This window comes from Tachypleus tridentatus, chromosome 10 (genome assembly GCF_004210375.1).
Source record: "Tachypleus tridentatus isolate NWPU-2018 chromosome 10, ASM421037v1, whole genome shotgun sequence".
Classification (NCBI taxonomy): domain Eukaryota; kingdom Metazoa; phylum Arthropoda; class Merostomata; order Xiphosura; family Limulidae; genus Tachypleus; species Tachypleus tridentatus.
The window spans coordinates 106,142,711-106,214,799 of NC_134834.1; the positions used below are offsets into that span (position 1 = coordinate 106,142,711).

Genomic DNA, 72,089 nt, shown 5'->3' on the forward strand with positions numbered 1-72,089 from the left:
TGGCCCATTTTTCTCTATTTTCTATTCATATCCAGTTTTTCTGGATGCCTGGTCACCTCCATATTCGTGGAAAAAAGCTCACTAACACCACGGCTTATTCCATCTGAGGATTGAAAGGAGGAAGTTATCCTGACTAGGCAGCTACACGCTGATCACATTTATTAATACTTCGTTTTCGTTTCTGTGGTACTGATCCACCAATGTGTGGAAAATGTGACACTCAAGTCACAATAGTCCAACTTGTATTGTAGTGCCGTCATTACGACCGTGAGCGAAGACACCATTTTAATCATGTTTCAACCATGGGTTCACCCCAAACGTTGGATAGTGTCTCTGTCCAACTTTCTTTGGCCTTTGGCCGGTTTAGTTCTATTTAAATCTTTTATTTTAATGTTGGACATTGTTTCATTTTTACTTGCTTTATTTCTACACTTCATATTTTCTTACGGAATGTTTGGCGTTTACTGGCGCCAAACAACAACAACAACAGCAGTAATCTAAAAAGTTTAATAGTATCTCCTGTCCATTGGACTGATTCCATTGTTGAAAAAGGAATATTCAATATGATTCTGAATTTATTGTGTGTATCTGAATGAAAGGTGATAAACTTTTTCTATCATTTACATATTTATTGTACACACATTCAGGTGTATTACAAGGTTATTTGTAGTCAAGACAATCCAGGCCAGGCATGCCCAGATGGTTAAGGCACTCAACTTGTAATCCGAGGGTCGCGGATTCGAATCCTTATCACACCAAACATGCTCGCCCTTTCACTCGAAGACGTTATAATGTGACAGTCAATCCCACTATTCGTTGGGAAAAGAGTAGCCCAAAGTCGGTGGTGGGCGATGATGACTAGCTGCCTTCTGGTCTTACAGTGCAAAATTAGAGACAGCTAGAGCAGAAAGTCCTCGTGTAGCTTGCGCGAAATTCAAAAACAAACAAGACATTGCTCTGAAGTATGTTTTACATATGAACATATATAAGTTTGTACATTATAGCCTGAATATTGTATTTACGTTAGATGTGGAAGCTTTTAAATTCACGTTTGCAGTTTTTTTTAATAATCTTGTAAAATGTACTTTATTTCTACTTCTATAAAATGTCGCTAAAGCAGCAGTTGATAACTGTAACATCAAATGCGTAATAATATAACACTCTAATTTGGCCAGGTGGGTTAAGGCGTTCGACTCGTAATCTGAGGGTCGCGGTTTCGAATCCCTGTCACACCAAACATGTTCGCCCTTTCAGCCGTGAGGGCATTATAATGTTACGGTCAATCTCACTATTCGTTGGTAAAAAATTAACCCAAGAGTTGACGATTGGTGGTGATGACTAGCTGCCTTCCCTCTAGTCTTACACTGCTAAGTTAGGGACGGCTAGTGCAGATAGCCCTCGAGTAGCTTTGCGCGAAATTCAAAACAACCAAACACTCTGTAAAAGGTCGTAGCTTATGTAATTCGACTTCTACCCTTGTGCATAAGATTAAATTTCAACATTTACACTATCATGATATTAAGGGACTGCAGTAAGAGATGAGAAATTATTAGTATTGAATAACATCCAACAAACATGGTGTTGGCATTGTAAACAAACCAAGTACGTCTTCACATGAAAATGACTTTGAAAATTAATTCAATTTCTATGCTATGGGAATTTGAGAGGTGAATGTTGTGTTTGATGTATTTTGCAAAAATACCAGCTGTTAAACAACTTTACATCTGAGTGGTTGCTGTGCAGAATAGATTAAACTGTAAATGAGTTCAGTATTAAGGGACATAACACCCACAATCAATAACAAAGTTGGAAACACCGGGAATTTAATGGTTCTTTTATTAATTTCAAGTTTTGTGAAATATACACTTAAAATTCAATGCTTATAATATCAGGAATGTATCACAATTTCTCATAAAATTGTGTCCTGTTTTTTAACCAAATTTTGGTTTACGAGTATGTGGCTGGACGATGTAAAGATTGTAAAATATTGGCTTTCACCTGATTCTTTTGGCATATGTGCTTACTGAAAACAAATGAAAAAAAGATGGTTTAGTGTTTGTAGTTAGGTAATTGGATCAATGTGACTTTAAAAGCAGACTTCTGATTGCGCTGTGGAAGCCTGAAAATGTTATTCTTAGGTTGTTTGTTAATAATTTGTGGTGAACTTGTTAATAAAACAGCTATCAGTTACGTATTTTAAACGAGTGTCTTTTCGCTTCTGGATTTAAGTGCCTGTGCTTTTCGTACTAAAATAGTGTGTTGAGCGGGGCCTATTTAGTGATATTTCTCATTCCAAATCCTAAAAGTATAATGTTTTCCTTCATGTCTTCCAGTAATGTTTCGTCTATTATGAAACTTTTGTGGTTGCATGTCAACCTGTTACTGCCACTACATCTGTCAGTATTGTAATATTAATTCAGGCATGGGTTGATCCTGTGTTAGAGCTCCCAGTTTAGCAGTTGGCAAGCTGAATTTGATATCGTGCGATGCCACAAAATATTTCCTGCACTTTCAGCTGCAGGTGTATTATAAGAATGACAGTCAATTGCTTAGGTAGGTGGTAAGAAACTACAGTCGAGCTGCCTTGTCAAAAAATATTCCCTGCACTTTCAGCTGTTGATGCATTATAAAAGAGTGGCAGTCAATCCCTTAGGTGAGTGAACAAGGCATCTTTAATACAATGTATAGTTAATGTTCGAAAACTATTTAACAAAGGTAATGACGTATTTTGGCTTTGGTTAGCAATGTGTGTTTATTGAGCTTAAAATGATATTGCTATCTCAATGAGTACACGTTTAATAGACTCAATAAAAATAGATTACAGTATCACTTATCAGAAAACTAGTAAGTTTTGGAAATTTGAATGGGAATACGTACTCAATATATATATATATAAATATATTACAAAATGATACAGCATAAGTCTATGGACTTGTAACACTAAAATCCAGTGGTGACCCAACACAATACCACTGTCACTATCCATAATGTTTCATCGCGTCAACAGAACTCTCTATCTAGTGGTGACCCAACACAATACTACTGTCGCTATCCATAATGTTTCATCACATCAACAGAACTCTCTATCTAGTGGTGACCCAACACAATACTACTGTCGCTATCCATAATGTTTCATCACATCAACAGAACTCTCTATCTAGTGGTGACCCAACACAATACTACTGTCGCTATCCATAATGTTTCATCACATCAACAGAACTCTCTATCTAGTGGTGACCCAACACAATACTACTGTCACTATCCATAATGTTTCATCGCGTCAACAGAACTCTCTATCTAGTGATGATCAAACACGGTAATACTGTCACTGTCCGTATTTTTCCGCACATCAACAGAACTCTCTATCTAGTGGTGACCCAACACAATACTACTGTCGCTATCCATAATGTTTCATCACATCAACAGAACTCTCTATCTAGTGGTGACCCAACACAATACTACTGTCGCTATCCATAATGTTTCATCACATCAACAGAACTCTCTATCTAGTGGTGACCCAACACAATACTACTGTCGCTATCCATAATGTTTCATCACATCAACAGAACTCTCTATCTAGTGGTGACCCAACACAATACTACTGTCACTATCCATAATGTTTCATCGCGTCAACAGAACTCTCTATCTAGTGATGATCAAACACGGTAATACTGTCACTGTCCGTATTTTTCCGCACATCAACAGAACTCTCTATCTAGTGGTGACCCAACACAACACTACTGTCGCTATCCATTCTACTTCATTAGTGAACTTTCCATTCGCATCAGAGCTCATATATGTTACACTATTTTTCATAGATGCCCAGCTTTTCAACCTAGTAGAAGAATTATCTATCTTAACGCTTGTGCCTAACTGTTAGGAGGCTGTGGAAACGAAGCATGACAGAACATAGACGCCATTGAAGTATCAACTTTACTCATTGTTTATGCCCATTGGTATCTTTGTTTTAAACACAACAAGCCCTCTTTCACGCATAAGGTACCCTATGTCTAGTACATCTTTGTTTGTGGCTGTATGGGGTGACTATTTGCCATGAAGGTATTTCTTCACTATTCTTGATTCGCTGAATAATTGGTTTAAAACTTGTATTTTAGCATAAACAGTTTCCATTTGGGTTGGGACCCATGATTTAAACATAACCAGTAAATGCCACAACTTGGACTGCTTGGTGATATACTTTAGGTTGGTTGTCATTTCTATCCTGTAACCTCTTTTTTCTTACAGTATTTACTCTCATCATTTACATATGGTCTTCACTAAATTGTGTCGACTATCTATAGTTCCCACCAAGGTAACAAAATGTTAAAGTTGCACTCCTGGAGGTTTTAGAAATATTCTTCTACTTGGCCTTCTGGATTACGAAACTTCACAACCAAGTTCAGTGCTGCATAAACGTTTCCTCATTTAGATAATAATAAAAGTGACACAAGACTTGAACAGCACTTAATAGATATTTTTGAGATGTACAATACTTCCTTCTTGTGACGTTTGTTGCCATGTTATAGTAGACCATCATATATTCTTTTCTCTGTTGTACTTGTGACAAAACTGCTTTTAAACTGCAAAAAATGGCATCCATATTTAAAATAAATGGATCTTCCAGAGTCGGTATGCCAATGCTGTTTTAGTAGTCAATTTCTTTTTCAGTTTACTGAATTTCTATTCATAATTATCAATTCAAGAAAAGTTATTTAGCTCCTCAAGTAGTTTGAGTAGAGGACCAATAAGTCCTCTTACGGCGCAGATAGCCTAATTGCTTTGCGCCATAAAACGCCAAACCAACCAACTAACCAACTTGTGTCACATTGGTACTTTTATATTGGTTAATTCGTGAACCTGAATCGTTGATAAAATATTCAGTTTTATACCAGACAGAAGACTCCGTACAGTTTAAGTTTGTAAACCTCTTATCCACAAACCGATATTTTTAATAACTATTTGAAATAACCCTTATTAGAAATTGTATTGTTGATTGTATATTAGAATATATTTGTTAAAAAAAATTGTTTGTGTCAGTATTGTTGGCAGGTATGTTAAATTTAATACATATCAACATTTAATTAACTTGGAAATTCAAATTTCCGTTTATTTGAAATCGTAATACGTAATATTGGTATGACTCTTAGGATAACTTCCTATGACAGTCTACTGGTTTATTGATTGGCCAGTATTTAACTGGTCAGCTAACTTCTGAAATCGAATTCAGTAATTTCACGTCTGAAATAGTTCGGGAAGGCCTTTCAGCAATAGATGTTTTATTAGTTAAGAGAAAACATCTGCCACCATGTATGGAATAGAAGTTAACTTTTGAAAAAAACAAACCACATTTATTTCTGCATTAATATTTGCATTTGGAAATTAATTTCTTAGATGCTGTATTCTATCACTAATGACCTTATTTCAGTAATGTTCTTTTCTATCTCACGTTTTTCCCAACATATTCAATTTTATTATCATCATCTCAGTTTTCGATATTTTTTAGTATAATTCTGAATTTATTCAAACTTGATGCATTGTCCTTGTACGTCCCCTACAACATCATAAATCTTGTCTTCTATCATATTTATTTTTTATTTTAATTCTTTTTTTTTAAATAACGAGTCTTTATTTAAACTCCTTTCTTAAATTCCATGGTCCTTCGACGGGACAACACTAAGTTTACGAAATAACAATGCTAAATCCAGGGTTTTATTTTCTGAAATTAATACAAGATATTCTCCAATGTGGTTTAGTCTAAAAGATATCTAACTATTATAAATAATAATTTTAATTTTACCCCATTTATTCTAAACATTTATCTCTTTTGTCCGTTTTTCTGTCTCGTTTTTTTCCTTTTTAATTTCACTGTTATTTTTGTAATTTTGAGTCACTTTCATATTTTTCCTCTTTTCTCGACCTTTCCTTAATAATGTGGAGTCTGCAGGAACACTCCTGTCGTATTCTGTGACCTTGTGTTCTTTTCCTCAACAGAGTTTAATATAGTTTCACCAAAATTAATGTCGCATTCTTGCATTCAGTGTTGTAACACTGTTCTTTCTTTTACAGATTTTTTTAAATTATTTGTTGAAGATAATTAAACGTCTAGATCAGGTAACGATGATAATTAATTTTGTTTCCTTCATCTTCAATGCTTCTACAAGTTTAAACACAACATTGTCAAAATTTTCCTGCAGGCCTACGCTACAAATGACGTTAAGTAACGTAAAACAAACATTAGAACAAAGTAATTGTGATACCTAACACACTGATTTAACTCTGGCTTGAAAATAACATTTATTTATTTCCAACTATCTTTTATTAATAATGCAATATCAAATATTAGAAGAAAGCTGAGGTCACGTCCTTAGACCTTTCTAGGCGTTTTACTCTCTTGTTAGCAAATTACAACATTAAACATACAGCTTAAAACACTATTTACACTGTGAACCATATGTGATGACAAAACTAGAAATTTCCAATTCAAGAGTAGATCGGTGTAGAGTTTGTAACAGAAATAAACGCACAGCTTAAGGACATGTTATTAGAATAAGACACTTTTCAACAACCTTTGTCATAATTACAGCCATTTTTTCTCTTTTTTTTTTATAAAGTTATACTCCATATGAATTATTATGTTCGGGGATTAGGTGTTTTTTTTTGTTTGTTTATTTTCGGAACAGCATGAGATAGACTTGATTTAACAATCTTTTACACTCAATGTACTCTATTTGTTTTCGCCAATTAGGTAGATGTGTCAGGCATTTAACTCATTGAATGAGTAAAGAAATGAAGAATTATATAGAATACAAAAAGGGTTTGAAATTTATTACACATTAAATGAAAAGTTTTGCTGATAATTAAAAAATTAGTTGGTATAGTTTTGGTATGGTAAAGTAATTGTTATCATTCACTAGTGACTGTAAACAACGTGTTTCTGTATCAAAACATGTATACAAAATCAATAATTATTATCTAAGACAAAGATGAGCATTTTAGATTGTTTTAAAAATAATACATTGAATGATTTTTTTAATTTAATAGTTGTAACTTTAAATAAATTTTACATATAAAAATATATTTTAGACGTACAGCTACATGACTTGTACGACGTTCTTCTGAAGTTTCGAATTATTTCATCCAGTATTTTTTAACAATTTGATAAAACAAACCGTACAGGAAGTTAACATAATAAATAAAAAGCAATATTTAAATAGGTACACAACGAATAACATTTTAATTAAGGTCAGCATATGACCACTAAAAAGTTGAGTGTACATGTCTCGACGTTGCAACGTCATCTTCGGGGGTAAACTTCAAGGTGTAATCGTGTCCTGTTTATATTTTGTGTTCTTGTCAAATAGACAGTGTAACTGATATATGTACAGGTTTACAATTACAAACATTTTAGAGAAATTTTTTGCATAAATATTCCTCGTACTTTTATCTATGTTTAATAATACATGATATTTTCCATATTTAATTATTTCCAAGGATTCTAGAATATTATTAACTATAATACCTTTTAGTTGATCTAATATTTTGTTCCTCTACACTCCACCCACAGTACCGTGTGTCGTGATTCGTGTACATGTCCTGTTATGGTTGAATTTTCAGTTTTATTTCTTAAGTATTCTTTATGTTCTATAAAACAATATTTTAAATGTTTTGTCTTCCCAATATAAATATTTCCACACATTCATTCATATTTAAAGATTTCTGTTTTTTCCATTAATTGTATGCTTTCTTTCATATTATCTAAATTTTATTTTTACCATATTAATCGATTTAAATATAGGATAAAATATTTGAAGTAAATTATTAGTTAAATAGAATACATGTCAAATAAAAGCTTCCTTCTTATTTTTCATGACTGGATTTTAAAGTACTGTTTTGATCAGTGATTACTACATTAGCGAATTTCTTGACAGTTTTATTTAGAAATGTTCAGGTTAAATCCTCTTTCATTTGTTACAGCTTTCAGTTCAAAATTCTATGAACATAAGTGTAAAACATTTTTGTTTTGATTCAATACAACATGATTCTCAATGTGGAGATACAAGGACGGAAAAGGGTTTCCAAAAAAGATGTTTTATATTGCATTTTAAATTCTGTGACGGATTTATTGTCTTATATATCGATGTTTCTTTCAGTTAAATATGTATTTGGAAATAAATGGCCATTGTACAGGGTGGCCCGTAAGTCCCTACCCATCCATATATCTTATGTATCCAGGGTGTCACCACTATTCTTGCGCTCATGTACCCACGTACTTGTCACAATACGCTCTTCAAGTGTAAATGGGCTTACATCGGCCATATTTCTCTGAAAAAAAAGAAACAAATTTATAATGCATGCGTAATTGAATATAACGTTATAACATATGGATGGGTACGGACTTACGGGCCACCCTGTAGTTTCAGAGTAGTATTTCGAAATTCCCGACTATTCACTAACGTTGTACAAGATTCTTGGGAGTTAGAATTAACAATGAACGATATATGTATGTAAAATACTAGTGATAACCAATATTTTTGCCAACTCAAATTCTGAGAACTTCGCCTAACATTATAAACTGATCCACCAAGAGACAGTATCTATTGTGGTTCGCTACAGTTGGTATACTATAAACCTCGGAAGCCATAACTGTGATTTAACGCTTAGTAATCGTGAAACTACACGTATTTAACCAGGAACGTTTATAGATTTTGAACATTACAAAGCTTTTAACTTCAGCAGATTAACATTGGACGTTAGTATTTTACGAAAACATTATATTGCTTCAGCGGTGAAAAACTCGCGAGTGATTAGTAAAGAGTTAGCAATCCGTTAGTAATTTGTGGCTATATCAATTCAGAATTAATTCATTCATCTTGAGTGGTCGATGAAATATTCGGTTTCGGATCAGATAGAATACTCCATATTGTTTGTAAGTTTATAAAATTTTTGTATATAAATCATTATTTGTAATAATTGCTTTTGTAAATTCCATTATTTTGTGTATTACAATATAATTGTGTTAAAAAAGAAAACTGTATAACAATGGTGTTGACAAACATCTTAAATTTGATATATCTCTACATTCAATCAACTTCCAATCCCAAATTAATATTTCCAGTTATTTGAAACTGTAATACGCAACATAATAAACTGAAGGCTCATCCGAGATAAATTATAATACGTAACAATTTTTATTTTTAATAATGCATCTATGGAATGCAGACTATTATTTTTCTGAATTTCATAAGTAAATTTTATAAATGATTATATATTATTCAAATAGCATGTAAACTTAATGTCTTATTACAGTCTCTCTACACCAACAATATGCCATTTCCATATCTTATCCAAATATTAGGTTTACACATTCCATAATGTATGACACAAGTTTCAAATACATCCATATACAATTCACATAAAAACAGTAAAAGTAGCGATCACACAGCTAATCCTTCATTTTGTTTTTATTGGTAACTTGAAAAATGGATCTTTGTTATATTAGATATTTCCATAACTTCAACTGTTGTGATTTTATCTTCTAACAATTAATTATTAAAATACTTGTTAACACCTTCTACTGGAATTTTTGTAAACATCTTATTACGTCAAAAGATAATTTTTATTTAATTTTACATTTTTCATTTTCTCTACAAATTTTAAAGCATTTTATCTATATATTTAGTGGCCAGGCATGGCCAAGCGTGTTAAGGCGTGCGACTCGTAATCTGAGGGTCGCGGGATCGCATCCCTGTCGCACCAAACATGCTCGCCCTTTCAGTCGTGGGGGCGTTATAATGTGACGGTCAATTCCATTATTCGTTGGTAAAAGAGTAGCCCTAGAGTTGGCGGTGGGTGGTGATGACTAGCTGCCTTCCCTCTAGTCTTACACTGCTAAATTAGGGACGGCTAGCACAGATAGCCCTCGAGTAGCTTTGTGCGAAATTCAAAAACAAACTGTATATTTAGTTTCATTTTTCAAAAACGAACACTTCTGAGATATATGCTGAGCTATTTTAACTACAGCATTTCTTAATATTGCACTATAATTAAAATTAATTAAATATGTTCTTATCATTGAAAACGTTTACCATCTCAGTGCCGAACCCAGGTTAGAGGTGGATATCGTGCCTTTGTCATTCAAGTTTATTGACGCTGATAATACTCCAACTCCTGCATCAATAGAGATTGATAGATCATTGCCAATATCTGTCTTCTGTCTCATAATGCTGTCCATTAAAGGAGCAAAAGAGAAAATTTAAAGAACGTTAAGCCAAAACATGGCGTTTGACTCTTACCCTGGCACCTAAAATATTGTGCACTTGGTGAATGCATAATCTTCTTTGTTCTTCACATATTCAGGTGACTCCTCTTTCTAGTTAAGTTAACTGATAACATTATCAACAACAGTTGATAAAGGCAAAGAGGGGATATCTGGGCTCTGGCATACAAAACAATGTCAACTAGGTTCCGAGAAAGGCATTATTATAAAAATAATAATAAATTTTGACCTATCTTCAATAGAAAAATGACCTTATAGCTCTGACAAACAATCACATTCAGCAACAAAATAGTAATTCAAATTGCCTGAAAAATGAAAAATGCAACAGAAAAACTACTGTCATTCTGAGCTGTAACTGTAGCCTCAAGTTTCATCAGCAACGTCATCATTTTATTTTGGCAGTGTCATGACCAGAAGTTCAAAATGGACTTCCTCTCACCTCATTCGTACACTTACATATACACACAAATTCATCTTTGATGTCATCACGATCAAGTTCAGACCACAAGGTAGACGACTGCTTGGGCATTTCAGCACTGGAAGAAAGATCAACATGGGTCCATGAAAGCATATAAACTTCATCAGAGCATCAAATAGATTTTTTACAAATCATTATAAGCTCTTCTAGGCCTCTTACATTATTTGGTAGATCATAATGGAAGAAAGACGATAAAACGTGGACTTGGGTGATTTGTTAAGTAGTCTCAAATAGGCCTGCTGAAGCTGCTTCAACTAAATATGTATGTTTGTATAATTACCTTCGCTTTTGTTGTACATATTCTGTATATTTCGATTCCTTTGCAATTACCAGTATATGCATTTTGTAATTGGCTTTGGTTTTTATGTTTTAGTTTATGTAATTTTGTTACAGTTTTTCTTGCATACTTTGTACTTTATGCACTCAAGGTACATGCTTGAGTTTTGTGTTTTCGTTTTTATTTTAAAATTTTGTATTAGATGCAGCAAGTTTACTACCCTTTACAATAAACCTAGGTGTTGTGAATATATGTATATATACTGATTTGCTTACCTCATATGTATTTTTGTCATTATTTTAATACTGAAAACATTATACTTCTCTGTTACAAATGCTTCATTTTTGCATGTTAGTGTTTTTATCTTTTACTGTACTGTTAATGGTCCAGGTGGTTAAGGCGTTCGACTCGTAATCTGAGGGTCGCGGGTTCGAATCCCTTTCGCACTAAACATGCTCCCCTTTCAGCCGTGAGAGAGTTATAATGTGACGGTCATTCCCACTATTCGTTGGTAAAAGACGTAGCTCAAGAGTTGGCGGTGGGTGGTGATGACGAGCTGCCTTCCCTCTCGTCTTGCTCTCCCAAATTAGGAACGGCTAGCGCAAATAACTCTTGTGTAGTTTTGCGCATAATTAAAAAGCAAACAAATAATTTATATTTTATTCTACACTTTTAATTTTTCTTAATTCATACACAAATTGTAAAACTTAGGTTTCTGCATTATGTTTGAGTTTATTTTGTCACTTTCTTTATAAATAAAGAGCATATTTATATTGTCATTTTAACTGTTCAAAAAAATTAAAGGAACAAGTACGTTTTCTAATATAATTTATCTCAGTGTTCCAAAAGTGATAATATTTTTATGTTTTTAGGTAATTTGCCTTATTTTAGTTCTATCTGTATCCATTTTTTAATATGTGATGAACGGTAAAATATGGAGAAATAAAATTTTTAGAAATGACCAATATCACCAAAACTGACATCCCATATGAAACAGCACTTTAAACAGTTTACGTGCATTTATTCAAGAAATGTTTAAAACATTCAATATCTAGTGTGACCTTCACAGGCTGTGACACAATCCTGAAACCGATTTGACACATATCGAATCTGTCTATCGATGTTATCTTGGTGTATGGCGGCCCACTGTCTACTAGGGGTTGTCGGAGTTCCTGTACATTCTGAGTAGGGTGCTGGGGTTCACTAACACGCCTCGACAACATATTTCAACAATTTTTAATCAAATTTAAATCTGGAGATCTGGTAGACCACTTAAAAGTTTTTATTCCTTCTTCGTCAAGGAAGTCCATACACAGTCTGGCGACCTGCCTGAGAATGAACTTATCGCCGACAGCACTGGCAAAAAGCCTTACAATGGGTTCCAAAATTTCGTCTCTATATCGTCCTGCGTTCAGAGCACCCCTGAGAATGAGTATATCAGTGCGGCCACCCAAGCATATGCCTGTTCAGACCATTACAGAACCTCCTCCATGAACGTCGACTTGCACAATGTTACAGGTGGAAAATCGCTATCCTCGACGTAGAGAGTTTCTCTCCTCGACGTGTCCACACTCTCGCTCGTCCATCATCATGAGACACAGTGAACCTACTCTCGTCTGTCTACAGCACGGTGGTCCATTGACGAAGTTTTCATTCCAGGCTACATGGTGTCGCGCTGTCAGAATAAGCCTCTTGCAGGCCGTCTGACTCTAAAGCATTTCAGTGGAATGTTGAAGGTCATTTCGCAGTGACCAAGCATTAGCTAACCTGTCCCGCAGAGCGGTAGTCACGATGTAGCAGTTTTCTCTAGCTGTTGTGCAGTGATAACAGCCTTGACCTTGTCTCCTGCCATAAGAATTCGTCTCCTGGTAGCGTCACCAAAGTCGACTGATGACGCTTGGTGACACACCGACGCATTGTGCCACCCTCCTTTGGGTCTGGCCATCCTCCAGCATCTGGATCGTTCTGTCCATCTCGTTCTCTGTCAGATGGCGCCTGACTGCTTTGGTACACAAGGTGAAGGTACACACTAACAAAATGAGTTACAAAAGATCCATGTTGGTGTTTGTTTTGAAAATTAATGAGAAATGCATAGTTTCATGTAACAACCTTATATAAGGTACCTTGAGTTGTATTCTCACGTAACAACCTTATATAGGGTACCTTGAGTTGTATTATCCTTGAGTGAGGCCAGTTTGGTTTGAGTTGCTTCAAACTTCACTCGCAATATCAAAATTACAGTTGTCGACGAACGGATATGTTTTTCATACATAAACTTCGTTATGACAAAAATATACTGAAATATGTACTTGTTCCTTTAATTTTTTGAGCAGTATATTTTACAGGGTTTGGTTTGTTTTGAATTTCGCGCAAAGCTACATGATGGCTATCTGCACTAACCGTGCAGACACATGTACATAAACGTACATTCACAATACTTTAAAATTATTATAAGGCTAAAATATGAAATATTCTAAAACTTGTCAATATCATACGATAGTTAAACTCTAAGGGCTATCTGCATTAACCGTTCCTAATTTAGCAGTGTAAGACTAGAGGGAAGACAGCTAGTTACCACCACCCTCTGTCAACTCTTGGCTACTCTTTTACCAACGAATAGTGGGATTGACCATCACATATAACGCCTTCACGGCTGAAAGGGCGAGCATGTTTGGTGTGATGGGGGTTAAAACCCGTAACCTAACAAGGTTTACGTTTATGCTTATCTTGTTTTGAAACGGCTTGGAATGTCCTTGTGGATAAACTGATCGACTCTCTTCCATAAAACATGCTCACCTTTTCGGCCATAGATGCATTAAAATGAGATAGTCAATCCCGCTGTCTGTTAGTAAAAGAGTGACCCCCAGAGTAGCCAATGTCCTTCTAGTTTTTCACTGCTAAATTAATGAGGGTGGCATTGAAAGGAGGTAGACACGGATATGCGAATCTACCCGAGAATTTCCGACGATGTATAAGTATATGCATTGCTCCAACAGCCTGAGTTGGCTTAGGACTAAAGTTTTAAAGAATTTTACTTTAAGGCGTGTTTCGTATTTTTGCATCTTGTACATTTTATTTTATCATTTTGTTCTTTGCAGGATTTTCTCCGTTTTTACTTTTTGATATGTTGCATGTTTAGTCAGTTGTTTTATAGTAAAGTCGTTTATTTACTATGTTTGTAATTGTCGAGCATGTTTGGTTCATTTGTGTAATACCATGTTGTGCATCCTATGCAGTTTTGTTATAATTTGTGTGCATTCTGACTGATAGTTGCGATTTCACCAGAAGATTTGGTAAATTTTAAATCAATATTAAAACTGAATTAAAGAAGCTCGAAGGAGGACAAGCCTAAGATGGCGACATAGTGGTTGTGGCAAGCAAATACCACTTATCTCATTCTCCCCTAATACATTTTACATTCACAATATTTTAAAATTATTATAAGGCTAAAATATGAAATATTCTAAAACTTGTCAATATCATACGATAGTTAAACTCTAAACATTGCTTTATGTGCACAGCATGGTTCAATCTTGAAAATTATCTAATATTTAATGGAATAACTGTGTCATTTGTGTCGTTTTTACCTTGTGTACATAAACCTAATCTGCGACTATCTCATGAAGCATAGATATTTATGGATACGTGTGACTCAACGTTCTAAATTGTAAACTACAGAGAAAAAGTGAACAGTGCATGCAATTTCAGCATTTTGAAACATACTTGTTTCTATTCTAATGGAATTAAAGCATGGATGTGAAGTCATCACGTTTCAAGAATTATATTTAGTATACTAATTGCACCAGTGGCCCGGCATGGCCAAGCGTGTTAAGGCGTGCGACTCGTAATCTGAGAGTCGTGGGTTCGCATCCCCATCGCGCCAAACATGTTCGCCCTTTCAGCCGGGGGGCGTTATAATGTGACGGTCAATCCCACTATTCGTTGGTAAAAGAGTAGCCCAAGAGTTGACGGTGGGTGGTGATGACTAGCTGCCTTCCCTCTAGTCTTACACTGCTAAATTAGGGACGGCTAGCACAGATAGCCCTCGAGTAGCTTTGTGCGAATTTCAAAAACAAACAAAGAATTGCACGTGTACCTGCTGCAATGCACTTTGCCCGGAATAATTCCACCATTCACAGCCTACAAGAACCTCCGTTAAATTTCAGATGTAAAAAGAATTTCAAGTAATATTTAAAAACTAGTTAGGGATTTCCGTGAATCTAGAGGCTAGATTTGGGATATTGAAGTAAGAGAGCTTCACTAGACGAACACGCAACTATGGTTTCAGGAAAAGTAGAGAAACGCGTGGTTGTAGTTCGTTTGATGAAAATACAAAATAAAAAAAAAATTGGTTACAATCTTTTGAGCCCTTTAGTTTCTACTTTCTGGTATTCTAGTCGGCTCGTATGCTCCTTTGTTGGTCAAGGTTAGCTGAACAACCAAGAGATAGTGGTAGGTGTTATTGGATTGATTAGTTGCCTTCTCCCAATTCTATCAGTTTAACATTAGGAAGGATACGTATGTGGCAGCCAGGTTCGGAGACTAGCAGTTGAAACTCGATTTTACCACCAGTCACAATAGGTTCATGATGTTGAAAAACACGTAGGTTCAAGAAGTCTTGATAAAAATGAATAAAAGGCATATAACCTGAGCACTCCCGAAAGGTTGACTTTTCAGTTTGCCTCTGGGTTTATAGGGTTTTTATTTATTTCTATTTAGCCACAATAGATTTACAGTGAATTCACAAATACAGTCGCGGGTGAGCTATAAAAGTCGCTGCTAACTTGCGGAAGTTTGCAAACAGAATAAAAAAAATGAACTCTTAGCCCGATGTTTCGAAAACCATCTTTACTTTAAAACATGTAACCTTTCACATTAAACACTTAGCAATCTTAATAGTTAACTTTTCTACAATTTCCATTAGGTTACTCATTACATTTAGCAATTTCTTCATTGAAACACTATGAGAATCATATGCATATATACTTGTAGGTTACAAGATCATTTCAGCATTATATATATTTCGCTTTCAGTTCCCTAACTACATTATTTGATCGAGAGAAATGACAATTTTTTACTTAAATTAATGTTGAGATATTCCAGCCTCTGTGAATGGAAGGTAGCTTTATCCTCTTAGTACTTGATAATCTGGAGCCTTTCTAAAACTGAAGGATCACCAGGAGAACATCAGTTGTCAGGAGCAACTCTTTTAGCTTCAGGAAGAACTTACCTTTTTGGCTTGAAACATGGGTTTTCATACGATATTTTTTCAATGTCCTTACAAGTTCCCAAGTAATGTGCATATCCACCTCAAGTAGTTCTGACACTTCATTAGTTAATTTATAAAACTAATAGGTTTTTTCAAAACTAAAACTCCTTTAATGATTGGTTACAACTAGAGTCGATAAATTCGGCAGCTAATTCGTTTCTACCACTACAAACCATTTTTTGTTATAAATTTTAGACGAACGTTCTGACTCCTCCATTTAACAAAAACTTTTTTATAGCTTTTTCTCTACTGAAGAAGCGTCAGTATGTCGATAAGAACTGACTTTAACTGGACTCCACCTCAGTGTTCTCATGGATATGTTAGTGTCGGTTAATCTGATTTTTTATAACTCTTGCTTTTTAATGCCAGTTAAAATGCTCTTCGCTCGTTCTTAACCTAGCTTTTTGGTTTAGGCCGATCTTCCGCACGCTATGTTTTATCTAACATGTGTGCAACAAATAGAGACTTCCTATTATGTAGATTCCTATTAACCTTCATGTAAATTTCGAAGTATTCGCATATGTAAAAATGCTTAATATCAACAACTGCTTCATACATAAATAGCTCATTTTGTAGCTTTGACCAAAGAAATGTCTGACAACAAACGATTGGAATAATAGCAGATGCACCCAGTGAAATTTTGATATTGAGGTATTGAGGCAGAATGTACGAAAAAGTCTTAATAATTAAATTAAGCTAGAACCTTGACCAATACCCTTCAAATTTTGATATTGAGATATTGAGGCAGAATGTACGAAAAAGTCTTAATAATTAAATTAAGCTATAACCTTGACCAATACTCTTCAAATTTTAATATTGAGGTATTGAGGCAGAATGTACGAAAAAGTATTAATAATTAAATTAAGCTAGAACCTTGACCAATACCCTTCAAATTTTGATATTGAGATATTGAGGCAGAATGTACGAAAAAGTCTTAATAATTAAATTAAGCTAGAACCTTGACCAATACCCTTCAAATTTTGATATTGAGATATTGAGGCAGAATGTACGAAAAAGTCTTAATAATTAAATTAAGCTAGAACCTTGACCAATACCCTTCAAATTTTAATATTGAGGTATTAAGGCAGAATGTACAAAAAAGTCTTAATAATTAAATTAAGCTAGAACCTTGACCAATACCCTTCAAATTTTAATATTGAGGTATTAAGGCAGAATGTACGAAAAAATCTTAATAATTAAATTAAGCTAGAACCTTAACCAATACCCTTCAAGTATTTTAGCTTGCCTTTGCCATGTTTTCGTTGATAAAAACTTTACACGCTCAGTTAATTTCAATTCTAATTTTGTTTACACGTGTTGAAACCTTTCTACTTATGATCCTGCATGCATCTTGGACTGTTTGAGTGTTTATCCCTTTGTATCTATATTTATATCCTGTCTCTGTTTATATGATCAGAAAAGTGATATAGCATTGCCTGTCTGTTTATGTTTTTTTCCGTTTCTTTGCCATTACTTCTTTACTTTATTGTTTGCTTGCTTTCTTTTCCTTGTGTGTCCACTTGTCTCACCTTTTCTTTCCCTATTTCTTCCATATCTGATAAGGGCGTTTAGGGAAAAAGGGTGAAAAAGCCTCTTGTCCTGAAGACATTTTAGGGGTCAAGTACCCCAATTCTCGCAAACTGGACAGCAAATCCCTGGTTCAGAGTAGCAATTGGTGAGAAAGTTTGTGAGGATAGAAGCGAATTCTCTAGATTAGACAAATACTTTATCCTCAAGTTCCAGTATAAACTAAGTAGTTGATACTCATTTTAACTTTGTTTATTTATTATGATGACAAATTGGTGGATATTCGTGATAAAAATTTCCTTTACGTAGAGAGTCGGTCAGATGTCAGTCAGATATTGGCTTAAACAGTGTCTCCTGGTGGGATAACGGTAAGATGAGACTTACAAAGCTAATGTTCAGGGTTAGATTTCTGATAGTGGACACAACATAAAGCTTTACCTGTATTTACTCTGAAAGAAACAAATGACACTCGAATAATTCACTGTTTTTTTCTCACTTCGATCAACTTGCAATGTCGTAATTACGCTTAAGACCAAGCGTCAACTTGCCCTCTGTAAAAGGTGACTGATGAGTTTTGCTTACAATGTGTTGAGATCAGTTGGTCAGGTTTAATGAGTTTTCATATCGGATGTATTGAAGCTTTACTGTTTCAGTTGCAGGTAGGCGGAATATAATAAATGAATTAATCGGGTTAGTTGATTACACGCATATTTTAGCGTGTCGGTAGAGATATCCTGGCAATGACTTAATTGTGCAACAAAGTGATGGTCTTTTTAATTATTACGCATATCTAACGGATATGGAAACGTTATCGTTTTGGATGAAACTTTGTAAAATGGACGGCAACTGCCTTATGTGGAGACACAAGTGTAGAGGACGATGTTTTGAAAGTCTTCCGCCTTTCGTCTTCAAGTCTTGTGTCTCCACAACAGGCAGTTGATGTCCATTCTACAAAGTTTCATCATGAATACTCTGCCTAAACAATCTACCAAAGAATACTTATCGTTTTATTTGTGTTTTGTTAGTTTCTTGAAGATAGTTAATTATATGCACAGAAAGATGAAATCCTGAGTCGTTTATTTTCATCATAAATAAGATATTTCTTTTCTTTATATAGGCTTGAAATTCTGAAGTGCGAGCCTTCACCATAATATTACTATCTGACACAACTGTTGTTTGATAAATGAATTTTTAGATTTATTGTTTTCAGCCTCATTAATGTCTTTTGATTAAACTTTATTTTGGCTAATGGCTTAAATTTAATGTTATCAGTTCGAAAGCTGGCACTTCTGTCTCATCGCGCGCGTGTGTATATATATATATTTAATAAACATCAAAAATAAATTATAGTTATCGTAGCTGCTAGGGGGTGTGTGCCAAGTAACAACTTGTACACATCACCTTTGATCATAATATCATACACTGTGTGTGCTATATGTTTGATAGATTTGTTGTTAAGATTAGTTAGTAAAGACAGAGTTAGAGAATATTGTATTGATTTAATAGAATAGTTTTTAACTTCAGTTGTATCATTTCTGTTTATTCTTCTTGTTAAGATAATGGGTGTAGACTATGTATCGCTTGGTTATGCTGCCGCTGTTGCAGTTGGTGGAATAATTGGTTACGTCAAAGCAGGTGGGTGACTAAATTAAACTTAAATACTGTCTTAATATCTAAAATAAGTTACATTGTTGTTAATTTCAAGCATTTTTCGCCAATTACGGTTTACAAAAACACGACGGACCGTTGTGGTATACATGACCTTTGTTTTATTTTATTAAGTACAAGGTGAACTCTAAGAAGGATATTTCCCATAATTTACTACTACATTTTCAATGATTAATCAGATACATTTTGCACTTTAAAACTAAGATTATTAGTTGTTCTTTCCTTGTTAATTTTTTTTTTCTCTCACTGCTATGAGCATATTTATGCGTCCTTCACTGAAGCATTAGCATGGGTACATAAAGAACACACGTAACCTTTAAAGAATCCGATAGAAATTACATCTGAATTTAGAATTTTGTTCCAGCACAGAGAAAGGGTATTTCCGTTTAAACTGCCCAAAATTTACCTGTTTGTGGTTTCAGGTAAATTTTGAAATATTATAATATACCTTTTGTTGTGTATCTACAAATAAACATGACAGTGTGAAAGTTTTTCTTTCTAAATGTAAGAGAAAAAGTTAGTTGATCAGGTTTCTTTGAGGATTATTTTGTGTTAAAAAGCCTAAAAATATTTTTAGCACTTATTGCCTAAAACATTATTGTTTTTTTATGTTAGAACTTGAGTATGGTTTCTACCAGTTTTTTTTTTCTTTGCATTCATAACTATGTTGACCTTGTTATGTTTGATTAACTTACTGCATTTGATTTTGTCTTTTTGTATTAACATCTTATTATTATAGGAAGTGTGCCATCTTTAGCTGCAGGCTTAGCTTTTGGTGGATTGATGGGATATGGAGTTTATCAAACTTCACAAGACCCCAATAATTATCTTCTTTCTCTTGGTAAGCTAGTGATTTCAAATTCTAATATGAAGATGTTTCTTTTATTTATTTATGCGTGACAGATATGTGGTGAATGAGAGATTTAACTGCATATTCAACTGGGCTGTATAAAACTACCCTTGTTTATATGTACCCTGAGTTTATACTAAAAACAAATTTACATTTTTATTGTAAAAACACACATTTGAAGATAAAAATACATGGTATGTAATGTTCGACTTTTTTATTGCTAGTTTGTAATAAACTAAATTGTGTAGTTATCTTTTTTGAGCAAAAAAATTTTCAATCTTTTTGATGTTTTAATTGGAAAGTAAAAACTAAGTTTTAATAATGATTAAAAAATTCTCATGTTTTGTTAAACTTTTCTCTGACTGGCCTTTTAGCTGTTTACATACTAGATAAGTTTTAATTTTCTCTTTTTTAGTAACATCAGGTGTATTGGGAGGTGTGATGGGTGCAAGATATTATAGATCTGGAAAGTTCATGCCAGCAGGATTAATTACTGTGCTGAGGTAATTAAAAGTTAATTATGTCTATTATGTATATATTATGAATCAAGTTTCACAGGTGAGCTTGATCTATTTCACATCATTTTATTTTTTCTTAATTAATTTTTAAGTATCTGTAAAGTTTATTTGATAAATGCATCCTATAACTTTTTAAATTTCTTTTCCAAGGATATCTAGAATATAAAATTTGTTTCATTTGTTTTTCTACTGTGATTAAAAGAGAAAAAAAAATACCTAGGCTCCACAAAATATAAAGGGGTTTTTGAAACAGATTTACATATAGTAATGTCATATACTATATTTTTTAAAAGGTTTTGTAGTATTTTTGGTTAGAGGGAGTTTTAACATAATGTGCTGTTCTTGTAACTTAATCATTACAACCTTATCAAAAGTTGAGGCAACAACTTGATCAGAATAAACATGAGTTAAGTTAAAGTAGATGATGGTTAATTATCAACTTAACCAGTCATTGTCTCTTAGTCCTGTTTTACGAGTAATGAGTTTGTTTTCAGTAAAGAATGCATATTCAAAGGAAAGTAGCAGGCACATCAGCACATGTTAGTTAAACTACCTTGTAGGTCTTTTTAATAATTTTATTCGTATTTTGAAAAAAACATTTCAATTTAGCAGTAGGTTTTTTATTGTTGTAATTGATATTATTCCAATTACATTGTTTTTCATGATAAAATGTCTTTAAAATTTGATGTCCTGTTTCTTTCAGCTTTGCCATGGTATTACGGTTTACGGCCAGAGCACTAAATAGTGGGTATCGACGTTAGATTAATTTTGAACTGGTGTCAAGGACATACCCTTTACTGATTCATAGGGTTTCATTTACTTGTACATGTTTGGTGTTTGACAAATATTAAAACAGGTTGTTTTAAGTGCATATGATCTGTGCAAGTTTAATTCTTTTAAACTAATGATGTTTATTGAGCTTTTAAGAGTTGCATAGATACATTAAAGTTTTTTTACTTCAATACTTTAGCATATATCCAAAGATTGGTTATTAGAAAGAAAGTTTATTAGAAAAATTAATAACAATAATGGTATACACATTTATTTTCTTGTATATTTTTTTATTTTTGATATAGATTTATGGTAGCAAAATGTCTATTTTTATTCATTTCATACTACAACCTTCTGTAGAACTTTTTTTTACATCTATGTCACCAGCCCGAGGTATGTTTTTTCTAGTGGCAAAATATTTCTAACACATTGCAGGTTTTGTCTGATTTTTTAAAAAAGTTTTACAAGGTGGGTCCTTATAATAAAAGGCAATTTATGGAACCTCTTTTACCATACACATCTTATCAAGATATTTTTTGATATGTACATTGTTTAGTGAATTGTATAATTTACATATTGAGTTGAGTGACATCATTTATATTAATCTTTCTGAGTGATTGTCATTTAAGGTTTAAGCCACTTGCTGTACCTGTGATTGATTGCAGGATGAATGGTTCAAAGATATCATGAAAATTGTACATGGCTCAGATCTAAAAGTTTTTTAGCTTTTAGCTATTTGGTTGTTCTATTAACAGACTGTCTTCAGAAACCAGGTGAGAAGCAACTTTATGACTGGAGAAAAGTAGAGAAAATGTCATTAGCTATGTGGAGCCAAGTGATGACTTGTTTGATGTGGTTCTGGAAGTGGAGAATCTGATTAAGTTTTTCAACTTGGAAAAGAAACCAAAACAATACTCATTGGATGTCAAAAAATGGTAACATGACCATTCAAAACTTCTTTGGTTTAGTTTATGACAAACAATCTTGAAATTGAACAGCAATGAAAAAATGTTCTGTCTTTTGAGTTGTTAGACTCAAACAGGGCCACTCATGTCTATGAAGATGTACTCTTCGAAGTTTGTCATGCAGCTTTGCCTCAAGAACAACAGGTTGGTGAGAGCTATAGTACAAAGAATTCTTAACTGTGAAGAAACTTGATTGCACAAAAGGAGATAATAAAGATGCAAGCAGTGGTGTTTACTGAGAAAAGTATTTCTTGAAATAATCTCTAACTTAAAGTTCAATCAGGTGGAGGAATTGATTCCTTTCTTTGGCAAGAAAAACTTTGAATCAGCTAGAAGGAACAGTTGTGCATTAATGCCATATAGGTACTTTAACCTCTCTTCCATTCAAGTTCAGTTATATAACATCAATTTTTTCAAAAGGCTGTTGAATTTATCCTGTTGCTTCAAAATGTTAAATTTATCATGGGGAACACGGGAAATTACAATTAATGAAAAAGATCTCGGCTTACCACAATTTTGCCGTAACACACATACGTAATACACACATAGAATATTTAGAGACTGTGCCTGATGTGTCATATGGGTCATTTGCAAAATTAATCAGTTGTCTTGCATTGTTTGATCAAAAGGCCATGGTTTTATGGGATTCTTCTTTGTGATTATTTGCATCTTTCCTGGTGAATAGCCCATACCATTCACAATAAAAATGTGAAAGAAATTGCAATATAATCTCTGAAAGTGAGTGACCATTTTCTTAAATGTGTTTGACAAGCACATTGGCATTAGCCAATTGCATAAGTCTGAGTAGGAATTCAAGTGGAAGTTCTCATAGATTTTGCAGTTGTTATCATATCCAATTTAAAATTTTCCATTTTTTGAAAAAGAAATTGAGTTTTGATCACCATTCCCTTATAGATGACTACAGACTGAAGTTCAAGTTGTAGATGAGCCATTGAGCAAGAGTATAAAAACCAGTGGGATCATACTGTTCAGATACATGAAATTCTTAAAGAAGATGAGACCTTGGTAGTAATGGACTACAAGATGAAATATGAGCCATTGTACTTTTGAAGGAAGACACTTGAACACTTCATGGGAAAAGGTATGTCGTGGATGGAACCATGGTATATTGCTAGAAATGCAAATTAAAAGTACAAATGATGTGGATGACAGAAATGTTCTTTGATATTCAGTCAGCTATTATAATCACATATCAGGGGATTCAAAGCAGGACTGGTTTGCAGTTATTTTGATATTATGATGCAGATGAAACATGACTTGCCTCATATTACAAAACTTTGCATTCTGTCAGACATTACAAAAATGCTACCAAAATGGAATGCTGTTATTAAGTGTGTTTGTAATTCATGTAAATCGTAATGTTCAAATGAATTATTTATGCATATTGAGACCCAAATTGGCAAAGGATGCACTGAGGGGCATTTTGCAGTTGCAATGAAAACAGTAATAGCACTTGTGAATATGGGGTACAATGTAATCTCCCCAAAGGAACTATTTCATGCATTGTAGAATGATGATGGTTTAAAGAGCATCAGTTTTCCTTTTCATGTTGGAACATGATGTTGATATCCTCAAAAGTTCACATAAAGATGCATTTTCTCTTTTTAAACATTTTAAAAAACAAAAGTTGTTGACAATGAGCTTCATGTTTTTGAATATTTAGGTTGTGACTATGTCAGGATTGATATAAGAGACTTGCAACATTTATTTACAGTTGTGAAACAGATCAGTATTAATTGAAACATTCCTGGTCTTCTTAAAACTGTTAAATATGGATAGAGCCAAAAATTTTTCAGACAATAAAGAAAATGCAAATATCATCATACAAGATGAAAATAAGACAGTAGTTGACAAGGTGTATGAGGAAGGAATTACTTCAAATCATAAAGATTATGTTTGCTCTTGTGGATCACTGACTTTCAGAAGCTTTGCTCATATGCCAATTCAACAAGATTTTAATACTGCAGGTGTGGAAATAATGTTAAGTTAAAAGTACGTAATGAAACAAATTGACTAGGTATTCTCAACAGTTTTCAAAATGACAGAGGATGAAACTGTCTCCCAAGTGCATCAATGATGCTTTCTTTCAGTAAAAGCAGAGGAAAGGTACGAATGCATAGGTGCTAGAAGTAGTAAAGATATGATACCAGTAAACCTTAAATATGCTGTAGAGTTGGTTGTGTTAATTTTATTTACATGAAACATGATCTTTCAATTAATCACAAATTTGGGAGCTCTTTACAATTGTAGTTGCTGCACTATATGAGGATAGAATGGATAATTTTGTGCCTGAAGAACTTAAAATTGGTTAGATGCAACATCTAAGGCATTGAGATGTGTACAGAAAAAATATATTGAATTTATCAAGACAAAAATCAAAGTTATGTTTGTGGAAGGTGTTGGGGTTGAAAGAAATAAAGTAGGATAAATGTTTGCTGTCAAAGTAGTGATGTACTACCACATATCTGTTTCATGTAGAATATCAAGTCTATCTGGAAACATAGCACAAATCTTTCAAAGTTTAAAAAACATGGGAGTCTTAGTATTGTCCCAACAGGCCTTCAGAATTTGATGGTAGCTACACAAAAACATTTTGTACACGAGACCAACTTCCAGACTACCCCGATGGTTAGACTGGCAAGATTCAAGGAAGTATGCACTCAAGATAGTAATGATGTGATTTATCCAAGTGATAAAAGGTAAAGCAATTTATAACAGACATCAAAACAAAAGGAGGTCATAAATACAACAGCAGTTTAAGCTAACAAGCATTATTACATTAGAATTTATACTAGTAGCATTTCACCTCCTTCATATTGTTTAATTGTATTTAATTATTGTAATGTACAGAAGATGTTGACAACCATATTTTCTCACAAATTCATCCACTTTGAAATAATAAAAACAGCAACTGATTCTGTCTTGTTTTCTGTTCTACTGATCACAGTACTCTTCTGTTCTTTCTGCAACACTTATTTTTTGTTAGTCATCAAAAAGAGTACCCCTGACTCATGATGAATGTGTTAAAATGTTGAAAGATAATTTTTGCGTTAAGCCAAATCAAACTGCATAATCTCATAATAGCTTCTTCAGTTGTGTTAAGTAATACTCACACATACACATATACGTTCAACAAGTGAAACATCAAAATTTACAAGAGGGGTCCATTCATGGTTGAAAATAACTCTATTGAAAGTTCATCACTATACTTAGATTAATCATGCTTCAGATCCCTGTTATTACACACAATTGTCTAATATCATAATTTCTATTGTAACAATTTATGCAAAAGATGGCAAATGTATTCTTAAGACTACATCTTGATGTATTTTCCACATTTTATCCACAACATATGGACAATTATCTTTCAAAAGCATACCAAAGGCATAAAAAATAACTGACACCAACCTAGAATTGATACCCACATAGGTCGATGGAATTCTAGCGTCTTTATTTTCCTTCCTCTAAAAAAGAGCCACCAATTTCAAGATGTGGCTAGCAGTGTGTGAGCCTTCATTTATTTGTGATTCTTGTTTATTATTATCTAAGTAATACCATGACACTGGTGATTTTGGATTTGAGGGTATTCCATTATAATTTTTATTTTGTTAGTGAAGGAATTGCTCCCTATTTGGTTGGGCTATAGTTTGTAAGGGTCTCACTGTCATAAATGCTGTGTAGATATTTCTCCTTTCACAAAAAAACACTAGAGGCTTCTTTCTTCAAAACTCTGACCATTTGATGTACATCCTTTAAAACTCTCACTGTATGAATAATTTTCTGAGAAAGACTTTTGATGTTTTTCCAATTACAAATCTATCTTTGTTGTCACTGCACCTCGAATGATCAAGAATCTTCTATGAATATAAAAAAAAGTTGCCTGTAGTCCCACCGCTCTCATCTGCAGCCATATTCCAGTGAATTAGCACATGCAAGTTGTTCAAATGAAACGTGATTAACTCCCTTTAATATTATGACCCAGTATGCAAGAGATGTTAGTAAAGTGAAGTAAGAATTTCATTTTTAGCATGTTTACATATTATATAAAGAAATATAAATTATAATTTCTGAAAATTGGTTTTTGAATAAGATTATTTTTTGATTTGAAGAGAGTTATCAATAATGTTTTTAAAATTTACTTTTTCTTGTGGGAAAAAAGACACATTGCATATATATATATGCAAAATCATCATCAAGATATCCTATAACTACTCTTGCTATTGTCATATCTAAAATGACTATGTATGTGTTTTCTTATAGCAAACTCGCAGCAGGCTAGCTGTAGACTTACAACTGTACCAGCAGGGGATCCAAAATGACTGTCATGAGTCATTATCACAGGTTCAAAAAACTATAAAAAAAGACAAACCTGTTGCACATCAATACCATAACAGGTTAAGTCTACAGACATGTTGCTATAGGAATCCATTTTTCAAACTGCATGCACACTTATTTTGATATTTTATTAGTTCCTGTAATAACACAAGGATTTCATACAAACCTCTAGAGGTATACAGCTTTAATTCAGCAATATTACATTGTTTCTATAGTACAAAGTTTCTCTATGCACAGTCAAACACTGATAAAGGTAGACAAAACATACAAAAAGAAAACCTGTTTTACCAAAATAAGACAGGTTGTGTAGAAACTTTCAAAAATGTGCAACAGTCAGTAACTTCTTTAATTAGAAGCCTCATTCTATACAGTAATATAAAAATGTACCACTATCAGTTGTAGTTTGGCAGAATGGTTAACACTAGCATAATTCCAATAATGAAATTTTCATAAGTTGACTGACAATGACTTGCAGAATGAAGTTAAGAAATACTCTCCTTATAAGGTTGTATTTATCAGACCAATTGCCATGCTAAGAAAACAGTTCTTAAAAACAGTATGTAACATTCACTTACGGAAGAAAACAAACTGGTGAGTGTAAAGCTACCCGACTTATCATTTAGATGCTAATGTGCAATCTGTGGACGTTACATTGTAATTACCATTTCTTTTCATTCTAATAACAAGCATTAAGATTATGCAAAATATGATTTAAATATTGTAAGAGAGAAGTACTTACATATCTACAGAGTGAGAACTTGGGCAGCTTTAAGACACAGAGCTCAAAAAGGCAAATTTTGTCCAACTTCCAGTAAAGCTTCTCACAATGTAAGTGATAGGTTTACTGAAAGATCACATGGTTTGTTTTTAGTTCATTGAACAGCAAATACAAATTACTATATTACTTTTACATATTAATTCATAAGGGTAGTCCATATTGTTTTTAATATTGTTATCATGCTCTTCAAACATGTATGGCTCCTAAGCAGTTTAAGTCACAACTACTGTTTTTAACTCTTGCATATAATGTTGGGTGATAAGAAAACTTGTGGTTACAGAAAGAATGCAAGCTGTTTTCTTAGCCTTAGAAAAAGAATTTTTAGAGTCATAAAAACTACCCATAAAAAACTAACATTAAAGGAAATAGGACTGTTAAATTCTAAATGGTTGGTCCACATATTTATTGGATGTGAAGATTTTAGGGTCATAAAACTGTTATCTATAAATATTAAAATTTTGTTGACCATGACAATAAGTAACTAACATTAAAGGAAATAGGACTGTTAAATTCTAAATGGTTAGCATAAGTTATCTTAAGCATTAATACAGGTGAATTGGTCCACATATTTATTGGATTTCTGAATTCTTTGAAGATAGATATGGGACATTTTGTTAATGTAAAATAATAAACTTCACCTAATCATAATACAGTCTTACAATAAATGGCTTGCATTCAAATATTTCAAATCTTTAATATTACATAAAGCAAATAAAATATACAATTTTTATATTTTACTAGTTAAATAGTAAGCTATTGAGTGTTTCTTCCCTTAACTTGTATAGAAGTAATGTATTAGTTATCATTCATCAACACATCTCCTAAGACTAGTGAATTACATTCAACTGTGAATATGTAGTAAAGGTAGAAGTTAAGATATTTTTAATTAATAGTATCAACCATTTAAAAGTTAGTGAACATTTAATTAATCAACTGAAGTTTAATCACTTATGTATATTATAATACAATATGATTTATTCTGTTATATAAAAACTGTTTTCAGTTAAACACTGACAGAGCTATTATGAACAAGTTGTAATACTACATTCTTTAACCATTATTGAAACCAAGGAGTGTAAGGTTTCTTGCACATTTTAAGCAGAATGTAGTTGACTCCACCTCATAAGCCACATTGTCCATTATTGTATCAAATATGAAAGATGGAAATAAAACTTTCACATAAAGAAATCATGGAGGAGGCTAAAACTACAAACACCAGTATCGCTATGGAATATATGGATGTAATTTATCAGCAACATTTTGACAGATCAGGGATTTATTTTAAAACACAGTACACATTAAACCCTAACAAAATATTTCTAAATTGCAAAGACAACAGTTTTGATGGTTAATTATCATTTTTACATAAGTAACGAACTCACGAGAAGAAAAAACAAAACACAGTCTCATTACTTAAGTTTTTTAAGTACAGCTGTAGAAGTACCCAATGTCCACTTGCTGACCACACACCTTTAGCACCAATAGCAACTACAAGCGAGGTTCTAGGGGTCGTCAGTCATACCAACTCTTCTTTACTGTTTTTCATAGTTGTTATGTTATTGGAAATTCCAAAACCAGGTCTGCAAAGCTTGATAACAGCCAACAAAAAACAGTACTTACAGATAATTATAACTTTGCAGCTACAACAAGCTCTAGTCAAGTTTTTTTGTTTTTTTACTTTTTATATGTGTCTTTAAAATGTGTTTAGATTGTTGAAGCTACACAATTGTAACTGAAAATGCACATTAGTGCAGTTCATTTTGTGAAAGCATAATTCAGAGAAGTATTCCAAGGACAGAGTTTCATGATATGTTCATATTATTTTTAACAATAAAGACTCATTGACATAAAAAAATCTTAATTTAAAAAAAATGCTAGAAGTTATCATTCAATATTTCAGTGACTATTTGTGTCTGTAGGCTCCACTCTATCACAAGTATCAGGCTTAAGTTAAAATATATCTTACCTCATTATAACATCTAGAAATTGAGTTAAAAGGCATTTCATCACAATGGGTCTAACATGTATAAACTTAGATATCCAAGTAGTGATAAAACTAAAGTATTCAATAATTACCAAAAATGACATTTCCTAATTAGTAAATCCTGACACCATTGAAAGCATAGTATCTCATAACTAGGGATATTGTACCCATTTAATGTTTAAAAGTGAAGAATGTCCTATAATCAGAAAGTATCCATAATTGAAGAAATAGTAACATCCCATCAGTATGTATGTAGAACGTTTTCACTGCTTGTTTAAAATATTCACTAACTTTATTACATTTCTCTGTGGGTCATTAAAAATTGAATTGAAGAATATTACTTTTATTGTATGTCGGTAAATCTGGATAAACTTAGCTTGAATAATGCAATGCATAATTCAAAATATAACTTTGTACGTATTTCCATAAAAGTAATATTTAACTCAGTTCTCAATATTTAAATTATCCTCAACAGTTGTCACTTATTTGCTCCATATTTTATTTTTATATGAACTTGTAGTATATGTATTGTTAAACCATAACATAAATTTACAGCTACCAAACATTTTGCATTGCTGAGAAGTAATAAAAAAAATGTCAAACCTACATCCAAGCTCCTCCTATCTCATTCTTTCTTTCAAAATATGCCAATAATTCTGACATTTGCTACTGGATTATTCATAACTAATTGAAAGAGAAAATTCTACTTTTCAAATTAATTTAATGCTAGTTTGTTCACATGCCAGGTTTGAAGGCATTTATAATCAGTTTCATTACTTGTATTTGTGAGGCTCGGCTCAATCAGCTAATATATTATTTATTGCTTGATTAGAGAGACCATAAAATAATAAAACTCTCAGGACATTTTACTGTTTTTTTGTGATAATATTTTGTGTTATAAGCTGCTTATCTGAAAAAAATAAAAACTTTTTGGATCAACTACATCATTACAAAAATATATGTCTAAGAGAAAGAAGAAGAAATGATACAAATATTTGCTATGTATATTTTGTTTATTGTCATAAAGATAACATAAAGGAACAAAGTGTGAACCAACATGAATCGATTCCAGGGCCAGTATAAATCATGTAGTTCGAGTACTGCTTAGCTTCTATGTGATCCAGGGCAAGAGAAATGGCATACAGTTCAGCAGTGAACACAGAAGATGTGGAAGGGATTCTGCATGTAACCACCGGACCACAACATACCATGGCAGAGCCCACAGAGTTACCTGATTTCAAACCATCTGTATAAATAGGAATGGAAGGATGGTTCAAAAGATTTCAGCAAATAACAGACAGTATTTCCAATCAGAAGTGTCTACTTTTTTGAGATGACTTAAAGATAGGTCACAACTGGGAACTGTAAGAAGGCATGGTGGGTTGGGCTGACCAGTGGATACAGCAATGTTATTCAAGGACAGACCCAATTCATCTAACTGCATCTGGATATGAAGGCCAAAAGGAATAATGGCAGACCATCTGGTCTGAAAAAGCATAGCCCATCAAGGAAGGAAAACACAACCCCAGGTGGGATGCTTTGGTAAGGAACGAAGTTTCAAAGCATATAGTAAAGACAGTTGCAAACAACGGAGGTGCAAAGAAGGTTCATGAGATTATGTATAAGCTCTGAACTGAGGAAGTGCAGAAAGCCCCAGTGGCTTTAAGGTTGAGGATCTGGCAGAGCCATAGACCAGTGATCCATAGTCAAGTTTCGATTGAATAAGAGCACGACATATCTTTAACATAGAATGTCGAATCTGCTCCCCAAGTGGTGATAGAGAGGACATGGAGGATGTTCAGTACTCTTGTACATTTGAACCGTAGCTGCTTGATGTATGGTATAAAGGTTAGCTTACGGTCAAAGATAAGACCCAAGAACTTAGTCTCAAGACCACAGGCAGCACAACTTCACAGACACGGAGTTCAAAATCAGGGTGAATACACCGTTGGCAGCAAAAGTGCATGCAATTGGTTTTAGAGAGAGAGAAGGTAAAGCCATTTGCTGTGGTCCACTTCAGTACACGATTGAGGGCAGTTTGTAGTTGCCACTCAATATATTTCATGTTCGACGACTGACATGAGATGTAAAAGTCGTCGACATTGAGCTCATTTGCAACAGTAAGAGGGAGTTGTTCAGTGATGGCATTTATCTTTATATTGAAAAGTGTGACACTCAAAGCACAGCCCTGATGGACCCCAAGTTCCTGTAGAAAAGAACAGGAAAGTGTCAAACCCACACAAACTCGGAATCTCCTGTCCATTAAAAATATTTTAATAAAAGTGGTCAAATGGCCATGTAATCCATATATATGGTCTCGCAAAATGCCATACCTCCATACTGTATCATAAGCCTTCTCCATGTCAAAGAATACTGATACAAGGTGTTGTCATTTGAGAAAGGCTTCTCTGATTGATGTTTCAAATCAAATCAGGTGGTCCATGGTGGAGCACTGTTGTTGGAACCCACACTGGGTAAGCAAGAGGAAGTTGTTTGATTGGAGGACCCAAACAAGATGAGCTTTAACCATCCTCTCTAAGGTCTTACAGAGACAGCTTGTCAAAGCAATTAGACTATAGTTGAAAGAATCTTGGGATCCTTCCCAAGCTTAGAGAAAGGTAAGATAATAGCCTGGTGCCAGGCATCAGGAAAAACATTCTCCTGCCAGATCCAGTTAAAAACAATTAGAAGAATATCAAGAGAAGCAGGAGATAGATGGTGCAGCATCTCATAGTGTACATCATCAGGTCCAATTGATGTACTGCCAGACTGATGAAGGGCCATTTTCAGTTCCACCAGTGTAAAGGGATGATTATAGTCATAGAGACAATCAGCTCAAATGGAAAGAGGCGATTGCTCTGCCTGAGTCTTGATGGCTAAGAAGTTGGAAGAAGAGGCAGAAGTGCTAGATACCCAGCAAAAGCTTTCACCTAGAGTATCGGCAATGCTCTGGGTATCAGTTACTTCCAAGCCATCAGAGAACAAGATCGAGAGGGGAGACAGGGTGATATTGTCCACTGACCTTTTGAATGTTGTCCCAAATGACTTTGGAACTGGTGGTAGAGGATATGCTGGTTGTGAACTTAATCTAAGATTCCTTCTGGCTTGATATCTTACTCATTGAGCATCTGCATGGGCCCACTGGAAAGCGATGTGGTTCGAGAGTGTGGGATATCTACAAAAAGTATCCCAGGCCCGTTTTTGAGCCTTCCATGCCATGTGGCAAGCAGGATTCCACCATGGTCAATGATATAGTGGAAAATGTGTCAAGGTTTTAGAAATACATTGAGCAGCTGCTTGTATAAAATAGTCAGCTACTGCAGCCACACAGTCGTCTATTGATGGCTTACAGACAATTGCAGGATCAAGTTCTGCGAGAGCAGTGAAAGTGGGCCAGTTTGCCTGATCCACTTTCCACTAGGGCACGCAGGTCGGATGGCATCAACCACAGCCAGTCTCTCTCAAGATTATAGGAAACTGATCACTGCCTCGTGGATTATCGTCAACCCTCCATGAAAAATGGGAAAATAATGAAGGGGAGCAAACTGAGAGATCAATAGCAGTAAAGAACTGACTAGTTGCATGGAAATAAGTACAAGAACCAGTACTGAAAAGAGAAAGGTTGTGATCAGAAAGCATACACTTTACAGTACAATCCCTCCTATCAATACCAGCATTCCCCAGAGGGGATAATGTCATTAAAGTCCCCCAGGATTAAAAAGGGAGATGGCAACTGTTCAATGAGAGCATCAAGGTCTGATTGATCATATGTCTCTCCAGGTGACAGGTAGAGAGAACAAAAAACAGTAATGGTATGACCCAAGGAAACATGGATGGCTGTGGCTTCCAAGGATGTGTCGAGTGGCAAAGACAGGGTGGGCACATGCTGATCAATCAACAGTGCCACTCCTCCATGCACTTGTCCATAACGCAGCCTGTCATTTCTGTACATAGAAAACTGCCAAAAGGTGACTGTATCAGCATGTTTCAAAAATGTTTCCTGTAAGAAAAGACATACAGGATGGTAGGAAGCAATCAGTGATTTGATGTCATCCAGATTAGAATGTAAACTTTGACAGTGCCATTGTATAAAGGTGGCCACTTTTATTTACGTGTAGGCAAATTGGGAGGAGAACCCTTCTGTTTATGACCATATCGTTTTTCCTGACTTTCTTTATTCGAGGGAGATCTATCGACCTCCACGGATCCTGCCCTGGGTAAACTGGGCAGGTCTTTGCTGTTGGAAGGGAATTCCAGAGACTAAGGATGTCATTGAATGATTGTTTTGCATCTTGGGGTGAGAGAGGAAGATGGATCCGAGGAAATGCCTGTACCTGGAACCAAAGGATGTGGATCTTGGGGTTTGGTGGAATGTATATACGGGACAGAGATAGGTGTCGAAGTTGATTCATTAACCTTTTTAACCATGGAGGTCAAAAGAGTTTTCATTTGATTGGAGATCAATTCTTTAGGAGGCACAGAAAGATCTGTCTGCACTCCCACAGTAGCTGTGGAACGAAGTGCAGCAGCATACATCCGAGATGATGTGGTGAACAGCAATTTTCAAGCCTCAGGATAAGTAATGTTATGAATTATTTTCAAACATTGCACCTCTTTTTCTTCCAACCATTTAGGGCAAGAACAAAAGTAGGATGAGTGAGAGCCATTGCAATTGATGCAATGATGGTCTGTTTCACACTCATAGGCATGATGGTCCTTGCCACTGCAATGAGCACACATCAAGGAGCCACAACATGACTTATTCGAGTGACAGAACTGTTGACATTGGAAACATCAGAGAGGGTTTGGAATGTATGGCTGTACTCTGCAATTAAGATAACCTGCCTTGATGTAAATGTCAGAATGAGGTCATTGGTCAGCACCATAATTCCATCTTTGTGAGTGGAGATATGCCTCATTGCAGAAACTCCTTGGGTGGAGTAACCAGGAAGAATCTCCTACTCTGGGATGTTCTTCAAATCCTTCTCATGAATTCAAAGTAGCACGAGGTGTAGCCTCTATGAATGGAACAGGAGTTCACTATGTTAAGATATGGATGTTTCCACCAACAGGTCACCAGATTGACACTTTTTTACTGACTTTGGAGAGCCATTAAGTCCCTCTAGTCCCTTCTGAGTGAAAAAGGGAGATATATGCCTTAAAAGTTTGTCTGAAAGTGAATGCAATATAGGAAAATGAGGTACAACAGGTGTTACAGATGGTGAGGATTGCTGCTCAGAATCTTCAAGACATGGTTGTTTACCTATAGACTGTTTTTTCACTATTTTATTAAGATTTTTAACTGGAGTATTCATAATAAAGAAAGGTAAATTTTGGTGCCCACTGACCCCACTCACCATGGAGCCTTACGAGAGGACCCACTACAATGTCAAACAAGGACATTGCAGCAAGGCCAGGGTTTCGTGAGTACTATACCCAAACACCAGCATCAGATGTAATGTCCACAACATCTGTTGAGAACATCCAACACTGGTATTTGGTTGACACTAGCCCGAGTGGACCAGCCGATGACCCAAGGGGAGCCACCCCAAGGCTGCCCACCTACAGGAATTCAAGGTCAAAGTGGTGTGTTAAGAGTTGGACCCCTCAACCACCAGGATCCTCTCCTCCCCTTCATGGGTTACCATGCACGGCAAACACGTGGGTGGATGTTTAGATCCCAGAGGAGGGAAACTGAAAGAACAGAATCTTCCCTGGGAGGTCCCGTCACCACGAACAGGAATCCACACCAAGGGGCAAGATAATGATTAAATGATAGAAATATTCACAAAATGGTAGCATTAAGAGCATATTATTCTATTAACAAACTTTTGTACTCTCAAAAAGTCATCTACATCCATTCTTAAGACCCATAATATAGAGTAAATTAATATGTAGAATCATACATAGAATGTTCTCGACATTAAAATACTTTAAACTGCAACTTTTCAGCACTTTTACCAGAGAGGAAGAAATGAAAGTAAGAAGGCCAAAAGCTCACACATACAAGTATTTTAATGTATAGAAAAGTCAGTGTGTAATTATACACAAAGTTATCTACATGCTGCTTTGATACTTAGATCTGTAAAACAACATGCACACACACAAACTGTTCTCCATGTTAAATACTTTTACTTTCACTCCTTCTAATGGAGCCCTCATCAAGTGTTAGTTTAAGTATGTTAAATGAGACCAATATGTTTTTATATAAAACTGAAAAACGTTTGAACACAGGCCTGAAATAGACAATGTTTTGATTTAAGTGAGTCCTGCCCCCCCCAAAGAGGTAAAATGTTGTAATGATTAAAGAGTACATCTTTTACAAAAAATAAATCATTTTTCAACATCTATAGATTATAAAGTGTAATTTTTTTTTCAAGACAATATATCAAATTATTTTCTGTCAACAGGAATACTTGAATCTGCAACCTTTGTTTTACATCAAAATAAATTAAAAAAGAAAAACATGCAAATTTAACTTGTAGAGTTGGCCACGTTTTTTGCAAATCAGTCAACAATGAGCTATCAAAGTATAAATATAATATCAGATGAAATAATTACATGAAAAATTGCACCATTTCTAGGATTATTTTACCATTTCTTTATATTTTATGTAAATGTATCAATTTTAAGTAAAAGATAAAAATATTATTTACAATCATTGGTAACATTTCTTTTAATGTATTTTTTTTTCAAAGTACTTTACTTTAAAACCAGGATGTGCTAGACAAAACTAACATCTGCAGAAACTTGTGTTGTAACCACATATATTTAAGTATTTTCTTCTGAAATATAGGTTCAGGACTTGTTAACTGGATTTACAGTTTAAATTTTCCCTTACTCTAAATTTCAAGTCCTTATGTGTAAACTGTTACCTAACAACAGTTTCCTCCACTTCTGCTGTCCGCAGAGGCAACTCGTACTTTATCTGAAACTTCTGTCTGGTCTTTACCAGCCAGTTGCTGTATAAGGAAATATAAATATCACATTATCCAAGTAAAACTTTATATCTAATTACATAATAAGATGCATTCAAGTCTGTAGTACAAATACAAGACATTTCTTCTGCTGTACTTTTTCCAATATATTAGTCATAAATAAAGAAGTATAAAAACAGTCAATCGTACTTTATCCAATAATCCAATGATTATGAAATGCATCAGCAGCTGTGAAATACAAGTCAACAATAATTTGTTATAAATATATTCTTTAATACAACTGTTGTCATATGGCAGTGTAGTTACATTACTGTCTAATTCCCTGGCGACTATTGAACATAAGTCATAAAATGGGTAGAGATACACAAAATATGAAACATTTTAAGCAAATAATTATATGAGTATGTCCAAAATAAAAACATACAAAATGTAAAGGTGATAAAACACCAATGATATGTAAGCAAAATAATATCTATGGAAGGTAAGCAACATTATACTTTAACCCTCTTGCTACAGGTAGGCCATTATGTGCACTGTGACCTACTTGTAGCAACACTTAGTTATATTTAAGATGTAAAGTAATTCATTATTATTGTACATAAATAAATTAGACATTAAAATTTAGTTAATTAATCAAATTTTAACATTGTACAAGTTTAACTCTTAACATTACAAAGAAATTTTAAAAAATTCTCAATTTCCCCTAACATGTGAATCGTGACATCTGTTCTCTAGATCTCTCATCTTCTCTTCTTTATTTACCACTATTTCCTGAAGTACATAATTTAATGTAAATTACTTATTATAACAGAAAGGCCAAGTTAAATCTACTGAAAGATGTATAAATGTTTTGTTGTTTTCAGTACTAAATACTGTCAGTGTCGTCTTCAATTTGAAAGATTTTCTTCTGATGTTCAGATCAAGCAGAAAAATGAATTAATTTAAACCTCTCTTGCCCTAGTTAGAAAGCCAGTTAAATTATAGTTATAGAACGTTTTTACTTTGTACTTGTTATTATTCTGTGTTCTTAGGTACACATTCTCCATGTGCAAAAACTGACAAGGCTTAACAAGTATGCCATGAGTGCAACAATACTTTGTAACATAACAATTAGTATAGAGATCATTGTTTTCTACACATCCTTTGTTTACTTGTCTATGTTTTAAAGCAAATAACTGACGTTTTCTAATTTATTTGTGGTTATGAAATCAATCAAATCAACCAACCCTGTACACAGTTATGGTTGGGAAAATAACAAATAATATACAGTTTCTTTAAAAAAAACATTTGATAGCTATTTAGGAAGTTCTAGAGATTATACAAATGAAATTTTACAATTTGCAGATGAAGAAAAGTATTTTTAATTTTAAAATCAAAATTATTTTCTATATTCGATAGTCAATACTCTAAAAAGAAATTTAAAAATTAATAGTTAATTAAAACCCCTTCACAACAGGCTTAATAATAATACACACAAGTTCAAATACACATTTATGCACACTGAGTATTTACCCTATAACGTTTGGTACAGTGAATCCACCTTCAGAACATTTGGCAGACTTTAAATAAATATTACAAGTTTTTTGTACAAAAAAATAAGCTTTTTTTTAATGAAATATACTCTTCAAAACAAGAAACGCAAAAGGCAAAATTTGAGACATATTGTTAACAAGTTTATTCCGGGTAGTTCTGTATGACATGTGTGAAACTTTGCACATTCACTGCTGAACATCCAAAATCTGCAAAGTCCACGCTCACTAGTTGAAGTTTAACGTCACTCAAAGTCAATAACTAGTATGCCCCCCGTGAGCATCAATAACTGCTTGGCATCTCCTGCCCATGGAAGAGATGAGACGACGAATCACATCCTGTGGAATGGTTGTCCACTCAGCCTGCAAAGCTGCTGCAAGCTGAGGAAGAGCCTGTGGTTAAGGTTGTTGCCGTCGCAGACGTTGTTCCAACTCGTCCCAGATGTTCTATGGGGTTTAAATCTGGTGATCTGGAGGTCCAGGGAAGAACGTTGATGTTGTGGTGTCTCAAGAAGACAGTGGTGAATCGGGCTGTGTGAGGACGGGCGTTGTCATGTTGAAAAACGTCGTTGACGTTCACCACGATGGGTTGCACATGGGGCCTAAGAATCTCGTCGACAGTTGCGTATGGTCTGATCGGAAATCCTACGCAGCCCTGGTATGGTTGAGGCAGTAGACGTCGCAATGGTGGTCCTATCCCGAAGGTGACGTAACCGGACGTAGCGATCTTGTGTGGGCGTGGTCACACGAGGTCTGCCATATTGTGGACGGTCATGAGTTGATCCATGTTGTTGGTGACGATTCCATAGCCTTGTGATGGTGCTTGGGTGGACGTTCACAGCTCTGGCAACATCTGATCGAGATTTGCCTGCTTCCAAGCGACCAATGGCGTTGTTGCGTTGTGCTTCAGTCAGTCTTGGCGTAACTGTATTGCGTGTCGGTGGCTTAACACTGAGCTATGGAAACCGATAACCCGTCACTTTTATAGGGATTTTGCACATGTTGTACTTGCAGAACATGCAGATCTCTCAAATTTATTGGACACGAATGCGTTTTGGCAAAAATTCCGATGTTTTCCTCCGTTTTCAAAGTGCACAACTTTTATTGTCATTTTGGTCTGACAATCAGTGCCTTAACACGTGTAACATCACATACTCTGAGCTTGTAACATTATTACATATATTTCTCTTTAAAATAAAAAAAATATCCCTTTTGCGTTTTTTTTTTTGAAGAGTATATTAGCTTGTGAAAATATTAAATCTGTTTGGTACGAGTGTAAAGTGATTTCATGCTTTGATTAATAAACTATTCTTTGTCCCCAGAATCTCAAATATTATGTGTATAATCTATAAAAACCTCCTAAATATACTCAAACATGTGTTTTCAGTAAGATTTTATATTCTATGTTATTTTCTACACTCTATGTGGGGTCTGTCAACTGACCAACTTTGTAACCATCATAAAAAAATTGCAAAATAAATATAAATAATGTTTTTTGTGCTATAATGACTACACGTTATAATGTGAAAATACAAATGTTTAGTCTAAGTAGCTTAAGTCTCAAAATATCATATATATTTTTTTTATTATTTTGACTTTCTAGTCATGCCTAGCTGAAATTACTTAACTTGCATTGACTTGGTACATGTGCATTCATGTTATTGTATCCAATAATATAAAACTGACTTGGTCTTGGCTGTGTTACAGTGGACTAGTATTTTGTATTAAACAGAAATATTTAAATTATTATATAATATATATGTGTAAGCTTATTCATTTTTAGAAATAAGTTATGAAACTTATTTCTCTTACAATATAGAACAATAAGTGAAGAAGTAAAGCAAACAATTATCTTTTCTAACTATGACCTTTGAACTCAGCTGCTGCTGGATATAGGTTGCTAAGCCTTTTAAAATTTCACATGTGAAGAATATTAAAAAAAAAAATTGTATTTAGGTTTTATATTGGGTTGAGGAATAATTTGTGAGCGTTTTTTCAAGTTAAACAAATATATTCATAAGTGAAACGCTTTCGAAAAATATTTCATGTCATTTGCTAGATAATTTTTTGCTCTAATAGATGGTGTGTTTGATTTTCATATGTCTTTAATTTTTGCTTTCATTTTCAGCTCATTAAATGGACTGTGAAGTGGACAAAATCGAGCATTTTCGACACCATCTGCTTTTCGCATTTAATTTCTTGCAATTTCGTTTAAAACAATGCATACTATATACCTAGGTATTACATGAAATAAAGTATCATAACAAATGTTTTGGGTGTAATGTGTTCATGCATTGAAGTATTGTATGGTCTTGCATGTAATGCTTGAATGAAATTATTTAAAAACGCTCACAAATTTTTCCTCAACCTAATACATATATACAGTTATATAACCAAAAAAATCATGAAACAATATTGTTACCATAGAATTCCACTATAATTTATCAAGCTAAGTAACTAAGCTGTATTTAGGTCTAAAAAGAAATTTGAAACTTTGAGCAGACTAACGACACAACATTCTTCCTTAAAATGTTGGATTGGAAGAATGTGGTAGCATTTTCACAGATTAAAATTGCTGAGAAAACCACAAGGGGGACATTCTGAGCTGTCAATTGGTTATTCATGTGCAAGAGTATATAAAGGACTATTTCTAAAAATGGAAAGAAGTGAGTTGGGCTGCTGTATTTGATTCGGTATGTAAGCCATATCTCAGCAAATAACAAGATATGAGGTTCTTATTGTATATTCTACTTTGTCAATATTGGTCATTTGAGTTCCTAATTTGTATGAAATTATAGACTTAGTATTTTAACATCACAAACATTTAATTTTAGACAGTGCTACATTCAGCATACCACGTGACTCACTATCATCTATATTTAGGTGAGCTCTTTTAATATTTACTTTTTAATTAAAAAATTAACTCACATATAATATTAAAGTTTGAATTATAATCTACAATTTGATTCCAAACTTACTGACATAAATTGATAAAATAGTAGTTCAATAAAATTTTGAATGCAAGTCAACAAATGGAATGACATAGCCTTTGACCCATGACAAAAGGGTTACAAAACCTTGTGACATTTACTGGTAATCTGCAAAATTTCTTGAAGATACATATACATTATCAAAGTTATAGTATGACTACTACAATGGTTGTTACAAGCTGGGTGCAATACACCCAGACATGTAAATAACAAGTTACCTGGGTAATGTTTTCAACAAATGCTCTTTGTTAAGCCTGTTGTACCAAAAGTTAACTCAGTAAATAGTAAAAAGTTATTTGCTTTAATAGGTGATATTATTTCACTAATTTCAATATTTACTGTATTTTAAACAGCATTTACTAGACGAATCAAGTTGATTCAGTATAGTTTACCTGGTAATAAACCATATTCATGAACCACAAAAGCTTTATCTTAAAACTCTTAAATCTATTAACTTAGAACCATTAAATGATACAACTCACCTTACTCAAAATTGCATCCGTTAGTTCAATGAAAGCTTGCTCAATGTTAACATTTGCTTTTGCACTAGTTTCTAAAAATCTAACCCCATGTTCTCTGGCAATCTGAAAAGTATAAAAGTTACTGAAGTTAACAATTTCCTTACTTGAAAATCTACTTCTAACAGATACTCATATGTACACTCAGATAGCTTATTTCCCCTTGAGTTTGCACCTTCTGTCAAAGAGGTGTGCAGGCCACCAGCCTTGTGAAAACTCGATCTAATCTCACATGAAAACACATGAACTTGCATCACTGCAGGATGTCATCCTGCATCAGAACTCTCCTCTAATAGGAGTGCAATACATTTCCATGTACAATGGATCCCTCTACATTCATGCCCATGAATCCTCATTCTTTGATAAGACAATAAATGTGCACCAGAAAAGTGGGAAGGATGTGTGGGAAGATTTTGGAAGGTATCTGTTAAATACATTTTCAAGTAAGAAAAATATTAACTTCAAAAACAATATTTCAACCCTCACACAAACAGTTTTATTCTCATACTAAGATGGTGAAGGATATAGTGCAAAGATTAATTTCATGAACTCTCCTCAGGTAGCAACCAAAGGAAACCCATGGTATGTGACACTTGATGGCAGGGAATAGATAAGACCACAGCCATGGGACACAATATTTCATCTCTTTATACTCTTTGCCTATGTAGAAGAACAAAAGAATGTTTGTTTGTTATGACTTTTACACAAACCTAAATGAGAGCTATCTATGCTGGTTGTCCCTAATTTAGCAGTAAAAGACTTAGTCATCATATGGTCATGCCCTCATAATTGAAAATACAAGCATATTTGGTTTGATATAGATTTGAATCTACGAATTACAAGTTGTGAACTGAGTGTCCTAACCACCTAGCCAATAGAAGAGTCAATAAAACCAAAATTCATGGATGCTCGAGAACTTGCACAGAAACTGTTGGGCAACCACAAGAAGTGAGGTTTGGTTCCATTCAGACTGTTCCTTGTGTGGTTACGTATTTTACTATCAGACATAACAGGTCAAAACTAGCTATGAGAAAAGGGCATTTGCAATAAGTCTGTGTTCACTTCTTTTACCAACCATCTCTACGAGTGCCATGCCAGCTGTAGGTCAAAGGCACTGTATGGAGTCTTGTCTATGTGGATACTTATATAAACTATCAGTCACTATAGGCCCCTTTGCCTGCTGATGGAATAGAGTATGTGAGTGATACATCATTTGTGCATATGATGTATTTATTTTAATTCTACCATGAATATCTACAGGCACAATGCCAGGTGTGGGAGGAGGGCACCATATTGACTGATTGATTGAAAATTGTAATGTATCATAGTTAGAAATGAGGGGTGATTTATTCTACAAACCAATGTTACCCAGGCCATGCTTCTCACTGAAGAAGAAACACTGGTTCTACCACAGCAGTTAAGTCCCAATCAATGAGAATTCTAAATGGCTCACCACCTTAGCAGTTGGTAGCTGGCAAGTGGCAAGAAAAGAGGAGTGGAAGTGACTTTCACATATAAAAGATATACTTGAATCTCCACCAGTCTTTCTGCCCAGAAGGATCTTTTACTAGATGTAGTGAAAAGGGTGATGACAGAACACTATTTTTAAAAGCTGGTAAATGCTGGATTTTTCTGTGATAGTCAAGTCAACAGAATGGGTATAAATTGAATCATACACTAAAATTAATACAATGGTCTTAAAGAACATCCCACCTCACAGTGGGCAATTTTTGAGTCACAGAGGATGATACAAGCCCTTTATATTATTCTGGCACCAAGCAGAATTGGTGTAAGTACACACTGAGAGGCAATATCAGCCACCCAGTGGGACCCTAGAGTGACTGTAAGGTGAGAAAAACTTTATACACTCATCTGCCCATAGACAAAAGTCTAAATTCCTGCAGAGATGAGACTGCCATGGGGAACAGGTACTTGATGAAGTAGTTAGTGGTAGTCCACATGGCAGCCTGGAGAAGAGCATCAAAAGATCAGTAAACATTAGAGATGCAAGTAAAGAAAGGACCTAAGGAATAAAAAGGATAGTGATTTGAACCCCTAGAGGGGCAAGAGCATGACAAACAATGAATGGTTCATATAAAATACAGAAATCTGTCCAATACTGAATGAGCATAAAGAAGTAATACAGTAAGAAGAGGTACAAGAGAAAGGTGTGACCACTAAATCATGCAACATAAGACTAGAAAAGTAAGGAACAACCTGGATAAAGAAGGTAAGATTGATGTAAAAGAATCTTATAAGAAAAGCATAGCATAGGCATCTGAAAGATACTGACCACAGGTAAATAGGGTAAGGAGATATGTGTTTGTTTGTTTTTGGAATTTTGCACAAAGCTACTCGAGGGCTATCTGTGCTAGCCATCCCTAATTTAGCAGTGTAAGACTAGAGGGAAGGCAGCTAGTCATCACCACCCACCACCAACTCTTAGGCTACTCTTTTACCAACAAATAGTGGGATTGACCGTCACATTATACACCCCCACGGCTGAAAGGGCGAGCATGTTTAGCTGATGGGGATGCAAACCCATGACCCTCAGATTACGAGTCAAATGCCTTAACCCACCTGGCCATGCCAGGCCTGTAGCTGAAAGGAAAAGAAAGGTTACCAGAATGGTATGATAAGAAGGTATTTGACAGGATGATATGGTTAGAAAAGTGATGGATATGAGAGTTTGGATCAGAAAAGGTAGTACACAGGGGAAGAGGCTTTGGACAAAAGAAGATGGCTGACAGAAATGAGGGGTGGTATCAACAGTAATAGATCACCAATGGGATCCTGCAAGAGGTGTCTTGAATCAGAGTAAGGATTTGTAGGGAGGGCAGGACTTCAGAAAAAGACAGCACCACCAGAGTTGATAGGAGGCATAAATAGCCAGTCTTGAGTAATGAGATACAGAAGACCAAATATAGGAAGACAGATTTTAAGGGGTGTGGCAAATGTATTTATTTGTGAAGTAGTAAGTTGAGAATAGATCAAAAGAGGACATGAGAGTGGAGGGACCATGTTGTGTGTAGGACATAGTCTCATTGAAAAAAAGATAGTCAGCAGCAATATTCAGTGAATCTAGAATAAGACAAGTTTTAAAGTCACCGAATAGAATGGACACAAAGGAAAAGTACTAATGTCAGAAAGTAGGTGGGCCTGGAATGTTTATTTCCATAGCAGTTAACAAGGCAAGGTCATGGTTTAGACCAAATGTATCAGAACTAATTTATCTACAAGAAAAAAACATTTTGAGAATACCTGATGGATAGAAAGCAGGTTGAAGGCATGATAAGTGGAAAACACCCATCAATGGGTCTAGAGTTCAAAGTTAAACTGTCATTCAAGAGGTTTTTCATCACGAGAAAAAGAATCCATAAACAGGTGAAGATCTGGATTGGGAGAAAGTTAGGGAACACTGGAAGTAGTGGGATAAAGGTTTGGCCACCAAGCAAGTTCCTCCATAAGAGAAGGAAAAGGGGGACTGGGAAGTTGGTGGAACTGGGAAAGTTCCATTAATCATCACCATTCACTGTAAGGGATGAATACGTGTGTAGCAAATAGGAAGGAGAAGTAGTACCAGAAAAGCCACGGTCTCCAAAAAGGTAAGTATCTCAAGTGCAAAAAGAAATTGCCAGGTGAAACTAGATGACCAGACAATGAAGGTCTCTAGCAGGCAAATGTGAAAAGATTAAGACACATTGGAGAAGAGTTAAATAGAATTACCAAGTGAATAGGAGCTAGGACCAGTATAAATAAGGAAGGATTCACAAACTTAATAAACTATTCCAAAGGATCAGACATGATATCAGTGAAGGCAAGTGAATGGAAGAGATGGGATCAGAGGGTTCCAGCTGCAAAATCGACCCCACCACATGATAGAAGATGGCCATCATATCTTCCACAAGAAAATAACTCAATCAAGTAATTTTCATATTTTGATAAAAAGTCAAATATCTCAGCAAATTCAAAAATATTTCAATGTACTGTTGTACCTAGTAAAATAATGAGGGTTCACAATGAAGGTGTGTATATCTCACTCCTGTTGGTAATGTACTCCACTGCTTGATGACACCATAATGCAATAGCACATAGTCATGTTTTCACATGAGATGAGGAGGGACATGATTTGTACACCTTTGGTGATTCAGATTTCCATGACTGTTCTAAAACTTTTCATAACCTTTAAAACTGATTTTTGAGACCAAATATATCATGATATAAATTATGCAATCCACAATAACTGTTTATTCTTTATGTATAATGCAAAAATATATACACATGAAAGACAATGATAGGACACAGATTAACAATTCTTTGACTTATCAACTGTTTTTATGTAGATTTGGAAATCCAGTGTAATTTCAAATTTCTTTTGTGCAACAGGTGCATTCATCATCCCATTGGGTAGAATCAAATTTCAGTGCATATGTAGGAGACCCAGTAATTTTCTCAAATTCTTCCCATCTGGCTGGAAAATCTTTGAAAAGGTGGGACACTGATTTAAGTATTACTTCTAAATCTCAATCTGAAGCATTGAAAGAAGTACAAAGAGCCCTGTTAACAGTACAGAGACCATAAGATCCAATGTTGATTAACAATGGATTTAACTTGAGTCAAATAATTTCTCCTAGAGTGATCAGTCAACACTTAAACCATCCATCTCTATTTGCAAAAGATGACTAAGATTGAACTCTTTTGTCAGTTGTAAGAAATAACACAAATAACTTACATGGGATCATTAACCCATGTGTGACTGACAAATACAGAATCATGAAATCTGGGTATTTTAAGATTTTTTTTAGACAAGTTGGTCCTTCTAGATTTTTACCATTTAAGGATTCATCAGAGAATAGCATAAGGTTTGTCTTTTTCAAGCTTTTGACACAAATCTGATTTGATGTATGGGGCTAATCCAAAATAAGCCACATATGCACATTTTTTCTCTCACAAGAGAACTTGGATACAATTTTACTATCTGAGAGCATCTCTTTAAACAAACACACTTATGTTTTAACAGTTTTTGTAACTGTGTTAGTTAAAAATGGCCTACAAGACTCACAAAAACTTAGCTTTCCACTTTCTTGGCAACATGCACCCATAACAAGCCATCCCTTGTACTCATCCTTCAGAAATCGTGTACTGTTAAATATACATTGCATAGTGTGTTTTATGTAAATACACATTCAAGTCAATGGATATTATACAATATAATAAAATAAGAAAATTATGGAAAAAAACTAGTATATAATATCTTCAAGGTTAGTGGCTCACAAATTTCTCTGACAGAACACGAGCTCAAAAGGAAAGAAGCAATATGCATGAAGAAGTAAGGAACTTCTATTTATTTGTCATTGAAACATGTTTACTAAATTTAAATAAACACTTAAAATCTTAGAACGTATGTAGTGTCTTTTACAATAAGCACCAACCTGAGGTGCAAGACTGTCAATAACAAATGAGAAGTAGTGGAAATTATGCACATAGATTGGTTGTATAAATCACTACTGGACCTGGTTTATTTTCTATTTAGTAAGGCCAAATTTAATTTGAGGAAATATACCATATTCCTCTCTAACTAGTTATATTTAAAGAAATGTTAATGCCAGTTACCTTTAGTTTCTTAAAACTCTTTGATAGTTACTCAAATACAAATACAAATATAAAGAAAAATTATATTTTCTTTAGTAAAAACAGTTCAGCAAGATATATTGAAATTCTGAAAATACTGCACATGGTATATGTCAAAATTTTCATTACTGGCCAAGCCTTTAGTGATTTCACTTGTTACTCTCCGACAGTTTTCTCCACTTATGATTCTTCCCTTCACAACATCATTCAATTTTATAAATTTATCACTTGATAACTTATTTTATTTTGTATTTAGAAGATCTGATGGTTATTCCTGATGACGAGAAACTCACTTGGAATAAAAATGCATCTCAGAATGGTTGATATGGGTATTAATAAGTGTTAATACCCACACCAGCTATTCTGAGATACATCTGATGGTTAAACATCTTTTGTACACCCAGTTAGCTATACTTTCTACTTACTGCATCACCACGTTCTTTACTTATCATTCTCTTATCATCCATATCACATTTGTTCCCAAGAATCATCTTTTCCACATCTTCATTTGCATGCTGTAATATATAGCAAATATAAAAAATGCGACATACACTAGAGAATGAAATTCAAATCACTCAAATAAAGGCCTATACCTGAATAATCTGATAACATCCAACTTTAACATAACTTGAATAATAAAGGAAATATCCTGTTGGAAATGCCAATTAAGTAAGTGGGTGTTACATAAAACAATGAAAAATTTATATATTCTAGAAATAATTTACACAATCAAACATTTTTAGGCAAGCGTATTTAAAACATGAAAAAAATAATGTAGATTAGCTATCAAAAAACTCAAGAGTTGACAGCAGAACACTTTGTCAATACCACTTTATATTCTGAAAGAATATAACTTCTGTATTAGAACTTACCAATCTTACTCTAAGTTATATAGTCACTAGAAAAAAAGACTTCATACAGAAAATTATGTGAATGTTATACAACGTCAATAAGAATAATGTAAAAAAACGTACAGAAAATATACAATATCTGGTTATTCTTGCTAACCAATCTTTTACAATAATTAAAATATAAACCCACTATATTTTATTAGGACATCTTAAGTGTCTGTAAAGTGATAGCCTCCAATACTAAATATATAAACTCATTCCCCAAGTCAATCATCTTCTTGGAAAAACAAGATTCTCTTCCATGGTACTAGTCTACATCTTCCAAATCTTCAACTTTTGTCTTCTCATACTATTCTTCAGAAGACAATGCCACAAAGACATATTTTATCAATCTCCCAGATAATCTTTCAAACTTCAATGAGATTACCTCTTATCCTTCTTTCTCAATGGAAAAATAAGTTCAGATGTTTTTAACTATCCCTATAAAATAACCCTTCCATCTCTCAGAATGATCTCAGTAACCCTTTCCTGAACCCTTCTGAACAAGTCCATATACAGTACCCCAAGTGAAACCTAAGTGCTAATTGCAACCAGCACATTAACAAATACCCTTTAAACTTTTATTAGCTTTACTACTGACAACAAAATAGCACTTCAGTGGTTGAACAATTTGTCCTCCACAATACTAATATCCTTCTCTTCATATATGCTGTTTATAGTAGGTTCTCATCTACATTAAATGACTGATGAAAATTATAATTATTATAATCAAATGCATTACCTTAAACTTGTCATAAAGGCAGTTTGCTAAATATTTATCCAACTAATTAATTGGTACAAGATCACCCTTTAATACTTCAACATCGTAAATAGAACTAAAAATATCCAAATGTTTAATATCATCAGGAGGCTTGACTAATTATGCCCCTGCAGGTATCATTAATGTACAAGTCTCAGACACTACCTGTAGCAAGAGTCCACTTTCATTGAACTCCTACAATAACAACACTTTGCTTCTTCTCTCATCCAATGACCCTACAATGCAATTAGCTAGTTTTTTTCCACATTACTAATATAACATTCTTAGTTAATATATTGTGTGCTACCATGTTAAAAACTTTCTGTGACTCAAAAAAAAAAAATGTCTGTAACCTTTTAATTATCCAGATAAGTAAAATCCTTAAGAAAATAATAGATTTAAAGCAATACTTACATCTGGCAAATCCATGTTTGTTTGTTTGTTTTTATATCATATTTCACAATGATTTTGTCAAGCTTCTTTTATAAAAACTCTAGAATTTTTCTCACTAAAGAATATAGACTAACTGATCTATGATTTCCATTGCAAATTTTATCATCTCCTTTAAAAGTGTAATTAACATTACCAGTTTAGTAATCCTCAGACACCTTCCTGCTCTCTACTGACCTATTAGAAATGAAGAAAAATTTGAATATATAATTTTTGACCTCTTTTAAAACTAGCATTTGCACAGGTACCCAAAATCCTACCTGAATGAGCAATTTGGGTGAGTATCCAGGTGTCCAAAAAATGTTCAACCACTATCAACACAACAGTTTCTAACATGCATAAAACGAAACAACATGAACCGTGATGCTACACAGTTTTAGTTTATTTCACCTTTAGTGTTATCTTTTTTATCAAGTGAAATCATTTCTAAAACTGCCAACAATAAAAAGTTATGAGTGTTTGGAAGGAAAAGTAAAAACAAATAGTATATGATATTATTATAAACGAAAGAAGAAAACAATATTACTATGAAACTTTCTGCAGCCATCATAAGGTACAGACACCAATTTAACAGTTATTAAATTAATATCAAAGTATACAGCTTCTTACTGTTTCTTTGAATGGATGCTATTAACTTACTGATATTGGTAACTAATAATAAAACAAAGTAATCTTTAATGGTTCACTCTGGCTGGCTGTCATTACACAATGCCTGCACTGTGAGACAATATTTGTACACAACAATGACACTTCAGTAGTTAGCAAGTAAAACTATATATACAGACATTATGACATCTATAGTCACTTGTTATTATAACACACTGATTACAAGACTGCTAAGTGTACCTGCACTATCAGATAAGTTAGACCAATTAATAGGTGGAGCTTACTATACAGTTCTGAATAATACGAGTCTTGAACAAAGTAGAATGGGGACAAATTCCAAGTTTCTAATAACAGTACAGGGTGAAAAACGGAGGTTTTATTTCCTCTGTACTTCATGTCACATGGTCTTCGAGGCTGTTGGCTATCGAAAGGCAAGGAAGTAAAAACTTATCACACATTTCTCAAATTGAACATTCACTGATAAATCCACTGTAATGTTATTTTTATCAATTATATAAGCAAATTGATCAGTTATGGACTAATAACCTATCAATTTCAATTACATTCAATGTAAACACTTCTACTTTGAGTTTCAAATATGCTAAAGCCTGTATGTTGCTTTACAACACAGTTCTCGACAGGTCACGGAGTGACATAACCAGATGGACCAGCTTTCACTTGCTTGACTCACAATGACTAACGTGAGTGAAACGTGCTTTTCAATTCACCAGGGAAGTAAGTTGGCCAAGATTTTCCCAAGTGATACTAGCAGATTTCCTTCCCTTGTTGTCCAAATTTTAACAACCACACAGTCATGAATAAATACTGTAGAGGATGGAAAAACACCCACAGTAATTAATTCCTAACAATTTAATGTAGAATATTCTGCTTTTCAAATAAAATCAACATTATCCATGCCTGATCTCCCATCATTTCAAAAGTGAAAGTTGAACTTTGCCTGTATGTACAGCTTTATAAATGGAAGGCAGACGAAGTCTTTGACATACTCCATAGTTCACAATATTATACATACACATCTAACAAATCACCATCACCCACAGTTTCATATGCATATATCATATAGGTCAAATCTAATATTTCCCATAAAATGCTCAAGGTCAGAAGTATCGTTAATATCTTTGCTTGTATAAGCATATTACACCATTTAAAAGGTCAGTCATTCCATGGACTTCAACATCAAAACCTGACAATCAGCATTCCTTTAAGGAGCTCAAGTTCAATATTTTCCTTACCTTTAAAATATGAAAAAGAAATTCCATGCTGTCAGTTTAACATTATGAGCCAGCTGTTTTTCACATTTGTATTTCCTAATTTTGTTTTCAAACCAAGTCCCTAGTTTTCATATGATTCTGTAAACCTTCCAAACCTATCTGTTAACTTACACAATTACACTTCATCTTATCTTTAATTTTCCTCATTTTAGGGACAGGCTATCCTGAATTAAAAACAAATCAATTTTTGGAAAATATTCCAAATCTGTGCCACATCACCTTTTCACTCATTAACCCAGATCACTAGTTATAGATTTAGTCTGGTGGTCTCAAAACTGGTTTTCTGAAAAATTAGAAACTAAAATTTCACATATTTTTAGTATGACATGAAGAAAAATGTCAAACCTAATTACACAATAATCAGGTTTCTCCACATATTCTTCCATTTCAACTATTGCAACCATATTCTCATAAGTGGTTAACAATATATAAAAAATGGCATCTCCTAATCAGCTCTCCAACCATTTCATACAGAGAATCATCCCAAATTACCTCATGAAATCTTTCCTCCTCACTACTTAAGTCCATACAATCCTAATCAGTTTATCTAAAGTACAAATTACCAATAATTATTTCATCATTATCATTATTAACCATGACTTAATTGTACTCCATAATTTTTCTTTCCCTAACTAGCCTTTATCCGCACCTAATTTAATATATACTATGAAATATATCTGTCAATAAAAGGCTTACAAAGCAATGCTATAAACGAGGGTATGAACTGTCACATTCCATTGTACCAAGACATAGCACACAAACCTAATCAGATACAATGGTACACATATTTGGTACAGCACTGAATGCCACTTTCATTTGGTGTCGGCTTCATGAATTTTAGTAATGATCTCCTAACTCAGCTGAGCCCTCATTCATAGCAGAATTGAAATAAAATTAAAATGGCTATCTAACTACAACTTTACATCTGATAATTCTGATTACTCAACCATTTAACCTCTGTCTTTGGAGGGTTCACCTTAGTTTATCAAATTTTTTAAAAGTGTTTCAGCCAGTTTCCAACAAGAAACAAGATGTGACCAATGATAGACAACTGTTTTATATACAAACATAACACATAGTGATAGATGAGTCTGTATCCCAGGAAAGAATAACTTTTAAAGATAAAAAAGTATTAACTTACTTCATCAATATTTCTTAACCATTTTGCTATATTGTCAAAGCTTTTTGGATTTGTGATATCATATACTAACATAATGCCCATAGCTCCTCTATAATAAGATGTGGTGATGGTATGGAATCTTTCTTGACCTGCAGTATCCCTGGAATAATCATTTTTATTGTAAGGTCAAACATAGAACAAAGAATCTTGAACATTTTACAATTAAGTTGATGATAAAAAAAACTATATATAACATAACTAAAAACTTGTACATTAATTAAGCCAACCTCATTTCACAAATCTGTATTTAATGTCACAAACCAATATATAATAAAACTAAAACCTATAATGATTGCCATACACCAAATTGTCACCCTTATTATTAGTGATATTTTCTGTCAGTATTCCAGTATTATCTCACAAAGTTCAACAAGAATAAGAGGTTTAATTTAGTCCTAAGTTCATAAACTAAGTCAGCAATGCAAAATAATCTTCACAGGTGTAAACATTATTCAAGATATACTTGTATTCCAAATTACTTCCAACAGTAATATTAATGAAACAAAGAAAAATAAAGCTGGTAACTATATATATAAAACACCAGTCAACAAGACTTAAGATCTGTACATCATATCATAAAAACAGCAGTCATCAAAACTTAAGATCTGTACACAAACCTGAATGTACTTTCAAGTATTCATGTATCTGTAGTACTTGTTTGTTTGTTTTGAATTTTGCACAAAGCTATTCATGGGCTATCTGCACTGTATCTGTAGTAGTACATGTCCAAGAACAAAACAGGTGGAAAATACAGAAAAACAAATTAAAATAATAAATAAAAGAACATTAGTCACCTATCCAGAGAACCACAATGATGTTGTATAACTTATCTTCTATAAAATCATAACACCTGCAAACAAAATTCAATAATAAAATAGTAAAACCAAAGCATCTAAAATGGGATCTGCTTAAAAGAAACATTAACACACAGTTTCACTGATGCCAACATCATCAGAAGCAAGCATATATATATCAAAAGGTGAACTGCTATAAATATAACTCAGACTCGATGTTCAAGTGATATTAGAAGGGATATCAAGATGTCAATTAACAGGATAATTTAACTGTGAAATAAACAATTAATTTCATTACAGAACCAGATCAAAATCTATCACATTGATTTTAAATAAATATTCAAAGCTATCAACATTTACAAAGTTCCTTTTTAGGATTGTTCTCTTTTTCTTTTATTAATGGGAAAACCAGTTGCAAACTTGGGGTCTGGATGTAAGAATGGTGCCTTTCTTCATTCAAATATACTTGATTAATCAATCATAAAATATATTTGTCTAATACTGAAACCATACACAGAGAATTGAGATAAACTCAGATAAAAATTATGTCGACTTCAAAGTTGCTACTTTTTACTAATTAACATTCTGATTTTGTACTATACTTACATCATTTGAACTGGTATTTATAGCATCTTACCCATTTACATGTCATTTTTAATAATGTTGGTATAAGAGACAGTTTGACACCATCATTGTGTTTACAGTTAAATGTTTGATACCATCATTGTGTTTACAGTTAAATGTTTGATACCGTCATTGTGTTTACACTTGTTTTATTCCATTTTAGCAGTAGATTTTATTTGAGACATTTGTGCTTTATCTATCCAGTGACACAATTCATAACAGAAAATAAGATAATATCCCATTCTTAGACAGAATGGTTACAAAGAAACATAACTCATATATAACAGGAAATTAAAGGAAGCCCTTAGGTATTGATATATATATATATATTGACTATAGATCAAACATCAAAATGATAAACTGCACAACCTCAAGAAATAATGAGATTCATAATGCAGAAAAAGATATCACTAGGACATCTCTTGACAACAAATACCATGAATATTTTACTTAAAAAATACAAAACAAAAATAAACAGTAAGAACGTTACAGACACACATACATTCCTCTGCTGCCAAAGATCTTTCTGAAGACACATGGAGAATAGTAAGAAGCCATAACACAATATAACAGTGCTTAAAAATATTTCAAGTCTCATTGTAAAGAAAAAAATGTCACTTTCAACATATCCTGAGAACATGGATTCTAATGCATCAAAGGAAGAAAAAGTCCAATATAAATTATAATTTAAGAGCATAACAAACATACAAGACCACATGTACCAGCTTTTCATGATAAATTGTAAGATATTAGTGTAAGAGCTTTTCATATGGCCATATAACAAACTGGAATATACTGAAATAAAAGAACCAAACCTCTGTAAGAGCTCTTCCTCAAACCAAATGATAACTGGGTTATACTAATACATCATAATACAGACTACACATAAGGAAAAGAAAGATTAAATAAGCTACACCCACATAACAACACATTTAGTCAAACAAGCATAAAGTTAATAAAGCATGAGTATCATTTTCATAACCATGAATATAGCTGGTTCAAGCCCTAACTGGAGAAATCCCTAACAAGTAGTTACTGTGCTATCAGTAGCAACAAAATCTGGAATTGAACCTTGGTTCCTCTCATATCATACTGTCTTAGGATCCCTCTGAAGATGTAAGAGACTTTCAGCTGAAACATCATTAAGAAATTAAGATAAAATACAAAAAAATTATGCATTGAAAAAATGTTCATACAATCCATATTGCTGCTGTTCTCTGTACAATTTATAATTTTTGAAAGGTCTTCCATAGCAACACTGCCACTTAGTTAAGTCTAAAATGTATGATACTGTATACAAAAAAAAAACACAAAACCGTAATGGCAACTCCTTCCAAATAAATTTAAAGAGTTGTAGAAACATTAATAAAAACAATGATAATATAAAAAAATATCATGAGAGTGTTGCATTATTAATGCTCTTTATAATTATTGCACATTTCAAACTTACAAAGAATATATATGTGAAATCTTACCATATTTGTAATTTGATTTTCTTTCCTTTTAGTTCTATTGTCTTTATTTTGAAATCAATACCTGAAAAAAAATTCAGAGGTTTAATTTTCTTTCAAAATACATTTACAGCTTAGACAATACAGCTGTTATGAAAACTAATCAGCCTAGTAACCCATCATCTTTCATAACATCTTTGTCCAGTCCTATACATCTTCATGGTAAATGTTTAGCTACAGATTCATTTGTACATACCATCCAGAGAAATGGTGAAAACGTGTTTATATAAGTATTTCTGATAAAATTGAGATACTGAATTGGGTTTGTCATATTTTAGTTCACTCGATTTTACTTCAGTTTCTTATTGCAAGACAGCTTGTATCAGAAAGACAGCACACCATAATTGGGGAAGGCAGTTATTAGTGGGGAAAACTGCAGATTAGGGACAGAAATTGTGTAAGCAAGACAGAATTTGAATTTGGTTAAAGATTACTGTGGAGATGAATGGGCATGACAAGTTTGAGTTTTTGCACAGTATTAAACATGTTAAGCTTACAGAGATAGATACAGTTCACATTCATGTATCAACCTCTAAAAGATATAAACTTTTCAATATCTGTATCTTACTAAATTTAAGTACATTCATAAAACTAATAGTAATGGAGAGTGGAGAAAAACTAGGTCTAGAAGGTAGTTGCCAGATGTTTAAGTACAGAATAGATAGTGTTTGTTGGTGATGTAGTTTCTGGTAACATGAAGCATTCTCTTTCTTACCAATGAGTCAAAGAACACCAGAAAGGTGTATAATAAGGTCAGGTCAGTTACTAATAAGAATTCTGATGCAATAGTTATGACAATCTAATTTAGACCCACTGACTAACATTGTACAGAGGCAAATAGTGCAAGAGAGATTTCCTTAAGTTGTTTAAGACGGTTTTTCTATATGGAGTTATCAGAAAGCTAACCACAAGGGGAGGAATGAATGGTAATTTTTAATGTTAACCATCAACAAGAATGTAGTTAAAAAGTTAAAATATCCAAACAAAGAAGAAAGGCTGATCAATAAACAATTGGATTCAACACTTTGCTTCATGCTGATATAAAAAATAAATGAAATTCTAGTTGTTATTTTTCAGAAAGACAATTTTTAGGCCAGGAAACAAGACTTATCATTTGTGAACTAGAATAATTATTTTAAAAAATGGCATTGGAAAATTTTCAAAATGAATTACTTTTGAGATAAATTGTTTCCTATTAAAACAAAAAAGGGTAAAAGGATGACAAGAAAGAGAACCTAATTAGCTTACTAAAGATAAAGATAAAATATCCAGGACAAATGTCACAAGTTTACAGATGGGTTAGAAGATATGCAGATGTACAAAAGATCTAGGGATTTAGTTAAAACAAAAAAAGAGATTACAAAATCTAAAGAAGCTTATGAGAAACAGATGGTTGACACTTAAAACTAATAGCAAGGTTTCTGTCATATCTTAAAAGTTGAGAAAAAATGATAAAATGAAGGAATGGACCCTTAAAAGTGTTTTGATGACAAGGTCTTGGTTACTAAATGTGAAATGGCAGAGGTATTAAATGTCTTTCTTCACTTCTATTTTTACAAGAGAAGATAATATTGGTAATATTCCTAACATTTGGTGGTGTTTTAAAAAAGCTCAATGATCAGATATGCAAACCTTTCACTTTTAATGAACAGTAGGCTGGTGCCCAAGTATTGGAAAGTTGGTGATGTTCTCCTGTTTTTCTAAGATGAGGCAAAATTGTTCTGGATGTTACAGATCAGTTAGATTTACTTCTGTGGTAGAAAAGATTTGAAAGAATCTGATAAGAGGTTTTAAAAAAACAGTTAGTCAAATACAGTATCATGAATGAAAATTAATATGGATTCATGAATGGAAAATCTGGCAAGATAATGCACTTGGGTTATAATTTTATAGATGGGAACCTATTCAAAAGCATAAACGAAGTCAAGGATATAGAAATGTTAACAAATATATCACTCAACTCATTGAAGCAGTGTTCTGTTGCTAGTAATAATAGTAAAAAAAATATATAGACATTTTGATTACAAATCATTACAATAGGCTTCACTATAAAAGTTCCTAGCAGTTTTGGTCTCCTTATCTAATACACAGCATTGACTTATTGGAAAGAGCTCAGAAGAGGGGGTGCTAAAATGATTCCAGGAATGGAAAGGCTATCTTACAGGGATAGTTAAAGAACTGATCTTCAATTCTCTTGACAGAAGAGTAAGTGGTTATCTCACAAAGTTTAGGAAATTATATGGAGAACTGAAAAGAGAAAGGCCTATAATGTCTTAAAGCTACATCCTAAAGATAATAGGAGATACTGTTAAAACAGTATTAAAACTGTTTTTAATATATACTATAGTAACATATAGGTACAATGTTGATATTGTTCTATCAACAATAAAGATGATGTGTATAGCAATAGGATGACAGGTTTAGGTTTTGAAAAGACAGGATAATATTCAGTTAAGACTGTTATGTTTCTGACAGGATGACTAAATTATAGAATAGGTTGCTGTTGAATTTTAGGAAAGCAACCAATGACTTCCTAAGAATAGGAAGACAAGTTTACACTTTTGTTTTGTTTTTAAGGTTGGGGCACATAAAAACAGCCTTGAAGGACAAAGCGGTCTGTTGCTGTCTATATGATTTTATATAGATGCTCTAAAAAGTAAAGTAACTATAATAATTGCTGTCTTAATAACATAAGTTTTAACTGTAACAGAAATAATTAAAAATTATTTCCAATGAAATGTGAAAGAGTAATACAAGTGTTCAAAACAGTTATGTATTTTGAGGTAACTAGTTGTACACAAGTAGAACATTTTATCAGAGTCCTTGGAAAAATACCTTCACAAAAGAAATATACAAAATCTTTACTCATGGTACAAACCTCAAAGGATTCCTTGTATTCTTGTAAGAACCCATACAAACATGTTCAGGGGAATGATCTTAATAAAAAACACAAACTATTGACCTTATCAATGGCTCTAAATCTAGTTTTTGATTTTTAAATTCCAAATCCAAGGTTTCTGTATTATTGAGGATACATATCTGTTTTTTGTACTCTTTTATGAAAAAAAGTTCAAGTATTTGTATTTTGATGAATTTTATTAAACTCAATGGTGCAAATGAAAACACTAGTCCTGAATCACTTTTGAAAAAAACAAAAACAGAATTACTTTTTTGTTTCTTTTTAGCTGTTAACTTGCAAAATTTTGTTTTGTATACACAAATATACACCATTCAATCAGGGCTATCTCATTTTCAGTATCTGTGTATAGCAATCCATAATCTTGCACTTTTGGTGAAACTGTGGGCTAGAGAGAAAGTAATTGGTCAACAGTACACACTGCAACCTTTGGACTAGTTTAAAATTAAAAGTACAATTAAATTCTGTGATTTCACTGTTTCTCTTATTGGTTTACGCATGACCCTTAAATTGGTGAAAAATACAGAGTACAACTTTCCAGAAACAGGATATATACAGTGGACCTCTAATTTAATGAATTTTGATTTAAAATTAATAATATAAAAAACTTTGTACATCACACTGTATAATCAGTATATGCATCTGTTACTGTCACTCAGTATCACAAATATTTTGGGTTTTCTTAAACTTATATGAACACATTAATGCTGTACATACATTTTTATACCCGGATTTTGTTTAAAAATAGTCCAATATTAAACAACATTATACTTTCATGACCCACGAACAAAAATGTTCTTATAATTTTATATTCATATTATACTCTAGTGTTGCTAAATTCTAGGCCTAACATTCATGTCTTTCTGTGACTATGACGTTACAACCCTAGCTCAGTAATGGGCTTGGTTACCGGTACTAACTGCATTGCTGATATACTTTTAAGTGTTACTTGCAGTAGTAAAGAAATTTAGTCTTTACTAAAGTTAGTTACTTATTTTTTTCTATTCTATTCTATTTACCTATTGTGGAAATAAACGTTGTGTTAAATGCATCATCAGAAAACCGAAATAAAATACATGTCTTTCCAACACCAGAATCTCCAATAAGTAATAATTTAAACAATAAATCATAAGTTTTCTTCGCCATTCCAATACCCAGTACAATACCCTATTACTATCGCACCCAAATACCACCTTATTATAAACGTTTTGTAATATCTACGTATGTACGTTTGTGTTGTTCAGTATACATTAATAGGTATTGGCCAAAATGCGCGCGTGTGTGTAAAATTTTATTCATAACAAGTGAACTGTTGTTCTCTCTCTATTGTTTTATTACGAGATTGATTATTTTACGATAAAAAGTAAAGATATTATCTGCCCACCCCTTTTTTTAATCGATTTACTCATTATATAATAAAAGCACTTATATGTAATCAAGTTCTGTAATTTTTTGTTTCACATTCTTCCAATAATGCAGCTTTATTTTAGTAACGTTCGTATTCAACCAATATGTTAAATAAAAGTCAATACTTTAAATCAGAAAAACTAAATATAAGAACTTTAAATGGATGATTAAACATAAAAAAAAAAAAAAAAATATGAAGATTTTTAACATGGTCTGATTTTGAACGATTATCAAAATTTTCGTACTCCACCAATGTATTGCTTCCCTCATTGTCTTAGGCACAATAAATGAAAGATGAGAATGTGGTATACTTTATCTATGTTGTAGTGCAGTATACAGTGTTGAATTTAGGGAGTATACAGAGGAAATTTCTCCCTTGTAAAAATCCACTAGAAGATAGTATAAGCTAAACATAAACTTATTACCGAACGGTCTTCAAATTTATCGAAACTGTTAGATGTGTGGACACTTCTAGAAAAGCGGTTCTTGTTTTATAAACCCGAGTGGAAACTATTTGTAGGCCTGGCATGGCCAGGTGGTTAAGGCATTCGACTCGTAATCCGCTGGTTCGAATCCTAGTCACACAAACATGTTCGCCCTATCCCTATTTGGTCAATCCCACTATTTTTTAGTAAAAGGAGTAACCCAAGAATTGGCGGTGGGTAGTGATGACTAGCTGCCTTCCCTCTTGTCTTACACTGCTAAATTAGGGACAGCTAACACAGATAGCGCTCGTTTTGAAATTTTGAAACTATTTGTACTGTAGGTTTTTTCACGTTGTCTTGTGTTTTATTTAACGTTGTGATTAAACTTTGTAACTTGAACTTTTTGTGGTGAAGTATGTTACAGAAATCAATTCTACAGTTTGTTACAACGAAACATAGACTACAGGTACTGAGTAGTGGTGCTGATACCGAGACTCTAGCTCAAAATAAAGTTAAGAAGTAAAGTCTTGGAAATAGTTATGTTAATCCTTCAATCCTTGCTACTGCAAATTTCTCCTACTTTTCATGAACTTCTGTTAACTTCCAGTACAAACAGGAAGAGAAATATGAATGACTTTTTCTGATAGATCCCATAGAAGAGAGTTTTGAACAGCCGATTTTTTTTTTGAAAAATTGTTTAGATGCAGTTTAGAACAGATGATATTTTTATAACAACTCCGTTTACCAACTTTCAAAAAGCAACTGGGAATACCGGGAAATTAGACAAACATTTTAAATCCCAGAAACAAATTCATATTCAAGCAGTGCTTAAATATTGTGAAGAGGGTCTTAAAAGCCAGTTTATACTTTACTCGTTCAACAGTTAACTTAAGAATGTAGTAGAAACATAATCAACACAAATATTAAATGACCAGACATTTAAAATAAAACTTCTATATTTTTGAAGTAGTAAGAAAACATATGCTATAGTAAGTGAAATGAAGACTGAAACATTTGGAAAACCAAATGAAATGTTTCTAACATCTACAAAAAAGAAATATTATCAATGTTCATATTTATTACTTAAACCACGACATTTGAAAGAAAAAAATTGAGACTTTTTCATCAGTAAATGTGAATTCAACAACACAATAGAAATTAACAGTAATGACTAGATGCCATTAAGGTTTTAAACGCTGAAAACTAGTAAAGCAATAAAACCAATAGGATAAGCATTATAAATGTTAAAATTACACTGACATAGTGTCTTGAAATCATTTGGAGGTGAATATCTGTAGTAAGAAAATACTGTATTTCTTACTCTCCTTTAGTAAACATTTCATATTTACACAATTCTTAAAGTTTACCAAATTATGATTTTGGAATATACTAAATTCAGATGAAATCATGTACAAACTATAGTCTTAGGTCTTATGTCTTGTATATTTATGTCTTGCCTGAATTTGTGTTGGCAACTACGTACCTTATGTCTATCACATCGACCTTCTCCCCACTGTGTCATTTCTTTATCTGACAGTTCAACTAAAGAGAGAGATGGACTGTATCCCAAAATGGCTGGTATGGGTATTAACACTTTTATTGATAAAGAGAGAAAGTATTAATTTTTTGTTTGTTTGGGAATTTCGCACAAAGCTACTCGAGGGCTATCTGTGCTAGCCGTCCCTAATTTAGCAGTGTAAGACTAGAGGGAAGGCAGCTAGTCATCCCCACCCACCGCCAACTCTTGGGCTACTCTTTTACCAACGAATAGTGGGATTGACCGTCACATTATACACCCCCACGGCTGGGAGGGCGAGCATGTTTAGCGCGACGCGAAAGTATTAATACCAATACCAGCCGTTCCGAGATGCATTTCTATTTCAAGTGGGTTTCTCGTCATCAAGAGAGATCGTCTGTTGTGAATGCAATTTTTTAGTCTCAGATTCAAATTTAGGAGTTCAGTTCACCAATTGTTGAGAGAGTTGAGGCTTGTGTCGAAGTTCTGTCTCTGTTTCATGCATTCTCGTCTACTTATCGTACGTATGTGCTGCAACTTAATCTCGCATTTCTATAATACTTGTATTTATTCGTTTTCCAACTTTCTTTTTTTCAATAAATAAAGTTTTATATATTTTTTACTTTAACATGGTGATTTGTCTTCTTTAATATCACTTGACACGAACTGCAATATCTCACTTTTTGTATGTCAGATTACCAGCCTCTCGATTTTGTAGAGATAAAGAAACATGTGTTAGTATATATGTAGGCATACCATGTATTTCTGATCATATCTTCGTGTATTCTAATTCTATAAAATTTTTGCATAACATGTGGTCATGAAGGTCATTAGGGGTTGATTTCATTCTACCTGTATTCATTCTTTAAAAAAAAAGAAAACAAAAAATCGTGGCAGATCTTTAGTTTGAACGGGAATGACCTATCACGTGGACAGTACAAGTGGTTTTGAGTAATTCTTATCTTGCTGTTTTAAATAATTAATATCAGTTTTAGACATTCTGATACAAGATTTCAATGGGATCAGTCTGAAATGAAATTTTAAGTAAACCAATCAGTTTAAAAGTAAGTCTTGATGGAGTGTAGCCAACTTGATAAAGTTACAATTTTAATAAAGACAACTGTGTATTGTTAAAAATGTGCTATATACATACCGTTGTTTTGTGTAGACAATAAAGATTGTTCTTTTGTGTATTACACATCGTATGCAGTCCATTAATATATTAACACAGATGCAGTCAGTTTTAACAGAACACAGGAATTTTACCTTGTACGTATTGCCAATAGTTCTGTTATATGGTGGATCTACCTTATTTAAGCTTTCAAAAAATCAGTTTCACCTGTTAACAGCACAAAACAGATAGGAGAATGAAAGTTTTGATACTGTTAACATATGATGTTATTGCTCTCACTTAACTCTTGTGTTAGGGAACTTAAATTAATGTTTCTTAGTAAAGGAATAATATTTTTTTATGCAAATAGAAGAACCCCTGACGAAGAGGGAGAGTTAGCTCTGAAGAGGGAGGATTATATGGAAGAGTTGTTGAGTTTCATTTCCTGAACATCGACTTCTGCCAATAATATGAAGGTTCAGGACTTAAATCTCTCTGCAGTTACTGACTTAGGAAGATCAACTGACATGAAGTGATTTGGTTGAGCCCGCGAGATTTGTTGGCATCATGAATCTAGTGTATTCAGATGGACAAGGATTCCAAGATTGTCTGTAGCCAGAGTAACTTAAAAAGGACTAGATGTGCTGTTGGTGGACTTTGTGATATAAGGTGAGCTGTGATAATTGTACTGAAATGTATTATCCTTTGTGTACAATGCTGTACAATTTAATAAAAATCTTTTTATCAGTATACGTGAATAAACTTGACATCAGAATAGAGAGTACAATTTGAACTTTTAAATTATTCAAGTTCTAATTTCTTAATTTCAAAAATAACCTCTGGCACTATAATCTATATTATATCTCAAATTTGATATACTCTGGAGCTGAAAAGCTGCTAACTCTCAGTCACATCAACAATTCAATCTAGTAGGTACATGAGCTATCTACCAATACTTTTAAAAGTAGTGCTCGCAAAACCATGGCTGCTACATACCAATTATCAGTAACCACTACAATGCACACCCCAGCATCATGTCAGTAGATCAAGAGGATATCTTGTTTTATATGTTTGTGGAGTGAATTCCTAGCATGTCTATGCAACATCATAGAAATAAGGTGCAAAACTGGAATATTGAAATAAGGCGCAAAACTGGAATATTGAAATAAGGTGCAAAACTGGAATATTGGCCAAGCGGAAAAGCAAAAGAAATTTGCAATGGCTCTTCCAGAAACACAGATGTACACCAGTAGCTGTGTACACCAGCCTTACAGTGCCGGAAGTTGCATCAGATGGTGGCTATGTACACCAGCCTTACAGTACCGGAAGTTGCATCAGACGGTAGTTATGTACACCAGCCTTACAGTACCGGAAGTTGCATCAGATGGTGGCTATATACAATACCGGAAGTTGCATCAGATGGTGCCACATTTTTAGTGCGCTTTGGACACATAGTTCATGTGAACAACTTTTAACTAAGAGACAAATGCAACACAAATCTGCCATACTATTGTGCTAATGAGACATAAAAATGAATTTGATAGATATAGACAATTTTGTTTTCTGATATAAGTATCCTTACCATGTGTTTGTACAAAAAAATCCAAATACATTCAGGATAGGCCAAATAATCAATTACAAGTTAAGGGAGAAAACAGGTAGCAATATTCGTTTGTTTTTGGATTCTAAACAAAAGCTACCGAAATAGTTATCGTTAATTTTTGAATGGTAGACTAGAGGTAAAGGTACCTCCCCGGCACTGCTAATTTTTGGGCTGCTCTAGTTAGACTGAATAAGGGGTTTGAACATTGCACCCACGAACTCAATGTGTGGTATACAGTTTTGTTTTCAACAGTGGCAAATTATAAACCAGGAAACTTCAGCTCCACAATCTGGAATGCTATCAAGTTGCCTGTATTCGAACCAACAGGCACTATGCAATTTTAGGTCTGCCAGTTGAAGCTAGTAAACCTAATCTGACCACTGATCTCGAAGAAAAACAGCAATCTCTCTCTGTTTCTTCAGGTGTGGTGAGAAATAAAATGTGTAAAATTATATGGATGCGAGTGTTGTTTACTGTTGATTTACAGGTTTTACTGAAATCTACTTAATCTTTCGGGGTATCAATTACTATCATATAAATCACCATTCTGGCCAGTCGCTACACATGTACATGTTAATGATCCAGTCACTATACATGTACCCATTAGTGATCCAGTCACTACACATTTAGGCATAAAGGAACAAGTCACTACACATGTACACGTTAGGGATCCAGTCACTATACACGTACACAGTATGGGTGGTAAGCGAAGATAGTCCCTCGGATAGCTTCATGCGAAATTGAACAAAACAGCAAGGCCAATATTTTCACTATTAAAGCTGTCATTTATTTAGACCACATCGAATGAACTATCACTAACAATCAAGCCCTTCATACGAAAAATATCGGTATGAACAATAATAGTTATAAGAAAAACACGCACCAACTGAGACTCCAAAGTATCCATGAAAGTAAGAAAACGGAGAAATATTTTGGAAAGAACTTTATAATGTATTTAATATTTATGATATAATTGATACGTGAAACCCCCAATACAGAGTGAAACTCCACCATTACAATATTGAGGAAAAACGAGACAGTTGTATGTTTCACAAATACATATTTTGTTCACAAACACGGTTTTTGTAGTAAAGAAACATTAGGTATTGTATCATGACCGTGAATAACTGATGTAACTTGTGAAATCTATAATTGTTTTCTTTTATTTCTTAATACTGCAATTATCGACTTTCACCATATACTGGGGGTTTGAAATATCAATAATATAATAAATATATTAAATACATTATCAGGTTATATTTGTAAATATATATGTGTTATTGCTGGATTTCATTTCTAAAACTGTTTATTAATATTTCGGTCTTCTGTATCTTGTATCGTTATCTAAGACTGTAATTATACTGATGGCTTGTTTTGTTTGTTTTTCTAACTTAGCGTAAAACTACACAAGGATTATTGCGCTAGTCGTCTCTAATTTAGCAGTAGAAGATTAGAGGGAAGGCAGCTAGTCATTACAACCCACCGCCAACTCTTGGGTTACTCTTTTACCAACGAATAGTAGGATTAACCGTAACATTATAACGCCCCATCGACTGAAAGGGCGAGCACGTTTGGTGTGACGGGGATTCGAATCCGCAACCCTCGGATTAAGTCCAGCGACGTTACCATGTGGCCATGCCGGGCCGTAGTGTTGACATTGTTTGCAACACTGCGACGTCGTCCACGGGAAAGCGCACGATACTACCAACATAAAACGAAACGTATAAACAAGTTAGATTATTTCGAGAAGATAGAAACCGAAACGAAGCACGTTTCTCTTAACTTCTTTCCTGCCAAAATAAAATATCGTGTGATTTTTTATTGTTATGTTAATAATAGCGTTGTTCTACTTATCACTTTCCATTCTTGAATAAACTGGGTTATTGTGAATTTCATTCGACAGCAAATAAATCAGGTTATTAGGAACAGTTTCTTTTGTTTGTTTCGAATTTCACGCAAAGCTACACGATGGCTATCTGCGCTAATCGTCCCTAATTTTGCAGTGTAAGACTAAAGGGAAAGCAGCTAGCTATCACCACCCACCACCAACTCTTGGGTTACTCTTTCACCAACTAATAGTGGGATTAATCGTCACATTATATCGTCCCCACGGCTGAAAGGGCAAGTATTTTTGGTGTGACAGAGATTCGAACCCATGAACCTCAGATTACAAGTCGAGTGCCTTAATCACCGGGCAATGCCGGGCTCTATTAGGAACAGAATAAAGCTTTTATGCCCTAATTGTTCAAAAACTTGGTGTAGAAGGTAACCTTTAAACCCATGTATATTATTAACTAATAAAGAATCTATCATAATTATACAGAAAGACATTTTTTTCTTTAATAGAAAAGATTTCTTTTAACATGTAAGAAGAAAAAATATCTTCAACACTGAAAAGTAGTTTTAGGATTTTAAGAGAAATATATACTTAAAATGATCATTTTTTATCAATTATTGAAATTATATTTATGATTTAAAAGTTACCATCAGGAGAAATTTATGTTGGAGAAACTGTACTGAGGAAGTAAATCGCTCCATTTCACTTGGTAAACCCAAGGTTTCCTGTTGTGTCAACTTAAAAGATGAATTGATTTTTTAAAATATTTTTTCTTTTTTATTACTGTACTGAAAAAAGTCAAACGCTTTAAATATTTTATTGGTTGCGTTTCTACATATTGAAATTTTATTTAAAACGTTTTTAAAGATTGAAATATTTGGTTATCATAAATTTGTAAAGTCATATGTTCCAAAATATTCGACTCGTTTTTTAAGGAATATTTTATATTCATTATAATGTTTTGTAGATGATTTACTAGGACAATTTTTTATCTTTTTAACGTTTAACTAATGAGAATTTAGTCAAGTTATGTGCGTTTTAAATCATTTTAACAATTTACATTTTGGTTTTAACAGTTAAAACCAGATTAAATGTTTTCAAAACTTCTGATGCTCGTATTTTGCGAACGACAAGTAACCAGTAAAACTATAAAACGAGTTTTTTAATGTAAATACAGTAAACTAAGTTTGTTTAAACCAGAAAGGATGTGTGTGTGCGTGTTTTTTATAGCAAAGCCACATCGGGCTATCTGCTGAGCCCACCGAGGGGAATCGAATCCCTGATTTTGCGTTGTAAATCCTTAGACTACCACTGTACGATCGAGGGGCAAAATACAAAATGGATAAGGGTCGAAAGAACAAAACATATTTAATGAAACAAACGTCACCTATCATAACTTTTTTATACTGATTTTGTAGCTTCATTAGTTACATTTAAGCTTTGTATATTGTAATACGTTTAGAAAAATGACACAAAATTCACACTAATCTTACCGAAAATATTGACTTTATGGCTAAAGGAAAAAAATGATAAAGCTCGCAATTTTGTTATTATTTCAGCGGGTTTCAGTACTCACATTGAACACAGCTTTTTTACTTAATAATAATTCAAAAAATACTCTGTAATAGTTTCACGTGCGGGATGTAAAGAACAGTGATGTCACGACCTTAAACGTCATTTCCCTTTACTGTGTTTTTAACTTACACAGTTGAACATTTCAAACAATTTCGTTTATTCGTCTGATACTTAATCCATACGAGCAATCACTTATTCATCCTAACAACAGAAGCAAAACCTTTTATATCTTTAGCATGCTTTTCTTTGGAACCTTACATTATCAATAGCAATTTCTCCGTCTCCATTGTGTCCATTCAACAAGCCCTCGAAGAAAAACTGTAGAAATACAGAATAAAAATATTACCATCTTAAATCTCATACATACTTTAAGTCAAATACACGTATTAAGTTATTACAATTACATATGAGAAATAAATAAATACATATATAAGTTAATATTATCTCAGGTCGTAGATATTTTAGCTGGTCATAACGAATGAATTGGATGAAATAAGACAAACTTATAGGTTTGTTAAAATGTTTAATTTAGTAATTAAAGTGCAAGGTATTATTTTTGATGTGTGTACAAGTACTTAGGTTTTAATTAATAAATATTCTTAATGTCGGAAAATTCTAAATTTTTCGTATTTTACAACCGTAATTAGAGTTTAAAAAACAAATGGAGATTTTCGGTATGATGAACTGTTTAATTTCTACTTGAATAAACGTTATTTTAATACAGTTTCGTGCGCTTAATTCAAAAACACATATGTAATTATACAGGGAAATGACAATACAGTACTAAAATTGACTCTCTCATTCAGAAATATTATACATAAATTTTTTTAAATGTAACTTGATTTCCGTTTCTACTGCCCAGCATGGCCATGTGGTTAAGGCACTCCACTCGAAATCCGAGGGTCGTCGGTTTGAATCTCCGTCACACTAAATATGCTCGCTCTTTGAGCCATGGAGGCGTTATAATGTGACGGTTAATCCCACAATTCATTGGTTAAAATGTAGCTCAAGAGTTGGCGGTGGGTGGTGATGAGTAGCTGCTTTCCCTCTAGTCTTACACTACTAAATTAAGGACGGTAGCGCAGATAACCTTGGTGTAGCTTTACGCAAAATTCAAACCAAACACTATACAGTAAATAGTATTATGCATAAAATGATAGTAACTATTTTTATCTCGTTTGATACATTTAATTTTTATTCGAGAATCGCAGTAACTACTAACGGTTATATTCAATTTTTTTATGTTGTGTTTATGTTTTTAGTGAAATAGACAAAATATCAGCTTGGGTTCTAAACTCCACCGAATTAACTCTTCGTTGTTATGATACTAGTTAAATAATTTGTAATTAGTTGTTGATTGCCATATGGCATGGTACAGATGGAGATACCCATTTGCTGTCTACTGTTGAATAATAATTGGGAACAAAGTCTGACTTCTGTTTCTCTGTAAAATCTAACAGTGGGATCTGTTTTGTTTGTTTTAGAATTTCGCACAAAGCTACTCGAGGGCTATCTGTGCTAGCCATCCCTAATTTAGCAGTGTGAGACTAGAGGGAAGGCAGCTAGTCATCACCACCCACCGCCAATTCTTGGGCTACTCTTTTACCAACGAATAGTGGGATTGACCGTAACATTATAACGCCCCCACAGTTGGGAGGGCGAGCATGTTTGGCGCGATGGGGATGCAAACCCGCGACCCTCAGATTACGAGTCGCACGCCTTAACACGCTTGATCATGCCGGGCCACAGTGGGATCTGATAATAATTTTGTTACCTCACCCACTGGTCAACACTCGACTCTGGAGTTCAGGACACTACCTGATTCTATACGCAGTCTATTTTGTTTGAGGAATTAAATCATGTGTCCCATATTAATAAAGTAGCCAATGAAATCAGAAACGCCAAAATATACAAGATAAATCGTATTTCTAATTTTTAATGTGACATTTGCAAGGCCACACTATTCCTATTATGCAAACGTTTTTCTCCCAAAGAAAAGCCCTCTATGGGAAACTTGTGGGCTTATCCAAAGTTTATGAATCGATTTCTGAGAAGGTACAGCACATGTAACTCATTTTGCAGCTTTATAATTAACTGTAAACAAATTCTTCAAATAAAATTGTTCACTATATATTATCGTTTTTGAATAGTTTACGTTTTCAAGTAACACAGAACAAAAATAACAACAATGATTACAATAAGCTTAGAAATATATCTCAAATTTTTTCATTGTGATACCACGATAATAAAAATACCCGAAGTTTCTTTGATATACCTTCAATATTATTGAAATTGCTCCTACTTTATTAATTTATATTCATTATAGGTCTGGAAAGTAAATTTATTTATTTATTGTTGTATCTAAAAGAATATTCGTTTATAATCTACTAATACTTACGTGTTTGTATTAATGCACTATGTCAGAAATAAAATATAATATGAGTTTAAATTTCGCAAATTTTTAGATGAAAAGTTGCACATCCGATTATAGGTGGATTTTATCGACAACGCTGTTATATAACTTAAGGAGATTACTTTCATACGACTGCTAAATATATGTGTAAAATTTGATTTGTACTGTGTACGTGTGTAGTATTTTTATATTTAATTTAATGTATTATAAATTGTTCCTAGATATTTTACTTGTTTAAACTCTGTTTACAGCTCGAATGTGCTTGTAATTTAACCAGAGTACAGCACGGTTAGTTGCTATATTCTAATTTTCGCTCCCGAAATGTTTCCAGAAGGAATTCAGTGCTTCCACCAACCACCATCAATTTTGTGATGTTTCTGTCTTTCAAAATGTATGACGTAAGATGAATATTGCTTCTTCTAGGAGTGTGTGTAAAATACAAGTCTGTCGTTACGTATTTCGATTACAGTTAGGTGCATGCTACTTAATAGAGATAATACTAAGACACACAGGCACTAAATAATCACCAGATGACGCTACTTACCCATCATACAACTCGATCTTTACATAGTCTTGTATCAGAGGATATTGATTTGAAAACAATACACGTTTTATCGTGGTATTCTCTCATTTCGTTTAAAGTATAACCACTTATGTTTTCTTATAAATAAATAAAAACAACAATAAAAACATTTAGAAAGTTATTCGATTTAATAAACTCTAGTAACACAAATAGAAGGTATTTATTTAATTTACAGAAGAACATCAAACATAGATGATTTATTTACAGTTTCAATTTACTGTACGGTTTGTTTGTTTTTTAATTTCGCGCAAAGTTATTCGAGGGCTATCTGCGCTTTGCTGTATGGACAACAGGTTTAAATTAGTTTGTGTACAGGACTGGGGTCTAATGTAAATTGTATCAAATATAGGTATAAAAACATTCGCGGATTATTTGAAACTTGTAACAAAGCATTCTTATACTTATCAAATAACTTCAATATATTCTGTTTGCGCTTTATGTAGTCAGTCCACATACACTTGGATAATACCAGTTCAAGAGACATTATTTGTACAAGTTTTAATTTCACCGAATCATGAATTTTAGTTTACAACCGAAACAATAACAGTACTGTCTAGAGTACATATATAATCTGCTTACAAACGTACTCATAGTTGCACTTTAGATAATTTCGGACTAATTGTCTTATCGACGGAGCTTCCTAGTTCACAATATATTGTTATTAAATAATGTACAGTATTTACTGCTTTGTCAGGGAACACATTCATTATTAAAGGTTTTAGAATATTTTAGTACCTTCCTGTACAGGATTGGGAAAACAGTATTGTTATAACAATGGAAACACGTTGATTACGACTTTTAACTGTGATATATTCACTGTCTACTGGTTAAGAAAACATTAAAATATTTTTTACATTCCATGTATGACTACAATGCACAACGTAATTCTAATGTTGACTACCATACTATATGATACTCAAGGAAAGGTTTTACGCATTAACCTACAACTTTTGCCTGGGTTTAGATCAGTTTGATCATAACAAAAGCGCTTTGTTGATAAAGTTAACTTTGATAAATAGTGAGAGAGACTAGTTGTTGCTGTGAGACACTAATTCGAAAAAGAAAAAAGAAATTCGATAAAATCTGTCCATAGTCTTCGAGAGCTAAAACTTAAAAATACTTTTATGTATCACCAGTTTTAGAGTTAATTAAAACATAATTAGATTTATTTACGAGTCCTGTGTTAAAATCAGTTGCAGATAACAAGATGAGTGACTAGTCCGGTTCTTCATTTCTATAGTCTAAGTTTAAAAAGTACATACTGATAATGTT

The 72,089-nt window shown here is 33.6% G+C and overlaps 2 protein-coding genes across 4 annotated transcripts; one reads left to right on the plus strand and one right to left on the minus strand.

Moving 5' to 3' along the window:
- The first annotated feature begins 19,177 nt into the window (after nt 1-19,177).
- LOC143230036 (transmembrane protein 14C-like) lies at nt 19,178-21,734 on the plus strand. The gene is made up of 4 exons (XM_076462986.1): nt 19,178-19,462; nt 20,235-20,336; nt 20,761-20,848; nt 21,567-21,734. The coding sequence occupies exons 1-4, from the start codon at nt 19,387-19,389 to the stop codon at nt 21,622-21,624; spliced, it is 324 nt and encodes a 107-aa protein (XP_076319101.1). The 5' UTR covers nt 19,178-19,386; the 3' UTR covers nt 21,625-21,734.
- Nucleotides 21,735-28,448: 6,714 nt separating this feature from the next.
- Nucleotides 28,449-59,626, minus strand: LOC143230037 (ras-related protein Rab-10-like). 3 transcript variants are annotated; one of them, XM_076462987.1, is made up of 7 exons: nt 59,367-59,626; nt 55,395-55,455; nt 52,463-52,601; nt 47,749-47,838; nt 41,657-41,758; nt 36,593-36,679; nt 28,449-29,321 (listed from the first exon to the last, which is right to left on the minus strand). In XM_076462987.1, the coding sequence occupies exons 1-6, from the start codon at nt 59,491-59,493 to the stop codon at nt 36,593-36,595; spliced, it is 606 nt and encodes a 201-aa protein (XP_076319102.1). In that variant the 5' UTR covers nt 59,494-59,626; the 3' UTR covers nt 28,449-29,321. The 3 variants fall into 3 exon arrangements, with proteins under 3 accessions (XP_076319102.1, XP_076319103.1, XP_076319104.1); XM_076462988.1 differs by having other exon boundaries at nt 36,559-36,679; XM_076462989.1 differs by lacking the exon at nt 47,749-47,838.
- Nucleotides 59,627-72,089: the final 12,463 nt, after the last annotated feature.

What these genes read in the sequence shown, in the direction of transcription:
- LOC143230036 (XM_076462986.1), top strand. Translation starts at nt 19,387, where the DNA reads ATGGGTGTAGACTATGTATCGCTTGGTTATGCTGCCGCTGTTGCAGTT. An exon ending in AATTGGTTACGTCAAAGCAG is followed by an intron (nt 19,463 to 20,234) that starts GTGGGTGACTAA and finishes TTATTATTATAG; the next exon opens with GAAGTGTGCCATCTTTAGCT. An exon ending in TAATTATCTTCTTTCTCTTG is followed by an intron (nt 20,337 to 20,760) that starts GTAAGCTAGTGA and finishes TCTCTTTTTTAG; the next exon opens with TAACATCAGGTGTATTGGGA.
- LOC143230037 (XM_076462987.1), bottom strand. Translation starts at nt 59,493, where the DNA reads ATGGCGAAGAAAACTTATGATTTATTGTTTAAATTATTACTTATTGGA. An exon ending in GTAAAGAACGTGGTGATGCA is followed by an intron (nt 41,759 to 47,748) that starts GTAAGTAGAAAG and finishes TATACTTTTCAG; the next exon opens with ATTGCCAGAGAACATGGGGT. An exon ending in CGGATGCAATTTTGAGTAAG is followed by an intron (nt 36,680 to 41,656) that starts GTGAGTTGTATC and finishes TTCCTTATACAG; the next exon opens with CAACTGGCTGGTAAAGACCA.